Source organism: Anopheles coustani, chromosome 2 (assembly GCF_943734705.1).
Source record: "Anopheles coustani chromosome 2, idAnoCousDA_361_x.2, whole genome shotgun sequence".
In the NCBI taxonomy this organism is placed as follows: Eukaryota; Metazoa; Arthropoda; class Insecta; order Diptera; family Culicidae; genus Anopheles; species Anopheles coustani.
In genome coordinates this window covers 53866391-53928193 of record NC_071289.1, presented here as the reverse complement: position 1 = coordinate 53928193, position 61803 = coordinate 53866391, and the positions used below count along the sequence as shown (strand labels likewise).

The 61803-nt window shown below is 42.2% G+C and overlaps 1 protein-coding gene, 2 long non-coding RNA genes and 1 pseudogene across 3 annotated transcripts in view; 3 read left to right on the top strand and 1 right to left on the bottom strand.

Moving 5' to 3' along the window:
* Positions 1–2070: 2070 nt before the first annotated feature.
* LOC131264636 (uncharacterized) lies at positions 2071–4254 on the bottom strand (annotated as a pseudogene).
* An 18815-nt stretch (positions 4255–23069) lies between these two features.
* On the top strand, positions 23070–24619 carry LOC131265583 (uncharacterized). The gene is made up of 4 exons (XR_009178289.1): positions 23070–23613; positions 23685–23758; positions 23866–23978; positions 24548–24619. It is a non-coding gene; the product is annotated as an uncharacterized LOC131265583 (long non-coding RNA).
* A 1010-nt stretch (positions 24620–25629) lies between these two features.
* On the top strand, positions 25630–26120 carry LOC131265585 (uncharacterized). The gene is made up of 3 exons (XR_009178291.1): positions 25630–25739; positions 25805–25963; positions 26042–26120. It is a non-coding gene; the product is annotated as an uncharacterized LOC131265585 (long non-coding RNA).
* Positions 26121–59894: 33774 nt separating this feature from the next.
* Positions 59895–61803, top strand: part of LOC131264635 (putative nuclease HARBI1) — a 2931-nt gene continuing 1022 nt past the window's right edge. Inside the window, exons 1-3 of the mRNA XM_058266906.1 lie at positions 59895–59948; positions 60228–60509; positions 60570–60587. Of these exons, the coding sequence (XP_058122889.1) occupies positions 59895–59948; positions 60228–60509; positions 60570–60587 (354 nt within the window). The remainder of the gene's footprint in view (positions 59949–60227; positions 60510–60569; positions 60588–61803) is intronic.

Genomic DNA, 61803 nt, shown 5'->3' with positions numbered 1-61803 from the left:
AACATCATCACAAACAACTCTTTTCCATCCACTTGGTATCAATACTAGGTGCACACATTTTAGCCTACTCCTTTTTTAACTCGATGACCGAGAAACAAATTTGCGCAGATTTTGACAACTGTAGTTAGTCAGTTAGTGTCAGACTGACAATATTTTACCGTTTGCAAAGGTTGCTTTGTGGTTCATGTTCGACCCACACTTTAAAAAGTGGCATAACCACAGGACATGCGTAGGCTTGCATGTACTGCGTAGCACAGAAACTGGTACAATATGCTGTAATTCGGTTTAAGTACATGTCTTTGAAAAACCTCCTACTAACCGGGCTGTTTGATAAACACGTTTGATTTGGTATTTGGTAACATTTTTCGATATAACTGTAATTTTACATTTATATCGATGGGGGCTACAGTCAAAGGGAGACATCCTGTGCGCCAAGATCTGGCTAAGGTCGAACAGGGAGACGGTCAGCTTACTTCGTATCTTATCGATGGTCCCGCAATACGTATTTTAAACCCCCTTACCGTTCTGCAATTGCCGATACAATTGAAACCATAACGGGACGACATGGAACCATCAAAAATGCGGTAGGGGAACCAGAGACTGCCGACGGGCCAGGTACCTGGCCTAAAAAACCTAGTTTAATACTTAATGATGCAAAGTTCGGATACTTTCCTATAAACGTTCGCGCGTGTAGCTAGTGCTAACCCAACTGACGGTGACATGCAACATTGCCCCGTTTCCCCACATTCCAACCCCCTTAAGTCCAGTACTGTCAGCTTTCTCTTGCACACTTTGTCTTCCCACTCGTTCTAACGATGAACCGGTGTGCTAGGGGGGAAGTCATATCTGCCCTTTCACATCTTCCCTTTCAGTCTGGCACATTGCAATAGCGGAACCGATCGTGTAGCATTCCCATACTGCACAGTAACCCGTGTGTGTGTTGGTGCACTTCATGTCGGTCAATCATGTACAGAATAAAAAAGGGCGTTTGTATGAATGCCATCACGCACCGACTGTCAATCGCGACGCGGTGAAGTTTTCAGTCTTCAAAACAACTAGCGCCAGAACAGTCGTGTTGAAAAGTGTGAAGTGTTTTTCCAAAGTTCATGGTGCCCAATGGGAAACTTAAAGAAGAAAAAGTGCATCCATCAACAAGTCCGCGACGGCGTCAGTTCATGGACGATCTGGTCCGTAAAACGGATGAGAAGTTTGATCGTTTGGAAGGATCTTGGAATCGGTAAGTAAACAGTGTGATAGAGCAACATCATGACCGTTAAAACAGCGATTCGTTAATTCCTTTTCTTTGTTTGTTTCGTTCAACAGAAATAACACCAGAGGAAGAAGCCGCCCATAATGTTCCGGGAGAGCAGAGTGTAGGAGTAGAGTTCAAATTTAATAAAGAATAGAAATTTCCGCGTCGACGGATTGCGCAGAACACAACACTGTTTTCTCATTTGATATCCGAAACGCATTATATAAATGTGTGCATGCCAATATGGTGAAATAACACGCACACCTTCATAACCCCCTGTTTGACACTAACACTACCACAAAATAACCGATTGAATGTTGCACCCCACCCCCTTTTTTGGTGCAACACTTTGTCTTGTTATCCATCAAAAAAATTAACTAACAACATGAAAACAATATGTTAACAAGATAAAATCCGCCAGTTGGGAAGTTACACTTAGGCGGTTCATCATTAGAACGAGAAGGAACCCAACTGGTGGATTTTATCTTGTTAACATATTGTTTTCATGTTGTTAGTTAATTTTTTTGATGGATAACAAGACAAAGTGTTGCACCAAAAAAGGGGGTGGGGTGCAACATTCAATCGGTTATTTGGTGGTGGTGTTAGTGTCAAACAGGGGGTTATGAAGGTGTGCGTGTTATTTCACCATATTGGCATGCACACATTTATACAATGCGTTTCGGATATCAAATGAGAAAACAGTGTTGTGTTCTGCGCAATCCGTCGACGCGGAAATTTCTATTCTTCATTAAATTCGGACTCTACTTCTACACTCTGCTACACTCCCGGAACACTAAGGGCGGCTTCTTCCTCCGGTGTTATTTCTGTTGAACGAAACAAACAAAGGAAAGGAATTAACGAATCGCTTTTAACGGTCATGATGTTGCTCTATCACACTGTTTACTTACCGATTCCAAGATGCTTCCAAACGATCAAACTTCTCATCCGTTTTACGGACCAGATCGTTCATGAGCTGACGCCGTCGCGGACTTGTTGATGGATGCACTTTTTCTCCTTTAAGCTTCCCATTGGGCACCATGAACTTTGGAAAAACACTTTACACTTTTCAACACGACTGTTCTGGCGCTAGATGTTTTGAAGACTGAAAACTTTACCGCGTCGCTATTGGCAGTTTGTGCGTGATGGCATTCATACAAACGTACTTTTTATTCTGTACATGATTGACCGACATGAAGTGCACGAACACATTTGCGGGTCGCTGTGCAGTGTGGGAATGCTACATGATAGGTTCCGCTATTGCAATGTGTCAGACTGAAAGGGAAGATGTGAAAGGGCAGATGTGACTTCTCCCCTAGCACACCGGTTCATCATTAGAACGAGTAGGAAGACAAGGAGTGCAAGAGAAAGCTGACAGTTCTGGACTCGCGGGGGTAGGAATCTGTGGAAACGGGCCAATGTTGCATGTCGCAGTCAGTTGGGAAGACAAAGTGTGCAAGAGAAAGCTGACAGTTCTGGACTCGCGGGGGTAGGAATCTGTGGAAACGGGGCAATGTTGCATGTCGCCGTCAGTTGGGAAGCGACAAACATCATCCTACACATGTAATAAATTATGTACATTGCTAGTTAAACGATGTTCTCCGTATAGAACGCCAAACTGTTGCACAAACTTTTTCAGAATTTGGTTACCCTCCGGCCAATGGCATTTATAATAATTGGAGCTTAATAGTGTAATTGCTGTAAAATACAGCATAAAATGATTATATTCCCTATCCGTTAACACACTTTTCAGTGCTACGAAACTAGCATGGTGTAAACACATTTTATATTCACTAGCTTTCCAATCACCAAGCAAATTTACATTATGAAGTTTACGGTGAAATTCGGCAGGAATTTCCACATTCGAAAGAATATTGGTCACCCTTTGGCATGTCTCGGTGGACCAATTGCCTTGTATCCCCATTTTCCTGATTTTAAACCCTGCAGCATAGTACGGGTTACTCCAAAATCCAATAGATGCAGACGATCCGCCACAACAAAGTCCTTGATCATATCCACGTTTTTCAGATCATGTAGTGGCGTTTTTTCTCTATGATGCTCAATATACTCCTCATCTGTCCTGGGGTGGGCATCAACGCCAGGAAAATAAACTAATCTACCAACGTCGTGGTAGAGACCTTGAACGGTACATTTCTGTGATCCTTTTTTGCCGTTGAAATAGGTAACACCTAAAAAATAAATGTAAATGACATAAAATTATAAATGCAATATTCTACAAACTTTGACAATCTAACAACCAACTTTAACGTTTTATAAATGCTCGAGCTGGGGCATCAGCGATGAAACTTCGAACAAGAATTCGGATCAACTTATTCCCTATTTTAATCCCTGAGTCTATTAATTGGTTCAGTTCGTTTACAAGTGGCCGTAGATATTGTTTCATACTTTTTGGTTTAGATGTTCCACAATAATTTGCAACCATCAGGACAGGAATTTCAGGCAATTCATTTACAGTCATTAAAATAGGCCAAAACTGCTTTGGGTCACAGTCGAAGAGAGGCAAACCATCGATCGAAAAGTTTAACGAAAAGATGTTCACCGATGGCTGAACATAACTGGAAAGCAGGATAAACCACAATTTGATAAATATTTGATCATCTTATAGAATAGTGAAAATATTATTGTTTCTTCACTTATCGAAAAAAAACTTTTCGGACTCCTGCATTCCAAAGTTCACCTCCCTCGATTTTGACGATCTCTTTATCGCACTGCTTTGTTTTCAAAAATGTACGCGAATCTTTTGGCAGCTTTAAATCAGTGACGTCGCGCAGAATTTTTTATAACTTAGTTAGTGGCCAGAGCTTCTGATTAGTTTCCAAGGCCCAGTCTAATATCCTCCCTTCGCCACTTTTTGGTTCCACTGGCTCCATGAAGTCTTCTTCATCCTCGATCGTCGATGTTGATCCAATTTCTTTGGATATAATTTGTAGATTCATCTGCAACTGATTCTTCATCTGTGGTTTCCTCATTAGATGTGGATACATCTTCAAGCGTTTCAAATTCGATGCTGCTTGGGCCTGGTGAGCTCCTTGGTCCTGATGAGCTGCTTTCCCCAAATAATTCTCTTTCAAGAGCATCCGTTCTGTACTGGTACGGTAACCATGGTAACCGTTGTTTCACTGTAAACCGCTCCATTAACCGTTCCGCGACACGTACAGTCTGACAAGAAAGTATCCGTACAGTCACCAATTTCAACTTTAAGCCTAGTTATCTCATCGATTACATGACCTAGGACAACCATTTAAACGACATATCGTAGATAAACTTCTATTCTATCCAATGAGTACTTAACATTTCGGAAAAGTTACTTGTAGGTCACTTTGTTCTATAGAAACCCTAAAAAAGGCTCAAAATCGATGACAAAAAAGTATCCGTACATGATGAGTATTTATGATGTACCATCGGTACCTGATGTGCCAATATGTTACAATCAATGCCACTTGCCTCAATAATAGCCTACAAGTGCCAAGGCATCATTTCTACCAGCTTTTTTTCGAAAGATGCTGGAAATTTGATCCGATTTCTATAATGTTTCTAAAGGGGTCTACTAAGATCAAGATAATGTCCCGTTCATGGTAAATCTAGGCGTCTTTCGACAAATGTTGTATAGAGATCGATTCCGGAGACTTTGGGAGTATCGTCAACACTTGTACGGTCTCATAAAGTGGTAATTCTTGGACAATACATGGCTTATTCTTGGGATCGTTATTTTATCTCTGAGCATATTATTGAACATTTAAAATTTAACCTAGCCATGGCTTGTCCAAGTGACAAAATGGGCGAAGTAGACTATGTCCCACAGATGATTCATACTTAATTCAATATTTCCAGTTCGATTAATGGCCTTGGAACACCATAACACAAACTCTCAACTACTGTGTTTTATAGTTGGAACAACGTTGCTCGTAATGATGGTTGAGTTCGACGTCTGGTGTCTATTGTTATTCGTTTTTTGGCCAAACTTGCTTAATTTTGTCTGTATGAAGTCTGTATATAGTATATAAAACACTGTGCCTACACGCCAATGGCATCAAAATACAGCGATTTGCAAATCCCCAGTCTATCTTATTCTTTCGTAGGAAATGAAAAGTTTGCAACTTACAATAATGCAATGTAATTGTTATTTCCAAAAAACCTTCTTAAGAGTTGAAATCCAAATCATATGATTGGTGATCTAGACACTTCGTTCGTCATGTTTGAGAACTCGAAGTTTGGAGAACTTAACAGCTTTTCGAGCAATCACCCTCACATAGCGATTGAGTAACCACGAAAGATGTCTGTTTGCAGGGTTTAGTCTAGTTGCATCCTGATTAATTCGACAAATTATAAGTTCCTGAGACTTAGCATGAGACTTTTCACAGGGTTCATCAACTTGCCAAGTTAGGTTCCCTTTACTTCACATGAAAAAGATAGTTCTCTATTGGTTGCAGCTGTTTGCCTAGTTTCACCGGCCATTTCACGTTGAATGATGATATAAAGTTGTTGCCGCTATACTTTTAGACACTTGATAACTCTAAATAATGACTAGGTTAATATTTTGCCTACTAGAACCCTACCAAACCGGTGTTTTTCGTCAAGAAAGGTGGGTGTACGGATACTTTTTTGTCATCGATTTTGAGCCTTTTTTGGGGTTTCTATAGAACAAAGTGACCTACAAGTTACTTTTTCGAAATGTTAAGACCTCATTGGATAGAATAGAAGTTTATCTACGAGATGTCGTTTAAATGATTGTCCTAGGTCACGTAGTCGCTGAGATAACTAGGCTTAAAGTTAAAATTGGTGACTGTACGGATACTTTCATGTCAGACTGTATAATTTTTACCAGCTGTACATTTTTGTTGTAAATTGACAGAATTAGTGCCCCGGGGCAGTGCTTACTAATGCTTACAGGTGGACATTTTTCAAATTTGATATGAAATTTGCTGTTCCCGCGCCGGCATGCGTAACTTTTATCGAAATCAATTTACTTACTTTACGATAAATTTCGTTTACTTACCTTCAGACGGCCTACGCGGTCATATCATAAAACTAAACATATCAAAATGCACCAACACTCCACAATGTTTTACATCACACGCAATACCGTTGGAATTAAATGAAGACTTGCCCTTACCGTTGGTTAGAAAAGGACGATCATCTGCTAGGTAGCCAAAGCGAGACGGATTGCATTGTTCGCTCGGTGCGATGATGTTTCTCTCACAAAATTGAATATTTTGTTTGATTCTCTCTCGTGCATGCAAACTTTGCTCACCTCACCGCGCTTCTCCACCTTTCAGCCTGCCGCAGCAACCCACTCCTTACCTACGAAAGTACACTCTCTTTGCTTGCCGGGCACTCTCATGCCTCGAGCACACAGCGGGATTCGAACCCATCCTCTCCAACTCCGGTCTGTGTACGCTAACCACTAGACCGGCGCTCTTGATTGAGAAAGGCGCGCTAAAGGTAAGTTCACAGACTGGACAAGTTAGAAAATTAGACTGCGCTGCAAAGCCTGCTTTGGCAGTTTATTACTCGCGCCGATGGACCAAAAGTACGCTGTTCATCTGTATTTCTCCCGCACAATTCAACTCATCGTTTGATTCTCTCTCGTACAGGCAAACTTTTGCTCACCTCACCGCGCTTCCCCACCTTTCAGCCTACCGCAACATACTCCTCGCCTACGAAAGTACACTCTCTTTGCTTACCGGGTGCACTGCTGTTGTACGGTGGAGAAAGTGTAATTGTATGGACCCGGCAAGCAAAGAGAGTGTACTTTCGTAGGCGAGGTGAGGTGAGCCAAAGTTTTCCTGCACGAGAGAGAATCGTACGACGAGTTGAATTGTGCGGGAGAAGTACACATGCACAGCGTACTTTTGGCCGATCGGCGCGAGTAAAAAACTGCCAAAGCAGGCTTTGCAGCGCAGTCTAACTTGTGCAGTCTGTGAACTTACAGTTCGGTCGCGCGTTTTGAGCAGTAAAAACTTGTGATTTTGTGTTGGTGTTTTCAGAAAAAAGGACAAATGGTCATCTCCAGATTAGCTTACGAAGGCCCAGGACGTTGGATTGAAGATCCGTACTGGAATTTACTCCAGCGGAAGTAGTGGAAAAAAACTGGCAACAACACGGTTAAATGTGCATTTCCAAATATGTTTTGGCTATCCGATTGTATAAACGGATAAAAATTCAAAACAAAATGCATTCTTTTGTTTTTTTTGCCTACTGGTATACCCAAAATAACGAAAGAAACGAGCGCGTAAAGCGCGAACCGGTAGAAAGAGCGTAAGCAAGCGAGAGAGTATTTCCAGAGAGCAATCTGTAAAAGCTCACTCTAGCCCGAAAAAGTAGTACTTTCGTAAGTTGGAACAGAAAGAGCACTTTCTCTCTCGTTTTTTTGCAAGCCGGGGAGTGTATTGCGCACTCTGAGAGTTTCACACCTGCTTGTATCCACGCACCCTCGACAGAGCATCAGTCAGTCGCTGCGTCCCGCTCCGATACACGGGGGCAGGTCTAAGTTCATTCAAACTGTCTGTAGGGACTCCACAGAAAAGTAGCGATAATTTTTCATAGCGGAATGTTGGTCGGGTCGAAGCCTTAATGAATCTTCATGAATCTTTCATGGATCTGTCACGGATCTCCACGATTCTTTCATAGGCGTGGACAATGCGACAAAAAAAAAAACGGGGGTCCCTCATCCATTTTTGGCTGGTGACTTTTCATCATTTGGTGTGTCTTTAGGATTCATGAGTCTCTCGACGAAAGATTCATGAATCCCTTAAGCGACGGCTAGACACAGCGGGAATCGCACGAATATTTCCGCCAGCCAGCGGGAATCCCGCTATATGGCATATAAAAAAAACGGATTTCGTTCCAGCTATGTTTAGAAAAAGGGAAACTACGACCTGGCGCGAACAGACGCAGTTGCTTAATTGAAACGTTTCATGAAAAGTTTCATTCGCTTGCTACAACAACGTCGGTATAGGCAACGTATATAGATGCGGCCGATGTTGTTGGAGAGAAACCAAAATGCGAGTAGTCTTCTACGCAAAATTTTGGCGGAGGAACTCAACAACACCATTCATAAACTTTATATTTGATAATGATTCACAATTCCACTTTTACCTTCCGCCAATTTAAATCACGTAAACAAACTAAAACGTAAACAAAGCTTTACTTTGACAGATCGGACGAATAAGCTCGTTCCCGCTGGATATTTTGTCGAAACTGGGCTACTTTTTTCCGTTCCCGCCACCGGGAATTCCAGCCATGTTTAAACAGCGGTTTAGAAGGCAGAGATTCATTCAGATTCATGAATCTGGTTTACACAACTCTAATCACCAATGCGTTTTAAAGTTTTTGGTAATCGATTGCATATGATACTATGTAACACGTTAACACGTTAACCCCCATGTCAGTCCCTGGGGACTGACGGCGAAGTTTCCGTTTACGCCACGTCGGCCTCTAGGGACTGAGGAATTCATGAGTCGCGTCGGTCGATCAGTGTCAGTTCGCCAATGTCGGTGCCCCAGTGTCAGTCTGCCAATGTCCGTGCGCCAATGTCGGTCCGTCAGTGTCGGTCCGCCAGTGTCAGTCCGCCTGTGTCAGTCCGCCAGCGTCGGTCCGCCAGTGTGCTTCATTTTCATGCACTCTCTTCGTTTCTTTCTTTTCACTTCGTTTCACCGGTGCTTAGTGACAAACATCGAACGAAATTGCCGACCGAGTGGCGTAAACGAAAAAATTCATAAAATAGGCTGGGCGGTTAACACTTAAAGCGCTACGTCTTTCCCGTGGTGCCGACAGCGTTGTTTCCCGTATGTCGACGTCGGCCCGCTCGGCTATTTTATTCACCGATTTACAATCAATGTAATCTTCACCGGTTTGTTGACAACCGTCAGCGGTGTCAACGCTACCTTATTTCCCTTCGTGGCAGTCTATATATTCTTAAGAAATTGCTCTATTGCATATGCGAGTTTTCGAGGGCTCTTATTGTTTCATGATGATAAGCGATGGATTGTAGTTTTTCAATATACTACATATTTTAGCTTTTTTTATGTATGGGGTGTTCTGTGTACACTATAAACTTGACCAATACTGAGCCGTCGCTTCTGAAACATTTCACACATTAAGTTTAAGTACTGCAGATGTTGTTGAAGATTTGCTTGATCACTAGTTTTTGATAAAATCATCTAAATTTTACAATCCTTCAGATCTACAACCGCCTACCCAGGTAAGTTTTGCCCTTTTGTTTTGTAATTAGGGGTGGCTGGGGTAATACGCACCCCTGAGGCAATACGCACCCTTTCCCATTTCCCTTGAAAAACGAGTTTTGGACGCGTAAAAAGTAGTCTCCCTGTAAGAACAAACTAAAATATGGTCACCCTGTGAGTTTGATAGCTCTACATCAACAGAAACGAGAAATAAACGCAAAACAAAATCATTCTCAGCGCAGACAGTTTTTGTTATAATGTGACGTACCATTCCGCTAAGGAATATTAAGTGCAAAACCGATATTTATCCACGAGAAATACGAAATTTAGTGAATTAAGAATCAGTGCTTGAGACTGTTCATGGAAATTTCGGAAAGTATGCAGATTTACTCATATTTTTGTTGAAAATGTGTTCAAATATGAATGGGGGCAATATGCACCCAATATGTCGGGGTAAAATGCACCAGTTTGTAAACAAACTATCTTTAATTGACGGTGGATGTTGCCTCTTTGTTGTGGTGCGTATTGCCTCTTTGTTATGGTGCGTATTGCCCCTTTGTTGTGGTGCGTATTGCCCCTTTGTTGTGGTGCGTATTACCCCTAGCAAAGGTGCGTTTTGCCTCAACCAGATACAGATCGATTAAAAATTGAAAAAGCGAAAAAAGCTAACATTCCTGAACTGGTAACTAGTTTGAACCTTTATGAATCCTATTCAGTGATAAAATCAACAATCAAGAGCCAAGTTGATAGAACATTTTATAGTTTTCCTTAAGGGGTGCGTATTACCCCATCCACCCCTATTTCGAATTGAACAATTGTATCGACTCGAAATTTCTGGAATGCCTCAAGCAACATGTTTTCTATCGTTCTTCCTAAAACGGAATTATTATTTTTATTCGAAGTATTTTGTACAGCATTTTTAGATTTATACCCCTTAAATCTACAACCGCCTACCCGGGTAAGCCATACGTTTTGTACGGGGGTTTGCATTTGGGAATGGTTTATTTTTTTTCAGTATTGGAATGGTAACCATAAGAGCCCCGCTACACGACCCGAAAACTCAAAAACTTCTCGGCGAGAAGAGGGGAACAACCGAGAAGTTTATGTCAAAAACTTTTCAGCTCCGTGAGCTGAAAACTGCACCCGAGAAGTTTTTGGCAGCTAACCGAAAACTCAAATGCGTCAGAAGAAGAAGACGAAAAAGAAATAAATGTAAACATAACAAATCTGAAAAACAAAATAAACGAACATATGGTGATAAATTTACGTGTTTCTTTTGTAGTTACGGTTAGTTAATATTTTGTTATTTTATAGCTAGAATATCAATTATAAATTCACTATAGATCAGGGGTTCGCAAAGTCCGGCCCACCAACTGATTCCAAAATCTAAAAGTTTCAAAAAGTTTAATGATAAAGATTAAAATATTTTATTCTACCACTTTTTATGTAACTTGAGAACATCAAAATCTTCCTTCTTCATGCGAAGAAAGTTAATTATAGTTTCATTTGCTTGCTCTGCTACAGTATTGTCCAGCAAACGGTTGCCATCTTCTTGCCTCCGCACAATACGCCTGTTGCGTTGTTGCAAGTTTTGGGTACTCAACTCGATGACCCGCGATAGGGTAGATTATCAGATTATCCATCTTTTACTTTTTGTGTGAATTGAAATAAGATCTTGTTTGCTTTGAAGGAAGATTTTTGAGTTAACTGAAAAATCAAAAACAAAAACCTCGTTGCGCCGCAAAGTTTTGAGTTTGCGGCTCGTGTAGCGTGGCTCACAGAATTGGTACCACAAAAAGCGGCTACACGAACCGAGAAGATTTTGACGTAAACTTATACGGTTTTTGAGTTCTCGGTTGGAGTTTTCGGTTCGTGTAGCGGCCCGGTAAGACTTGCTTACCAAACGCGGATACATATACACGCTGAACCACTGACGAAGAAAGAACTGCTAAGTTATAGTATCAAATCGTTCAACAGAACATTGCTGCTCAAGTGATATCCCCAATCAGTTGTATTTCAGCACTAGAACTTGTTGCAAGTCTGTTTTTCACAAATTGAAATCGTTGCATACGATTGGTTGATTTTATTCCAAACCAGGTAAATGATAAAAAATGTAACGATCGGTCATAAAATGCATGTGATTAAAATACAGGGTTTGACATATCAACTACAAGAACCAGCAACATTCCTTATAAATAACACTTTCTTTCACGTCATCAGCAAAATTGAAGTTGTAACGTCAACGGCGTTATGTGTAAACATGAACCCAAAACTAGCCACGGAGAGCGTAACCGATCAGTGTCAAAAAGGAACTTGTCAATGACATGAGCGTTCACACTATAGAAGACGGACGGAACAACTCAGTGAACAGTTAGCATTAGAAGAAATTCAAAGACGATCTTCGAATGTGCAAATCATGCGACACTTTGGACCACGTAGCGGCATCGAAAGTATATTAGGTGAAATTGCGTCATTTGCTGAACAAACTAGTAATTTACCACTACAAGAAATTCGTGATGCAGCGGGTAGAATTAAACACAAAGGCAATTGTTACTTGTGTGAATTAAAACGATCGACAAGAAAAGCTAGTGAAATATGCAAAAAACCTATTTGCATTGTACATTCTGTAAATAAAATTAGTTGTAATTTATGTACATGTAGCAATGTTCGGTTTCTTTCCGACTAAGAACGCACGTGTTGCTAGTGCTAAGTTACACTTCATTCTAATAAACGGTCGAGCCTTGCTGTACTGGTATTCGAGCGACTTGGTGTTTCTCGAGGAAGTGCTCTGGGTGGTGCTTTTACACGTTTGCTCTTCGCGATCTACTTTGCTATTAATCTCCTTGCGGAGGTCAGTGCTAATCGCAGGGCTGACCCCGTGACTGCTTATAAGGTAAAGTGGGGCAGGACGCCCCCCTTAAGCGAAAAACATTATTTTCTTCTATTCCTTTCATTAAAAAGTCTCTAATTTTCATAGTTAGATAAATGAACATCTTGTTTATGTTTGAAAAATATTAAACACTCTATCAAACTAATCAATTTCGTATTAAATAAGATTTTCGAAGGGCCTTTCAGTTTTTGCTCCGTTGACTATAGTGGGGCAAGATGGCCCAACCGGTGGGGCAGGACGTACCACTACGTAAACATGGGGCAAGGCGACCCAAAACAAGCAGGAGATGGACCAAGGTTGCTTGTTGAATGGTTAGTCTATGCAGAGGCACGATTAATCAGTCCAATACTGAGCCCATGTAACCCACATTGCATTGAATTTTGTGGTGTATCATTCAAAAGACAGTTTGGGTATAAATTCGTTGCTGAATTCCGAACAATTATTGAATATTTTCACGGATCTGTTTTTGGCCTTTTAAACAAACCTCCTTAGTCCTACCTTTACAATTACATCAACCTTGCAGATAGCACTTCTGACAGAGTCAAAATTTGACGTTTTGTAATCCAGATGATCTGTGGTTTGAAAACACAGTTGAACTTCATGAAAAATTTACACAAATTTCATATGAAGAACTAAAAACTATTCGTTTCTATTAAACTCACATGACATGTTTAATATAAGACTTATTTAAATCAACAATGCGTGGATAATGGAGGCACCGTGCGACTTGCTCTTGTTTTAATGGTGCGTCCTGTCCCATTGTTTACATTTGAAATGCTAGGGCATCTTACCCCACCTCGGCCGGTGCATCTTGCCCCACTCTGATGATCGTCCGTTTTATGTATTTTATTTAAAATTTTGAGAATTTTAAAACAGTTTCTCTTCGGTATTCGTTAAATACCACTATCAGGTAGTAAACGAAGGCCTGTGTGTTGAAAAAATATAATATCAAAGCATGCCATACCTTACATAAAAATTACAAAATATTAGATCATTTAGAGTCAATTAGGTTTTTTTCTCGTTTTCTTTTTGAAATGGTTATTTCGTGTAGTGAAATTTTTATGGGCTATATTAGATACGTTGATGAACATATTCTATTATTTAAATTATTTTTAAATGGCTTAATTCAGCTTAAAACAGGCCGGGGCATCTTACCCCACCAGAGCGTCTTGCCCCATCTTCCCCTACTTTGACCTCGTTGCCGGCCCATCGTTATCATTATCTTTCCTAGTCCCTGCTTAGTTCCTTATCACGGGTTCCTAGTTCCTCGTAGCCTTGATATAAAATCGGGAGCTAGGTTGCCCTCGCTACCTAGTTTCTTCGTAATCTGTCACTTCGCATTCTGTCACTGTTGTTTGCTGGCCAGCACGTGTTTACTTACCAACATCCCGCCGCCCATGAATTCTGGTGGCTCAGAAGGATTCACTACATCAATGGAAATTTTCCTCTGGTGCAACTCAACTTAGCTCCCATCAACCTCTTCTTCGTCAAGCTCGGCGTCAGCATCCCATTCCACACCAGCGCGCCACAAATCCTGCATGAGAATGCGCCCATGGATCAACATCGGTGCGAGGAGGCTCAGAGTGACCTTCTTGGTGGGAACCTTTTTCCCGGTGACGTATGGTATCAAGCAAGATGATCTAATATCGAATAGGTGACTTTTTAGGAGGTATTTTTTTAGAAAATGGCGACCGTGGCTTTTGACAGCATGGTGATAAACAGCATAGAATGTAAACAACTATGCGAGTAACGAGAAGGTACGTGAGGTGAAATTTCGATACATTTCGTCGAAAAATCGGTGACCCGCTTCGGCCAACGGCTTCTTAAACATTTTCCATGCGAACAAAACAAAAGCAGTTGAAGAATCGGTTTGTTTGGTTCTCAAGCGTTGTTGTTTGTTTGTCTTCTAAGAGCGATTCCCGCCAAATTTGAGTATCAGCATACTGTCAAAAGCTATTTTTCGATTTTTTGCAGTGTAGACGTCAAAATGCTCTACATTACGCTACCTTATATAGTGTGTATTTATCTTGGTATCAAGTGATCCTGCCAGCTCGCGGGAAATTTCAGCGTATCCGACTTAGGGTCCCACTCTATGCCCAGCACTCGAGGGAATCGCTCATTCTGGTCGATCTCGATGGTTTTCTTCTTTGTGGTGGCGTTTTCTTGTAGCTCTTCTGCGACTTCTTGGCTGCTGCTCACCCAATTCCGCATATTGAACCCCGCCTGTGCGTGAATACACCCCGGTGTACAAAAACTTGTATGCAATCACTGAACGCCATACATTAGAATTACTGAACGCCATATGCTTGAATTACTGAACGCCAAGCAATAGGAGTCTTTTTGATATATGGCGTTCAGTAATTCGAAAAATGAGAGGAAAGAACTCACTCTCCTTCTTTTATGGGTTACCCCTCCTCGTTTCTCCCTTCCCACATTTTTCCCCATACCCTCCGGGTCACCCATTGCCCACGAGGGAAATGTCATCCGAAAATGTAAACAACAACTATTTTGGAATTTACCTTTAGGTTATGTTACCGTTTTATTAATTTAATTTCTCGTTTTACACTTCACTGGCACTACTCCTAGGTCTACTTCTGGCAAAACCTGCAAAAGAAGAAAGACTATATCACTTATTATGTACAATTATGCACAATATAAAGATGGAATACTTATCTTCTTTCCATTGCCAGCATCAAGTGGAAGAGCGTTGACAATACTGAAGCACGATCGATTTTCATCTGCTTTACATGTTAAAATGAAAGCAAACACTTTATTAACCAATCTTATCTATTAACGAGCTTGGTTAGATTGAAAACACAACTATTTTTCACACTTATATTTTTACTGCACACGACGCACTCCAAGTGCTGCTGGCAGCTATCAACACTGAACTAGAGTTGGAACGTTGGAGCTGGATCGTATGTATTCATTTGCTCCATATAAGAAATTTTTCATTCCAACCGTAAATTAAGTTTTATTGGCTCCTCATATTGCATTATGAAGATTCATTGTGCTTAAAGATTGACCCACTCGTTGGTAAGTGGCAAATGACTGGCATGCAGACAATTTGACGAAAGCTGTTCGCTCCGGAGCAATCATTTACCGGTAACAAATTGTTTGAAAGCTTGTAATTACATAAGCTGTGAAATCATATAGCCACCTGAATACCAGCTCCTTGCTCACACGGGACAGGTAGACTAGCATTAACCAATTGCCAATTTCAGGCTTTACTGCGTACTTGCCTGAGCAATCAAGTTATCTTTTCGACGCACGAGTCAACTATAAAAAGCAGTATTTGATCGAGCAGCGAATATAATTCTAATATTCGTTTTGTCCGTGACTTAATCAGTAGCATAAAATAATGAATAAATGAATAAAGATTATGGTGTTATAATACCATATTTTTTTATCTACGAAAGGACTCGCTCCTTTGCTGGATCGGATGCGAAGATGTCGTTCTTTTCTGGAGCTATCCCATCACTACACTGATTTGTCTTTAGACAGCAGGAATGCTGACGGCTACTATGGAAAAATACGATGGTCAAAAATAAATCTAATTGGTGAGCAAAAAACGTGTTTGCGAAGAAATAAACCATAAAAAAATATGTTTGATTGGATACTATTTATTTGTAAGTGCGTCCGGTTGTATATATTAATCAATCGCACTAAAAATCGGCAGTAACATTGTAGAAAAATATCCGGAATAAAACTTTGACCAGATGTGAATCAAACCTTCCTACTGTGGCAAATGTAGTTAGGTTTCGAGGAGAGTGAGAGATATTTGAACCATGGACCCTATAGGGGGTGAAGCAGGAAGGCGGTGTTTGAAGAGTAGCTAGCGGTTGTGTGCAAGCAGCAGTTTTTAGGGTAGGGTGGGTAAAACAGACAGTGAAACGGGTGGAAATTGTGTGCAAGCACTCATTTTGTACCGCGGGGCATTTGACTTGTTTAGCTCTCTCCGTGGCTTCCTCTACCAAGTCACAACTGTCAAAGTAGTCATCCACGTAGGTTTTTTTTCTTAATGGCTTCCGCGGCTAGTGGGTATTGTTCCGCGTGTGCGTCTGCATTCATTCGCATAATATATTGCGACGGGAGAACAGGGAGAACACGTGCTCCCGAATGTAGCGACGTCCTTCAGATATGTTGGACGTCTCCGACGGATCTGATCGAAATAAGAACCGCTGTGCGTGTAAGATACACACGCGAGAAAATGTTTCATCAAATTCGCATCCGCAAATTGTATACACGCTGTGAATCATCGATGCCGTCATTGCAGTGAAAGTTTCTGTTCATCGTCTTCAGCTGACACCAAGCTTGTTTTCACATATGCACCCAGCGGGATCAGTGCCTCCAACGCGTCATTCTTTTCTAACACTTCTTTTCCAGTTTCAAAGGGCATAAAAGGCCTACTCACTACTCCTCAAAGGGCAAATTAATCCTGTTTCTCCTTCGAATGGTAAGAATAAATCTTACATTTCCGTTTCTATGGACCCTCCTATGATTTGTGTATACCACAATATACAATTTCCTTAACAGATATTCAATAAAACCGTTCAATCGTTTAAAATAATTGACTCACAGCGTGGATAGAATTTGTGAACAGTAACGTCTTTTTCGAATGGTTGACTATATATGTATGTGTACATAATTTGCATCTATCCGGGCCGCTACACGAACCGCAAACTCCAACCGCGAACTCAAAAACCGTATAAGTTTACGTCAAAATCTTTGCGGTTCGTGTAGCCGCTTTTTGTGGTACCAATTCTGTGAGCCACGCTACACGAGCCGCAAACTCAAAAAGTTTGCGGCGCAAAGAGGTTTTTGTTTTTGATTTTTCAGTTAACTCAAAAATCTTCCTTCACAGCAAACAAGATCTTATTTCAATTCACACAAAAAGTAAAAGATGGATAATCTTTTGATGAGTGAAGTGTGACTAACTACCCTATCGCGGGTCATCGAGTTGAGTACCCAAAACTTGCAACAACGCAACAGGCGTACTGTGCGAAGGCAAGAAGATGGCAACCGTTTGCTGGACAATACTGTAGCAGAGCAAACAAATGAAACTATAATTAACTTTCTTCGCATGAAGAAGGAAGGTTTTGATGTTCTCAAGTTACATAAAAAGTGGTAGGATAAAATATTTTAATCTTTATCATTAAACTTTTTGAAACTTTTGGATAAAATCAGTTGGTGGGCCGGACTTTGCCGAACCCTGATCTATAGTGAATTTATAATTGATATTCTAGCTATAAAATGACAAGATATTACCGTAACTACAAAAGAAACACGTAAATTTATCACCATATGTCCGTTTATTTTGTTTTTGAGATTTGTTATGTTTATATTCTTCAATGTGTCTGTGTTGTTTTATCTATTCTAAGGATTAAGTTTTTCCATAACTCTCACTTTTACGTAGCTTTTGTTGCACATTGAATCACACACATAGTCGAATAGAAGTGGATTAATAAACGTGTTTGTGGCGCATACTTGTACTTAATATTTGATTAAGATTTTAGGATCTAAACGTAAGGCATAAATGTTTAAAATTATAGAATTCGTGTTTCCGATTGAAACAAACAATCATTCCAAAACATTTTTGGAAAAAAAATGTATGTAAATGTAAAATGTAAATTCAGTTTCAATGTTCAATGCGTTTCAAAAATATGCGTACTGAAATACAGAAAAGGTTAACTCTTATCTAAAATGTTGGACCTACACAGGTTTAGGTCATATATGTGAACTTCAAATTAACATACTTAATGAATTTTTCAAATTATAAAAGTTATACAATAATTTGGGAAACACTCTCAAGTTACTTCACCGAAAATTTCAAATCGATCCGACTTCTCATTTAAAAGATATTAAAGTACAGGAAAACAGAATCTCCCATACAGAATGTATGGACTACCCGGGTAGTCTAGTTGAACGTTTGAGGGGTATCAGGCGAAAAACGCGAATAAAAATTATTCAACTTCCTTGGAATTTGTTTTTTCATTAGCAAAACGATAGAAAATGAGTTTTTCTAGGCATTCTAAAAGTTTCATACCGATACGTCAATCCAAACGAAATTCTTTTAAGAAAACAAAATTCCAAAAACTATCCGGGTAGGAGGTTGAACGAGTAATGGTTAAATTTAAGATGTTGAATTTACTGAAGAACTTGAACATTTAATGTCAATATTGTCCAAAATGTAAAATGTTATAGAAATATATTTCGAAATGTTGGAAAATACCAAAAACTAACTTCATCGTAATTTATTAAGTATAAAAGAAGTACAATTACTTATTGAAAGTGTACGGCTTACAGAAAAATGTACTTATTGAACTTTCAAAATTATTATTTAAATGAGATGTATTAGAAAACATTCTTAAATATCATCACTGAAAATTTCAACTCATTACGGCATCTAGAACAAAAGATAGGGTAAAAGTACCCATTTTGGCCCACTTAGGGAAGGGTCACCACAAAATAAATCGTTGCATTAATTGTACCGATCATATCACGATAAACTGTGTATGATAATGTAGAGTAACTATCTAAGCATGCATTAAAATTCAAATGTTTTAGTTTATTTGATGTTTTCACTGAAAAATTATCAATTTCCGAACACACTTTTGGTCGCTATTTTTGCCCGCTTTGCTTCTATTTTGGCCCACCTGTGTACCAGTTTTGGCCTACATGAAAAATGCCTTTTTTATGTGTTTCATGGTTTTAAAAATCTTTATAATAATTTAAATCTGCTATTTACATTTATTTATTTTATTTTATTCATTTATTCGACAGACTGTGTAGCCCTCTCGAATTTTGGTACACGGTTGATTACAATTACGGTATAGTTACACGTTTCACGTCACAGATAAGGGATTATTAATGGCTGCGGGAGTTGCGGAGACGGTTGACAAACTGGGCACGTGTGATGCCCGGCTCGAAGAGATCACATATTGAGTTAAATTGGCGACACATGGTGATAAGCGGGGACAAACCTCCAAAACGTGTACGATGATCAGCTAAGGTGATCATGTCGCGTGAACGAAGTGCTCTGGTGGGGGCGTATAGGTTGATAGCAGAAAGCAGCTCAGGAGAATCGATGTTGCTGTTCAACAGGTTCGCAATGAAGACGCATTGTGCCGTGCGATGTCGCTCGTCTAGGGTATCAAGGCCAAGTAAGGCGCACCGGGTGGTATAGTCCATTGCGTTCCAGTGGCGTAATGCATAACGGGTGGCTTTACGTTGTATGGATTCGATCCGTGCTACTGGTTGGGTAGCATTTGGCCACCACACCTCAGATGCATACTCAAGCACCGGTCTGACCAAGGAACAGTAAATCATTTTCACAGTGGTTGGGTCACGAAGTTCTCGAGTAAGCTTAGCAAGCAGACCAACCAGCTGGTTTCCTCTAGAAACGACGTTGTTCAATTGTTTGTCATAATTAAGTTTTTGGTCGAGAAGAACTCCAAGATCGCACACGCAATCTTTACGGGTCAGGGTTGTACCGTTCAATGTGTAGTCGTAGAGACGAGGTTCACGAGATCGGCTGAAGGTTATGGTGACGCATTTCTCTGTGCTGAGATGGAGGCAGTTTCTGGAGCACCAGGAAGAAAAAGTATCCAAGATACTTTGGAGCCGAACTTGATCGGTTGTATCTTTTACAGGAATGAATAATTTTGCATCATCAGCGTAAAGCAGGTGACATTTAGCGGGAAGGACAAGCGACAAATCATTCATGTACAGGATGAACAGCAACGGCCCTAGGTTGCTGCCCTGTGGTACACCTGATGTAACTTTAATACGGCGAGATAGGCTATCTCCTAATTTTACCAAGTATGCGCGGTCACAAAGATAGGATCTTAACCAGTCCATCATCAGATTGGGAAGCCCGAGGGTGTCAAGCTTTCTGAGAAGGATGGAATGTGGGATGCTGTCGAATGCTGCTTTGATGTCGGTGTAGATTGCGTCCATCTGCATTCCGGCATCAATTGAGGTGTGCACGAGATTGGTGAATTCTAATAGGTTCGTTGTCGTTGATCTCTTGGGGAAAAATCCGTGTTGATTTGCAGAGATGTAATTCTTAGCGCTGGCGAGCAGTGGGTCGTATATCAGTAGTTCAAAAGCTTTGGCGCAGGCGCATAAGGACGTTATGCCACGGTAGTTTTTCGCATCAGTTTTATCCTCTTTTTTGTGTGTAGGCGTCAACCAAGACACTTTCCATGAAGCAGGGTACACCCCTATGCGGAATGAAGCGTCGAAAATTTTGCAGAGAATGGGGGCAAAAACATCACGACAGCTTTTCAATGGGACCGATGGGATTCCGTCTGGACCAGGTGTGTGCGAGGGTTTTATTTTGTCGATAGCTTTTATGACCGAGTCAGAATTGAAGATAGGGATGCCTGGATTGACTGCGGTAATTGGCGTATTTGTGAGGGCTGCTGTGATTACGGTCTGGTCTGTTATGTCAGGAAGGAAGGAGTCTTGGAACCTTGTGGCAAAAATTTCGCACATTTCGGGCATTGTGTTTCCAATCACGCCGTTGTATGAGACAGAACCAGGAAGGCTTGGCGATTTTCGCTTACAGTTGACAAAGTTCCAGAGAGCACGAGGGCAGCGACGAAACTTGAGCTCCATTCGTCGAGCGTAGTTTTGGTAGCATATCCTATTGTAGCGTCGGTATAACGAGTGGACGGCGTTGTAATAGAAGCGTGTATCCATAGTATGGTGTTGCTGGTGGCGGCGGTAAGCAGCACGTTTGTCCCTTTTCAGTAGACGGAGTGTTCTATCACCCCACACGGGCCCGCGGGAGGGCTGCACAATTGGGGTGCAAGTGCGTAAGGCGTTACGTGTAAAGCTTAGGAACGCTTCAACAGCATGATCAACCGATGGAAAGTCAGAGCAGTGAAAAGTGGCATTGAACGAAGAAAGCATCTGCCCGAGTATATTCGTATCAGTCCGTGCAAAATTTAGCCGTGGCTCCATATGTGAACTGATATACGTGTAGGGGTCTGCGGCGGCTATCAATTCCATAATAAGTGGAGGATGATGAGTGTCAACGGGTAGCAGCGGTGTATCACATGTTGTTATGACAGAAGATAGTTCCGCTATGTTGTAGTTTGCCATTACGAGATCGAGAACGCGACCAGATGAATTTGTCACGCTGTTCAACTGGAAGAGAGCATTTTGCGTCAAGCCATCAATGAGTCGATTAGAACTTGAGCATCGCGAATGAGGATTTAGATACTGAAAGGGAATGTCGGGACATTCGGGAGGTACAGACCAAGCGATCGCGGGCTGGTTGAAATCACCTAGTATGAGTATCCCGTACCCTGGGAGCATAGTTGTACAGATGCCGTTTATGCAGTCAAGAATTTCTTCAATGACTTGTTCATTTCTGCTCATATCGGGCGGGAGGTATGCGGCTATTACGTAGAGGCGTGAATTCGAGAGTTTAATGCAAACCCAACCAGCCCGGAATTGAGTTCCATTTGAAAATTGAGCAGGCCGGAGAAAACTCCATACAAAAAAAACCAGCTCTCTCGGACTTAGCCGATTTTTACGATGCCACACTCGATGATTGCCGTCCGCAGATGCCGCGATAGTGGCGGAGACCCGTCGCTCGCGGACTTAGCCAAATTTTTCGATCCCGCTCTCGAACATAGCCCGCCGCAGATGCCGCGATAGCAAAGGAGCGTCCTTTTTGTGCGATCGAACGAGCGCGACGATGTGCGTGTGGATGTTTTTTCCCGTTCGTACGGCGCATCTCACACGCAGAGTTATTTTGACACATCGAAGTAAACAAAGCAGCACGGTAAGTTCGCTAAAGTTTTTCGCTGATAATTACATTTTATTTCTACATTTCAGCTGTTATAGGTTAATATTTCGCTTCATCAATCAACATTCAACCATTTAACATACGATTCTGACCAGTTCGCGTCGTATTTTAACCACCGGAGGGCGATGGATCCTGTACAGTGAAAACGTAAACAATCAGGTAAGCAGTGAAGTGAAAGTGTTTCGGCATTAGAAATAGTTTATAATCATAATATTTCTAACATTACTATTCACCATCATCAGAGCAAACTTTTGTCGAATTGGTGGTTACATCAAGTGTTCACGGATATGCTTCAGGATTAAACTGGTTGAAAAGAGAAAGGGCTTGTATTTTTCGATTATCGAATGCATTGCTGTAGGACCGGCATTGAAAATAAGGTGAAGTAATGCCGAAGCAATCAAACCGATCATGCAAGTGTGTTGTTTTCCAGAATGTTAATTAACGTTTAATCAATGTTCTGTTTTTACAGCACCAAAAGCAGTGCCCTGTTTCTTCACAGAATATTAACGACATCAAGAGCGTAAACAATTGATTCGTCCAGATAGTTCTACACGTTTTCGAAACTATTTATGGAATCATCAGTTCATATCAGGTAAAGTATGAAGTGTTTGTCATGAAATAGTTCCCAATGTGTTTACATAACTGAATTACGTCATTTCAGCAGCACGGGTAGCGGATAGTATAGTTTCGTGCACAAATTGATACCAGCGGCTTCAACTTCACAATACCGATAAAGCGTGAATGTTTTGCTTACGCGGTAGGATTTGCTGTGCAATCAGCTGAGATTTGCAGGAAAAATGATTGTCTCGAAATAGTCAGTTGACATCGTGTGACTAATTCAATGTTTTCGGTTCTTTCAGCTACACTTGCTTCTTTCAGTGGTGCTTTCCGATCACACTTCAGTTTCAGAATGTGCTAAAAATCAGGCGTTGCGTGTTCAGAGCCCCAAAATCAAAGGCGAATGACATGGAAGACAGTCGAAATCCTTTAGAAAAGGTACAAACAAGTGTGTTTGGATAGGTTCGGTTTCAGGCTGTCCTTGCAGTAGGCGCCGACGCGTGCAATCAGGGGATCAGAGCCGAGCGACGTGTCGAATTATCTATAGGTCATAGATTCAAAAAGTTGCTGCTATGGAGCATGTGCATTTCCGCAGTATTCACCTAGGCGAAAATCAGCATGTGCCCGAACAGCAATCGGCTGTGTACCTCATCGAAACTTCGGCAATTGCAGAGAGATATCCGCGGAAGAATCCGTGGCCTGTAGATACCTGCTTTAGGTAGAAGTAAATCCGCCCGTGCCTCCAGATTCTCCGTAGCACGATTTTGAGTAATACACGCACGTCAAGCACATCACGGAAAAAACCACCAGGGTAGTATCCACGATAATTTGCATCTAGGTATCGGATATTGCGCTAATGTGAAAAGAATATGCTTCTGTGTTGATGAAGGTGAATATCGGTTGAAAATAATTGGTAATGAACATATATTTATAGATATTATATTTTTTCTTCTCTTTCAGCAGCAAATGCTTTTTTGTATTCGAGATAATTAGAAGAAATTACAAGCAACGGATTACCGTTGCAAACTATACAGGTAAGCTATCTATTTAAAGATAAATTAAACAGCAGCTACACACATGCCGTGAAGTAGTTCACAGCATTTTTTGGGTTGTAATTAATAATATTTTTGATACGTTGTAGATCATTTGCCGTATATAAGACCAGCACCCCTTAGATGCGTGTTTCGACAAGGAAGAAGAAGATCTTAGCTTCCTCAACTAAATTTCTAGTGATACGGATCATCATCATAGAAGGTACGACTAGCAATTAATTAGTAAGCTCATATTTTATTATGTTAGGACTTACAATCTTGATAACACAGAACGGAATATTTGGCGTGATATGGTATTCCATAGCATACCATTAAAAAGAACAGTCTTCTTTAGTTTCGTGGCCAAACATTTGCTATTGGTATTCATTCATTTGTTGTAATCTGCATGTTGTTTAATGCATACCTATCATATCTCAAAGATTTATTATCATTTTGTAAAAAATTGATATCATTTACAAGGTATATTGCTAAGCAATATGTAATTTAATAACCGTGTTTAGTTAATATCATAATTAATTAGAATCAATCGTCTTTAGTTGATATCGTAAACATTTAGAATCAAAAGATTTACATCATTACATTAAATTTGGGTATGAATAACAATGTATGTTGCTAAAAAAAATGTAATTTAATAACCGTGTTTAGTTAATATCCCAAACATTTAGTATCAAATCTGCTATGTTGATATCATCAACCAAAAATATTAACTCGTTAATGCTTTTCACGGGAATAGTTATTTATTTATGTTTTTTTTCTTATATTTCATTTCAGATTTATTATTTCATCCCACGTTGTAAACATTGAGAACTACCAGCGAAGAAAATGGTAAATAAAAAGAAAAATAAACTGAAATTATTTTCGTTCAACGTATTTATTCGGCGCACGGGCTGTGACGTCACAGCCAAGCGTCGGAGTGAAAGAAACAAATACACCGCGGGGAAAAGTAACTCAAGGCCCTGGGGTGCTCGCGCGCTCACCACTGAAATAGGCCGCGAAGACGCTGCTATCGCGGGGAGTTGTCGCTGTCGGCTATTATTTGCAGATAGCCGGCTATAACCCGCTCAACTCGAGTTTATCGCATTCAAATGGGTAGTTGGGAACGCACAGTATCTCAATAGATGAGTGGCACGTAAGGTGTTCATGAGACGGCAGACAATGCCCAACCAGCCTGGAATTGGGTGGCATTTGAAAATTGAGCAGGCCGGAGAAAACTCCATACAAAAAAAACCAGCTCTCGCGGACTTAGCCGATTTTTGCGATGCCACTCTTGACGATTGCCGTCCGCAGATGACGCGATAGCGGCGGAGACACGTCGCTCGCGGACTTAGCCAAATTTTTCGATCCCGCTCTCGAAAATAGCCCGCCGCAGATGCCGCGATAGCAAAGAAGCGTCCTTTTTGTGCGATAGAACGCGCGCGACGATGTGCGTTTGGATGTTTTTTCCCCTTCGCACGGCGCATCGCACACTCAGAGTGATTTTGACACATCGAAGTAAACAAAGCAGCACGGTAAGTTCGCTAAAGTTTTTTGCTGATAATTACATGTTATTTTTACATTTTAGCTGTTACAGAGTAACATTTTGCACTATCAAACAACAATCAACCGTTCGACATACGTTGCGGACCCGAAAATGGCCGAAGTTTTTACCGCCGGATGATAAGTTCCGGACAAGCTGATCGAGACGTGGATCCTTGGCAGGCAAATGTAAACAAAGAGGTAAGTTGTGCAGTGAAAGTGAAAGTGTTTAATCCAAATTAGTTTATTGTTTTAAATATTCATTTATGTTCTTGCAGCATCGTGATTTGGGTTTTCATTGTGTTGTTATTTTTCAATAGCATGACTACGGCAAACGCGGAAAAACTTCAGGGTTGCGATGAATCCAAAACCCCTTTTGTTTTATTTTGAGATCGATGAACGCATCCACCGCTTTGGTTATCAAAAGAGGAACATCGTAAACAATCAAGTAAGCTGTGAATTGTGTATCATTGGGAAAAAATCATTCGCTATTATTTTGTTGTATTCCTGCAGCTTCGTGAAAGTGAATTGCGTTTTGTGTTTTCGTTCTGATTACGCACTGGGACCACGGATCACACAGCATTCACTGCGATCATTCTGGATCATCAAACTCGAAAGACGTACCCATCTATTGTTTAGCAAGATGGACAGCAAAGAAATGCAAACAATCAGGTAAGCTGAAGCAATGGGACTGTTTCAAATTTCGACCGAAATAGTATATCATTTTAATATGATGTTCTATTCTTTCAGTACAGCGAATATAAAGTTTTCTTCATCCGACATTGATCCCTAAATTTTGCATTGCTCTGATTGTGTTCTGTGTTTACAGCTACACAGCCGGTGAAAATCTAGTGTAAGCGCTGTGGCTACGTTTCCATTTGTGATATCCAGCACTTGCACAAAAGACATCGGAAATAACCAAGAGGAAATCTTCCGGAATAGACGTATTGCATCAACTGTTACAAAGGATCATCTATCAGGTGAGGCTTGTTGTGAAAATTATTGAACCGAAATAATGCTTTTCGAAACTTTTGTTGTATTTTTGTAGATTTCTTGCTGCCTCCAGTGTCACCAAACTACGATGAGGTTATAAAAACCTTATAAGTTGTGTTAGTTAGTGGATGTGCGAATGTGTTTATTGAATACACACTTCATTATTAAAATGTGCGAAAGAAAACAGGAGATCACGCATGGAGCATTGATATCGCTAGACTAATCATCGGCAGAAGTCAGGTAATTATACTTCATTAAACTCGTAAATTCGAAAGAGTGCATTGATATCTGTTGAAATATTATTCTTTACTTTCAGTGGTACGAACATTTAAACATGATGTTTGCGAGGACAGGAAATATGCTAGTGAAGACCAACAATGATGTGAAGTAGAAAACTTAACGCTTTCTATTGAAATTAGTTTTTTTTTCCAAGCACATTTTATATATCTGTGTTTGGGTTCAGTTTCGATGGTAATCGAAGCTTGCGAGACATCCCAGAATGGAGTTACATGTTGGTAAGTTTTAATACATTTCGACAATTATATTCATTATGCTACACATGTCCAAATGTTAAATGTTTGTGATCTCTTATCTCCTTGATCTTTTATCCAGATTTAAATAATTGATTCGAGAGGATTTCATTCGCATAAATTCGAATACTGCCGTGAACCATTCAGGTAAGGTGAATGTTATAAGACAAATTAAATTGTGTAGGACTTTACTTGGTTACTAACATTTTGGAAACATTCTAGATAATTTTTTCTTCGATACGCGTTTGAAAAGTTGGGCATAACCTGACGTCTGCAACTTTCAACAGCACCAATATCGTGACCCTCAACATCATCATAGCGGATAAACAGGCAGATCAGATGGTAAGCTAATTTTTATATTTACTGTCACAGTAGTAAGGATCGTACCCGTAAGCTTGGCTTCACAAATTTAAAAACAAAAATTTGCTAACATTTGCTTTCATATAACGCCCCAACAGTATTATTCATTACAAATAATGTAGTCCGTGAAATTTTGTAGAATAATATTAAAATATTGTTATCGTATGAAAAGATTAATGAACAAATCGTGAACATCCGATAACATAGGCATCAACTGTGTTCAGTTGATATCGTAAATAATAAATAACAACTCTGCTATCGTTAACCAAGAATATCAACTCAAAGACGATTTTCACAGATAAGTAATTGTTTTCTTTTTTAAATTCTTTATTTATTACAGGATGCCGAAGATCGCGTAATTAAACTGTAAGCAACCAAAAAATCGGTAAATAAATAGAGTAAAAGGAAATTATTTTCGTTCAGCGTGTTTATTCGGCGCACGGGCTGTGACGTCACAGCCAAGCATCGGAGTGAAAGAAACAAATACACCGCGGGGAAAAGTAACTCAAGGCCCGGGGGTTCTCGCGCGCTCACCACTGAAATAGCCCGCGAAGACGCTGCTATCGCGGGGAGTTGTCGCTGCCGGCTATTATTTGCAGATAGCCGGCTATAACCCGCTCAACTCGAGTTTATAGCATTCAAATGGGTAGTTGGGCAGGCGGTGAGCACTCCTCCCCCGCGAGCGTGAGCGCTGTTGTTGCTATTCCTATCACGGCGGTAGACTCGAAATTCATCGCCAAATACCAGCGAAGATGGCAGACTTGGGTCGAGCCAGGTCTCCGACTTTTGTTAAATAAGTAAGATAAAATGTTTAAATCGATATTTTAAATTTCACTTTTGCAAGATCATCGGATTTTCGTTTAGACAATTTCTGACAACCAGCTGTCAGTGTCAAAATGCATACAAATTCAATCGAAACCAGATTTCCTTGCATCTATTTTGGCCCACTTTTGCATCGAAATTAAAATTATTTCTCGTGCTCTAAAAATTCAAGTAACGTTTTGATAATTCCTAAAAACACTCAAAGCTTTAGAAAAACATAACATTTTTTACGCAGTGGTTGCTTTTATCTCAAGGTGGGCGAACTATCTGCCTACGGTATGGTTTTTTGAAAAAGAGACAGCTTCGTAGTTTTAAGTGATTTTCTCGAAAAATATTGATGCAATCGCCTTCAAATTTGGTATTTGACAAGAATAAATTGACCTCAACATTAAAAAAAATGTTAGGGGGCATACGCTTGTAGGAATAAGTCCAGCGCTTCCGGAAGTGACGTGTCCTCTGCACAAATCTTTTACATTCCCCTCTTAAATGTGTCTACAAATCTCTCCGCTTGGCCATTAGATTGCGGATGAAATGGTGCCGTTTACATGTTGAATGCCATTTTGGGTACAAAATGTAGCAAACGCTTCACTGGTGAACTGTGTGCCGTTGTCGCTTGCGAGTGTGACTGGTGTACCGAAACGTGCAAATAATCCTCGTAGAATGGTTATAGTAGTCGTAGTTGTAGTACTTGCAGTTTTAATAATCTCTGGCCATTTAGAATAAGCATCAACGACAATCAGGAAATTGTCTCCTCCCACTAGGCAAGCATAATCAATATGCACCCGTTGCCATGGAGTTGAAGGCTTTGGCCATGTAACAGCAGCTGAATGTGGAGGTGATTTTGCTGCGGCCTGACACTTCTCGCAAGTTGATACACACTGGCTTATTTCATGATCGATGGATGGCCAGTATACGTAGCTCCAAGCTAGTGATTTCATTCTATGAATACCAGGATGTCCACGGTGAAATTGACGAAGACATCGTTGCTGAAGGCTTCTTGGAACTACAACTCTCTCTCCAAATAGTATAAAACCATCCACTACTGATAAGGTTAATAAGGCTTCCCTTCTTGCGTAAAATCGTGATCGAGATCTCCTTCACACACTTTGTCACGAGGCCAACCACATTGTATTAGACTTGGGCAATTCGATTCTTTTGCCTGAACGTGAACGATCCAGTTCTTTCATTGAGATGAATCGAATGTGAATCGCGGTTCTTTCATTCATTTAGTTGTCAAAAATAAACATAAGATTTTTCGAAACTTTAATCAACTAGTAGAATAAAAATATTGCTTTCAAAGTTCTGATAAATATAAAAGAAAAATCCTGATGTTTTTTTTTAAATTTTATTTTCGAATAATTTCATAACTCTTGTAAGTATTGAGCATAGCAGTAATGTTGTAAATTATAGAGAAAAAAACAATCTGTTTTACAGTTAATTCCACTCTATTGTTTTAACTGGAAGATAATATAAATAATTTCTTTAATAGTTTAAGCATTTTGTTGAATAAAAAGCATTTCTTTTAACTTTTTTGGTAATAACCTTGACCGCTTTTCTGAATAAATCTGCCCCGGCTTTGAAAATAGTCTTAAATTAAACAAATTAATCGTTTGAGTGTATGATTGGTTTTGAGTTTAGATGGATAAATGGACAACGCTCGTATTGGTGTCATGCACTGATACTTTTCGAATGCCCAGTGCTCCCCAACCTTTTTAAAGCCGAGGATCATTAGCTCTTTATTTGCTCATCATTTGCAATGTACAATAAATATGTATATTTTTTTTTATAACATGGTTTTTATTTACGTTAGTACAACAGTTTTTCCTTACGTACTATTTAACAATTTTACTTGTTGGACAAGCAGCATGATGAGAAACAAAAGCATGATTTTACATACAGAAAGCTTTTACAGGGAACATGTAAGGACATCTACATCAATCGCAGCATCATTGTTTCCAGTGATGTGGATGATGTAGTTTGCAAAGACAGAGAGTATTGCACTACGTGTACCCGCTCTTATTCTGTTTAGAGCGGGCCAGTGCAAATCAACCAAACGAAACTGGTACCCTGGAGCAACTTGTTCCAGTCGCGTCTGCAGGATGTCCCACGCAAAAGCAACGCGAGGGCATGCTGCAAACTTGTGCTCCAGGGTCTCAACAGCAGGACAAAACGGGCATGATGGTGTGTCGGCTCTGCCGGCACGGAATAGATGCTCCCCGTGTCGCAACTTCCCGTTTGCCAGCAGATATAGGGCGGAGCGTTGTGCTGACGTCAGCCTCCTCGAGCTTATGTTTCCCCACACTCTTCTCCACAGCGTATGTGGGGAAGCTCCAACCACCCTTGGGTCCGGAAGGGCGTTTGTTGCTGCGCGTCGCAGACCACGTGTTGTTGGCGCTCGTCGCAGAGTTTCTGGTACGTACGCCAGATGCTGGATAACCTTGCGGAGGCAAGGGTAGGACGACGGGACGGAGTTGGTGTCGGGTGGGTTCCCAGCATTGGCGATGTGCTCGGACCCGATCACCAAGCAACCCTGCTCCGCAAGGTACCGGTTTGTAAGTAGTGCTTGTGTAGTGATTGAGGGGATGTGGAGGTTTAGACCACCGCGGTCTCGTGGTAATGCCAGCTGGTGGAGAGGTACGCGGATGCCTCCAGAGCCGTTCCACAGCAGTGATCCAATCATGTGAGAGACCTTTGCCACGTCTTGCTGCCGAGCGCCACATACCGACGCGACAAACCACAGCCGGGTCTCTGACCCGCTCGATTTTGGAGGAGGAGGAAGTGATCACTGAGACATCGTCAGCATATGCATTGATCAGGTCATCCTGATCGCAGCAAATGCTTTCGAGCTCAGTGATAAGGGGATGAAGGTAGAGGACAAACAGATGCATGGAAAGAGGGTCGCCTTGTCTGACGGAACGTTGGATGGGGAAAGAAGAGGACAGCTGGCCATTTACCAGCAGACAGGAAAAAGACCGCTCTCCAATAGACCTGAGAAGTCCAACCAGCCGGGGATTGAATCCCAGGGAGGTCATGGTCGTCCACAGGAAGCCTCGGTCGACGCGATCAAACGCCTGCGAGAGGTCAAAGGAAACGAGCTTGCCACTTTTCTTCCTCCTCTTCAGGTCCATAATTCTCTCCTTAACCGAGAGAACAGCTTGAAATATGTTTTGCGGCTTGTTGCTGCATTTTTGAGCTGGGGAAATACTGACAAGTTTTTACCTGCCCCTGGTATGAGATGTGTGTCAGCTCCCCTCCGATGTGCAGATACGATGCAATCGGATGCTTACGCACCATGCGCACCACACGCACACCAGATAAAATACCGGCTAGCGGAGATTTCTCACCATGGGTAAGCCCTCTAACGGCCAATACCTGCCCATACTTTTCTAGCTCTTTTGCAAGTGTTTCGTCGGTGGCGAAGTATGGCAGGTCTAGGATTTTTATGTCCGTGGCGCCATCCGCAAGCTGAATTTCGATCGGGTAGCAGACACCATCAATGGTTTTACCATGCTTGCCACGGTGCTGCTCCACGATTTCTTCGGCCTCCTCCTTCGAGCTCATCTGTACGAACACAGTGTTCGCCGGCGAGACCAGATGAGCTCGCTTCACGACGCCCTTCTTCGAAAGTAGCATTCCGAGTAAATCATGCACCTCGGCTTCTCTCGGCCTGATCGGGAGTGCATCAAAATTTACTTTGAATGCATTCTCCCATTTGGGGGCTTGCTCCATCTTCAAAAACTGCAGTGAAAACTTGGCGCACACGTGGAGGATCGATGACTTAAGGCTGCTCCCAGGCCAACAGAAGATGCATCAGCTGACACTACTATCTCGAGTCGTGGATCGTAGTGAGTTAACAAAAGGTCTGATGCCAATATTGATTTGAATTTTTGAAAAACATTCTGGCACTCTACTGACCAATCAAATTGCTTTCCGTCCTTCAACAAGGCATCTAGTGGATATCGTAAATTTTGCAAATTTGGGATGAAACGGCCATAATAATTGATTGCTCCAAGGAATGACCTTACTTCGCTTATATCGGATGGTGCTGGCAGATTAATGATTGCTTTTATCTTTGCTGGATCAGGTCAGATACCGTTACTGTCTATTACATATCCCGGATAACGGATTTGTTTTTTATTGAAAGAACACTTCTCTACACGGATTGTGAAACCGGAGTCCTGAATCCGTTGAAGAGTCTGGTGCAAAATTCATCATGTTCTTCCTGATTCCGACCTCCGATAATGATATCGTCCATATAGCTGGAAACACCAGGCATAGCTGCTAACATCTTGTCCTTCAGTTCTTGAAATGCCGCGGGAGCTACCTTGATTCCGGGTGGTAGTCTGTTGTAGGAGAATAGCCCGCGGTGCGTATTTATTGTGAGGAGGTTTTGACTTTCCTCAGCTATTCCCACTTGGAGGAACGCATCTGATAAATCGATTTGCGTAACATGAGTACAATTTCCCAGCTATGCGAATACAGTATATTCAGTCATACAATTGCTAGTTCCAACCGGTTAATTGAGCCATCCAAACGCTTCGGTGATTCATACACCTGCTCAATTGCGGCTTGCAAGCATACAGTGGCGAGATCCAATCGCTGAGGGGAATCATCGAAGCGAATTGTGGCGGCTGCCAACCGGTTGCAAACTTGCGGTTGTTTGGCAACCTTGCAAGGGCGGCGCTGCCAAATGTCAAATTGCATTGTTTACCAAATATTCCGAAGTGTAAATATTGTGTTTAGTAAAGATAATATGTAAGTTCGGCGATTTTGGCGGGTTTCAACCTCTAGATTCACTAGATATCAGATGTATTCGGCTAATGCGTATGTTGGTGGTTCAGCTTATTTGCGTCTTTCCGACCTAAAAATTCAGTAGAAGAGCATGGGTAACATTACAATTCCTAAGGTCGTGGTAACTCGAACTCCCTTGGACAGCACATCGTCACGTATTTTAGTCTCGATTTGACGATCGTATTCAATTTTCATTGATCAGATCGAGATCAACACGATCGAGACCAACAGGCAATTAACCGAACACATCTGATATCTAAAGTCTATCTGGAGGTTGAATCCCGCCAAAATCTTGAAACTAATTACAAAATTGTGTACTAATAGTTGGTTCACGTTGATTGAAATGCTGTTCCTTCAAGTTCAGAAAAAGAAGAAATATTTTGTAAAATAACTGTTTTACCCATTTTGTAGGTACATTCAAGCTTTCCTCTTGCTGACAACACACAATAGAACAAAAATAAATATTTTATTTAATTTAAACATGTTTCTTAGCTTTATTTCACATACTTCAAACGGATTGATAACAATAAATTAGGTGAAATGGATAACAATATAAAATAGATAATGAGTTCATGAATTTCCCTGCCTACGTCCACGTAGGTTGAGCGCTTTGCTTTTTTTTGTAATTGGCTTAATAAAACAAAATTCATTTATTAATCTATAGGAACTATGCAAATAATACATAATATCATTATAGATATGTATATATCATACATAACAAAGGAACATCCTATCTAACTAAATGAAATGAAAAGTGGAAAATGATTTTATATAGAGATTGAGAGATAAGTACGATTGCTTTTAGTTCAGTAATTTAGGCTTATTTAAACAAAATGAAATAGCCTATCTAAGCGTACAAAATATTATCCTTCAATATTCCTATAAATCTAACTAACAATACATACTATTCTTAAGGGTACCTTACTCTAATCCTAATCGACTATCTCCTCCGCATTTATACACTTTCTGATATACTTCCACATGTTCCTATAATAACCATCGGCGGGTTATTAAATCTGCGCCATTTTTTATATACTCCATTAATTCTGTCTCATTTTGCGGCCGAGAACATGTTCTCAATTGGATTTAAGATCGGGGAATATGGAGGGAGATACTCTAATCTTACATTATTATCCCGAGCAGCCAGCATTAACAGCAGCCGTCTTATGGAAGGCTACGTTGTCCATAATTATAATCGGTGCCGTAATGCTGTTTAGTGCAAAGCCGGACCTAAGCCTATCCAGGAACTCCAAAAATATGGCTTCATTAAAAGCGCCATCAGTCGCCTCATATGCTATTATGCCGTTTCGGGTCATTGCGCAGCAAACCGATACGTTACGGCTTCTAATTGAAGCCACTACCTGGGTAGCCGGTTTTGCCAGCTACGACACGCCCTCGTTTGCTTCTTATTGAAATGTTAAATCCTACTTCATCTAAGTACACAAAGTTTGATTTGTTTAACTCCTCCTGCCAGTCACAAAACCGATCGGCGTATTGCTTAAGTTCCTCGATATTTGTTTGGTTATTCCGGCGCTGCGGAATCAATTTCACTCTCTTCACAGTGTAATTAAAATCCGACAAATAATTATTTATAGTTGAAGTACACAGCTTAATTCCGATTTCACGCTCGCATCTCTCACTAATTTTTTTCAAACTTATTGAGCAGTCCTCATCCACCCATTCCTTTATCTTTCCTAGCTGGTCCTCGTTTAGTTTTTTCTTATGGTCCCCTCCTCTTTTCTTGGTATTATCTATCACTTCTCCTTCTTTTAAATATTGTTGAACTATTCTAGATACGGTTTGTGTAGCAAGCGACGTAGTTTTAGCTATTTCGTAACCCTGTACTGGTCATTGTACAATTTAACAATATTTCTTTTCTCTTCCAACGAAATACATTTTCGACCCGGCATTTTGTCTGCAAAAGAAAAATTAAAATTAGTTTCACTATTTACTAAAACAGGTACCTACCCATGAAGAGGATATCATAGCCAAATAGCATCTTTCGGTCAAATGTACCTTTGTTCCCTGTGTAATTTCCTATTGGTCCCTGTGTGTAAGATTGTGCTGCAATTACTGGAAAAAGTTACTAAAGTTAAAGTTGTAAGTAAAGCAATGTATCCACCAATCTAGTAGCAAAGCCAAACTCTCGGCCTTGTGAGCACAGGATATACATAAAATGAAACCAAAGTAAAAATGTGTTTTGATTTTATGTATTTTGCTGAATTAGACGAATTATTTGCTAAACACGTAACTGAAACAAAAGACTACCACTTCGGACATAGTTTCAATTTGACATTTGGTAAACAATGCAATTATTGGGGGTACCCATGGCGCAGCGGTAGCGCGAGGAAACACCACGCCACAGGTGTGGGATCGTATCTCGAGTCTGGCCCCCCCCGGTATTACGAACGACTGACCACCGATCTATAGTATACCGTCTTTCGGTCACACAAACTCTCTTCGGAGAGAGGCCTTGTCCGACTAGGGGATGTCGTGCCACATAAAAAAAAAAAAAAAAAAAAATGCAATTTGACATTTGGCAGCGCTGCCCTTGCAAGGTTGCCAAACAACCGCAAGTTTGCAACCGGTTGGCAGCCGCCACAATTCGCTTCGATGATTCCCCTCAGCGATTGGATCTCGCCACTGTATGCTTGCAAGCCGCAATTGAGCAGGTGTATGAATCACCGCAGCGTTTGGATGGTTCAATTAACCGGTTGGAACTAGCAATTGTATGACTGAAAATACTGTAGATCTGCTGGTAATGGTAGCAGGTACACTTGAGACTATAAGGCTGAGTTGAGGCCGGTGGAGTAATCTCCACATATTCTTATGAGACCATTTGCCTTACGCACAATCACGATCGGTGCAGTCCAACCAGAAAAATGAACTGGGGTGATGACTCCCAGTTTCTGTAACTTGTCCAGTTCCGTTTCGACTGCCTCACGCATTGCGTACGCAACTGGACGCTTTGAACAGAAAATCGGATGACATTTCTCCTTCAGCTGCAGAGTAACGCTTCCCATCGTTGGGAGAATAGACCCATTTCTCCTCTAAAAAGTCTAGGGAAACGTTGTTTTAGGTTCTTATTGGTCTTCGCTGAATAAATAGCATTGCAAATTTGGTCTATAGGGACTGACCACAGAGCAAATGCTTCGACTAGATTTGTGCCCAAAAGTTTCAAATCTGCCTGGGAAACGTAAATAGTTTCTTGTTGCTGCTTCTCACCGATTGTGATGTTGGCATTGAACTGCCCAATCAATGCTAATGCGTCTCCTGATGCTGTCTTTGCTTCTACCGATGATGGTGAAAGCGGTGGTGCTCCGATGTGCTTCCAAACTTTCTTGCCGATGGCTGATGTGTCGGAAGCTGTGTCGAGATGGAGACGAACACAAACGCCATTTATACCGATTGGCACATATTTTCACCTCTCCTGTACGCTGTTCACATCCACTGTGACGGTCTTTGTGTTCATACGGGTACCTTTGAATTGTTTTCTGGGTTTTTTTATGAAATGGATCACGTTTCTTTTTGTAATATCCTTCTTTGTGTCCAATCTTACCGCATTGTGTGCATTTATGTGAGCGATAGGTACAATCGGGGGTCCGCAACAGCCGAGCGGTAGCGCCGGTTAGAAAATCGGCTCATGAGCGCCGGGGCTCACCACCTCGACGGCGTGGGTTCGAATCCCAACCGAGACCGGACCCTCCCCTGTACGAGAGGACTGACTATCCACGTACAACAGGGAAACAAGTCTCGTAAGCCCTTAACGGGCAGGCATGACCAAGAGGTCGTTACGCCAAGAAGAAGAAGAAGGTACAATCGCGAGACCAATGTAAAGATCCACAAAGCCAAAATGGGGTGCTAGGATTCTTCGGAATTGAAAATCCTTTTGAGGAACCATGATTATGATGATGATGATGCTGGATGGCACCATATTGACCTCTCGAGATGGCTCTTGTTGGATCATCGCGCTGTCGTGCCTGAGACTTATGATGCGCTGACATTCCGCTACTAACTGTTCCAAGGTACTGTCTGGACGTTCATTTACCTGGGTTAGTAAGCGCTACCTAATATCTACGTCCCGTCCCTTCTTAAGACCGCAAACGAATATTAGACATTTAAATTGTATTGAGGCATTTATACCGTCTGTGCAGCTGTGAATCTTTGGTGCCGAAAAGTTGGGTTAATTTCTGGGTTAACTGTTTCTGCAAATGGAAAATCCCGTGAGTGTTTAGGTAAAATGAAGTTGACCGGTCGTGCTCCATTGTTCCCAATTGCCTCATTAGTAGGCGCACTTTCGCCTCGTCGCTCAGTCGGGATGCATCCTTCTCGAACAAGTTCTCGTATCGGCAATACCACGCTGCAAAGGTTGATCCTGCTTCCGCGTCATAAGAAAATTCCTTCAGATGGCTGCATAAAGAGTCGAGTATTATCTCTGGAGCTTCTGAATTCAATCCTGTCCCTTGCTGCTTCATCAGCGCGGCCAGAATGCTCTGCTGCTGCGCCATCTGTTGCTGCATCAGTTGTAGAATTTGGGTCGCTGTCGTGTTTTCCGACCGGAACAATGGCGGACCTTGCGATGGCGGTTCTCCGGAACCATTTTGTAGATGCTGCCGTTCGCTCGCTTCTCCAGGGCGTCTTTCTTCTTGTCCGCTCGTGTTCATGTTATTTTACTGCACACACTTCTTGTCCAACCCAATGATGGGGATAATCAATCACACACTTTTTCTTGATCGACAATGATGGGGAATAATTGTCTTTACGCTTTTTTTTTCGACCCGATGATGGGGAAAGTGGAATCCACGCACGCACTTTTTGTTCGACCCAATAATGGGGAAAATGATTATACGCACTTTTTCAACCCAATGAGGGGATAATTGAGATCGTATATGCACTTTTTGTTTTTTTCAACGCAATGATGGGGAAAAATTTAATTCGCACACGTTTGTCCTGTTCTACCCAATGATGGGGAACCTCGTCGCCACTTTTGTGTTCTTTATTTCGTGTGATATATTGTTTTCCTTGCACGTCGCTTAGTGAAACACAACTGGTCTACACTTTAAAACTTTGAAACATTTATTTCAACACATTAAAATAATAAATAAGACCTTTAACACACGACACTAGGGAAGAATACTCGTAGCGTGATTTTTGGTGCGTGCTCTTTGGTAGTCAGCGATGATCTGCTCGCCGCTCCGTGTCATCGCTCTCCCGAGACACGATCGCAATGGCTGCGCCCGAACGATATCGCGATGGCTGCGCCCATGCGCCCGAAGCACAGCACGTGGTCCTCCTTGACATCTCGATCCTGTCGCCTAATTCGAGCAGTTGAGAGACTTAAGTGATCTGTCCACAACAATTTCTTTAACGTCTTTATCGATTCTTGGCTATGTTTTTTGTTTGATTGTAGTGACAGTACGATGAAAGCCTGCGTGTCCCGCCGTCGGTAAGGTGTGATAGTCGTTCATTATGATTAGTTTCTTTGCTACTTCAGAGTCGCCTATCACTTTTACATGCTCATCGAGAACAATTATCTCTGGCATTCCCTTCTCATTTTGTTTCATAAATGTTCTGGTTGCTTCATCTTCTTCTTCTTCTTCTTGGCGTAACGACCTCTTGGTCATGCCTGCCCGTTAAGGGCTTACGAGACTTGTTTCTCTGTTGTACGTGGATAGTCAGTCCTCTCGTACAGGGGAGAGTCCGGTCTCGGATGGGATTGGTGCACTGACTGTAGGTGCAAAAGTTAAATTTATAGTTAAGAGTAGCTTTGAAAACTATACAGGGCAGCGTAAGCGTACATGCAAGGCAAATCATAACCGTAGAGTTAAGAAGCAATAGATAATTTTAATTATTTATAAAACGACTACCCAAGTGCAATGATATAATAAATATTCCTATTTTCCGTGATAAATGCTATTATTGACGTTACATATTGTGAAAGTTACATGCATGTCTATTGTTATTATTCGTTAGTTAGTATTTTAAACGACTGAACGGTTCTATTGAATATCTGTAATTGATAAATAAAATAATTGATTCACAGCGTGGATACAATTTGTGAACGTCTTTTTCGAATGGTTTACTATATATGTATGTGTACACTATTTGCATCTATGATACCCGAAACAAACCGGCCTCCAAACTGACAGTGCGATGATGAAGTTTAAGGATGGCATATTCGAGTGTACAGAATCAATAACGAAGCTCACAGACGCGATAAAGGATTGCAAGATGTCATATTCCGGTTCCTAGATGCGATAACGGAGTTCACAAAGGCGATCGACGCGCTTATGCTTAATCTATCATTCATAAAAGGGTATTTCTGCACCAAAAGATACTTTTGAAGGCCATCCTTCTCGAACGTAGGATTACACTTGCTGTAGTATTGGATCTCTTATGGTGCTTCACTCAACATCACTGAAAGTAAGTGGAAATGAGCTGACGGCATTTACGGCTACGGACTTTAAATCGTTTTCTAAGTCGATGCTTGCTATAATGTATTCTACTTTTGGCTTCGCGTGATTCTTTACCAAGCGGGATAGTACGTCCGCATTTCCGAATGAACCCGACGGTACATACTCGATTTCAAAATCGTATAATTGCAAAGTTAACGCGAATCGTTGCAATCTGTTGGCTGTGTACCCCGGGATGCTTTTCTTTGACCCAAATATACGGAGCAGGGGTTTATGATCGGTTTGCAGCAAAAACCGCCTGCCGTAAAGCATGTTGTGAAACTTTGTAATGGCGTAAAAGGTTGCTTCTCGATCAATCTGACTGTAGTTTATCTCGGCTTTTGTCAGTGCTCTAGACGCGTGTTGGACCACTTTTATCGAACCGGCTGGAACTTGTTGACTTACTGTTCATCTCCACATAGCGAACTCTCCTCCGTCGAGTTGTCGAACTCAGTTCCCGCAACAGCTGGGAAACTCGTAGGAAACTGGTAGGAAACTCTTGACAGCACTAGCAAAGCCCCTCGTTCTGACGTTTAATACTGACGGATTAAGAAGAAGCGAAGAAGACCGAAACAAATGCGTGTTCACGAACTCGGGAAACTCGAAACTCCATACAAGTTTGATAGGAGTTTCACTAGAGTTTCCTATGAGTTTGCTATGTGGAGATGAACAGTTATGGTCGCGCCGAGACCGATCGATGAAGCGTCTGCGGATACAATAATTTTGGCTCTAGGACGTAGTGCGTAAGAAGCAGATCAGACGGTAGTATATCCTTAAAGCGGTTGAAAGCCTCCTCGCACTCTTGCGTCCAAACGAACTTATCTTCTGCTTTCAACAGATTATCTAGCAGATATCTAAGGCCTCGCATGTTTGGGACAAATTTACCATAGAAATGTATGGCTCCTAAGAAGGATCGTACGCCGCTGATGTCTTTAGGTACTGGCAGGTTACGAATTACTTCTATTTTCTCTGGATTTGGCCTCAGTCCGCGGTGATTCACAATGTGATCCAGGTACCGGATTTCACGGACCTTGAAAGAGCATTTTTACGGGCGTATCGTGAAACCGTATTATACCGATAACCGTACCGCCGCTATTCGTTGGAACAGATTGGAAAGGTTTGTATCATGGTCGTGTTCTGTCTCGCCGCCGACAATCACGTCATCCTTGTATCCGCACATTCCTTTAAATCCGGCGAACATCGTGTCGACAGTTTGTTGGAATTCTGCCGGTGCCGTCTTTATTCCCGGTGGCAATCGGTTATAGGCTATCATCTATCAAATCGGCTCTGAACAGTTCAGGTTCTGAAACGCGAATTGTATCCTTTTTGTTATTTTCGCCGATCCTAACAGCTGCTTCAAATTCGCCTGATAGTTTTAGGTTTGACCCGGATGCTGTTTTTGCCTTTACGCTGGCGTTTGTTAACCACTGTTTAAACATGGCTGGAATTTCCCGTGACGGGAACGGGAAAAAATAGCCCAGTTTCGACAGAATATCCAGAGAACGAGCTTATTCGTCCGATCTGTCAAGGTGAGCTATGCAAATGAATGGAACTTGCTTCAAATGAGCAACTGCGTCCGTTCGCGTTTTTCCGTTTTTTTTCATATGGAGTTTCGAAATCCGTTTTTTTTATGTGGAGTTTCGCGTCGTCGAACGCGATCCCCGCTGCTAGTCTAGCCGTCGCTTTAGAGGCGGGCTGCCGATGCGTTCTCACTCGGGGTTCACACTACAGCGCGACGTCCCGTTTCAAAAGTAGCCCAGTTTCGGCAGAACAATCGCGCAAGCCAAGCGCGACAGAGGTAGGAGAGTATGTGGAAATATGTATCACATTGGGGCGCAATCTCGGCTAAAATTTTTTATTGAATTTCGAGGTAGTAATGCATGATATTTGTTTAGCTACGTATTTTATGCACCCTGAGTGAGTTTGGTGCTTCCACATTTGAAATTCACTGAGAAAACAAACTTAAACAAACAACGACGATAGTTTGGCCCGCCTGGTTGTCAAATTGTTCGCGCGAACAAGTTCGCAACGTTTACGGCCTGCTTAAGAACACTCCTTAACTCTTTACCTTGGTTGGGCGAAATTTCGCCCGATCAAGATGCCCGAATGATGGCACGATGGGCATTTTGAAAATGAACCGGCCATCGCGATACGGAAAAGTATAAATATAAGCCTACGAAGGGAAGCGGCCTCTTTTATTCGACTGCGAAGATAGCCGAATAAATACCGCGTTTTTTAAAACGCTTGTAACACCAAAAAAGGAGCGATTCGGTAGGGCGTATTTTTCACAATTAGTCTACGTATCGTATGTGAACTTACTTACTTTATGCATTTTATATCATCGCTGAATAATAAATCCCGCTTAATTACGCATTGAATTCACCCTCATATTTATTTACACAAATAAAAATCAGATACGCAATTGTGTTGGTGTACTCGTTAAATACATCTCAAACTCCTTGCGCCAACGGGTCGACCCGAACCAACGGATCGAACTCGCATCGTTCGAACTCAGGCCGTAAACGTTGCGAACTTGTTCGCGCGAACAAGTTGTCGCGCGAACAAGTTCGCAACGTTTACGGCCAGCTTTAGTTTAGCCCTTACTCTCTAAACCATGCCTGTCACTCATTGTTATTGTCCTATATAATAATTTTCCTTCCGAGGGTCGACCATGGCCCAACAAACACGCGCGCGAAAAGTAACCCTTATTCGATCGAAGTCTGATTCGATGTCGCTACTAATTCAAAATCAGAAAACTGGGCTTGCTTAACAAAACCGACCCTTCTGTGCGTAATTGTTGGAATTTTGTGTTGTTAGTGTGTGTAAAAGTGAGAGAAAGAAATGGGGAAAGGTAGAACGAGAAAGTGAGAGAGAAAGAGAGAGACATACAGTAAAGATAGAGGCAGTCATAGTGGGAAAAAGAGAGACAAAAATGGAAAGTATGACAAGGTAAGGCATAGGGATAGGGAAAGATATAGCCAGAGAGCGAGAGAGAAAGAGAGAGAAAGAGAGAGAAAGAGAGAGAACAATGGAGAGAAAGAGAGAGAGAGATAATGAGAGAGAGAGAGACAGTGTGAATGCGATGAGAGAAGTTGGCAAAGTGAGAAAGAGTAGATGGGAGATGGGAGATGGGAGATGGGAGATGGGCGGTTCGTGGTGGTTGGTGGGCTGTTCGTGGTGGTTGGTGGGCGGTTGGTGGTGGTTGGTGGGCGGTTGGAGGTGGGTGGATGGTCATCAGTGGTGGTAGATGGGTGGTGGGAGGAAGTAATGGACATAGAGAGGTGAACAAAGAAAGAGAGGGATTGGGTGAGAATGAGAGGGATGGGGAGAAAACGAGAAAGAAAGAAAGAGAGAGTGAGAGGAGAGAGGAAGAAAGAGCGAGAATGCGAGCGGCATAGGACGGTATGTCCGAGCTATGCGAGCAGGTAGCTTTACCTTCCGCGAAACGAACTACGCAAGAGATGGGGGATAGTTGCTTCCGCGATACACAGAAGGTGAGGGATAGCAAGTGGAAGAGTGTGCTGGCCGTCGAGCCGATACTGCGCTTTTCGCGAATCATCACACACATGGAAGGGTTCTACAGTACGAACGAATGAAAGAAGAAACCGGAAACGAGGGGAATAGCTCCAGCACGTATGGTCTGGAGAGAGAAGGATGTGCACCGGCAACATTGACTGTTCGGTAAGCTCAGGCTGCGAGTAAGTGCTTTTGACTTCTTTGAATTGTTTTGTTCCTGTTTGAGTTGATTTGTGCTATTGGCCGAAACAATGCCCAATTTAAATCTCAATAATGTGGATTATCATGCGTAGCAGGAGTTTCATGCTTAATTTACACGAGACGTAACAGATTTAAAATACACGCACGAATGTCAGTTTTGCTGTCACTTTTTTTTTCGTTTCGTATCGATGCTACTATTCGTGAGCCGATCCAAATGAAAGCGCATTCAGTGTTGATTTGAATGTTCAACTGTAAAAAATTACAGAGAGGAGGAATATGTTCACCGAAATCTTTTGAACAAACATTAAACATCATCACAAACAACTATTTTCCATCGGCTTGGAATCAATACCAGTTGCGCAAATTTTTGCAAACCTATTTGTCACTCGACGACCGAAAACACATTTGCGCAGATTTTGCATGTGCTGTGTGGCACAGAAACTGGTACAATATGCTGTAATTCGGTTCAAGCCCCTGTCTTCGAAAAACCTCCTACTAACCGAGCTGTTCGATAGACGCGTTTGGTTTTTTGGTTACATTTTGCGATATAACAGTGCTTTCGCATACATATCGATGGGGGCTTCAATTAAAGGGAGACATCTTGCGCGTGAAGATCAGGCACTGGTCGAACAGAGAGAGGGTCAGATTATTTCGTAATTTTTTATCCCGCAATTCGTATTTGTATTTGAACCCACTTACCGCTCGGTAATTGTCAACACAATATACCTTCTGCGGAAAGACCTAGAAACTGTAACAGGGACGGCATGGAAGCTACAATGCCAGGGACTGCTGACGGGCCAGGTACCTGGCCTAAAAATCCTAGTTTACTTTGTAATACACTGCCGCGTGGATACCTATCTAGTGTAAGTTAAGTTGTCGGCCAGTGTTACTTTGTAACATTCTCCCTACCGGTACGTCAATCTTGTTTTTGGCAGCCAACCCTTGTTTTTGGCCGACATCTAGCACGGTGTAACCAGCTACCAGTTCACTTAAAGTAACCCTTTGCCCTACACATATGCCCTGATACTACCTGCGCGAGTTCTTCGACTAGCTTTTTTGCGTTTTTGTCTAAAAATGCGTGATCGTTAACGCCTAATCCTTTCGCGATCGATTTTACAAACCGGGACTGTTTCCTTCCTTGACGATACACGTTCTTGTCCTTGGGACGATGGTGGCGGATCGTTGAACGGTATTCAATACAATTCCTAAAACGAAACAAGTGTTTATATTTATGTTTATGTTTATTGGTAAAGAGTCTGGCCATCCTGTGGCTAAGACATATCTTACAAGTAATTTTATACAAAGGTTTTCCGCTTACATTACTAAAATATTGAAAAGCGACGTTAACGGAACGGAGTATCACAAAACGGAATATCACAAAAGGGCACTAACTGAGTCTAAGTCGCTCACGAAATGACGCAGGGGACAAATTGAAGTCGAACAGTTCACTCACTTCATTAAACGCCACGCACATGGCATTCATAGGTTCCGTTTGTCCAAGCTGGGTACGGAAGTGTCTGGTCGCTAAGAGAGCCCGAGGCCGTAGAGAGCGTGAGGGCGCGTGAAAGTTAACCGACTCGAGCAGTGCGGGGGCATCAATCGATCCACTGAGCAATTTACACATGAACATCCGCTGCGCATTGGCTCTCCTGTCCGCGAGTGGCTCCAACCCCAACAGTAGGCAACGTGCAGCGTACGGAGGCATCGAATTCCGATCTCTCCAAGGCAGCATAGCGATTGCGACGCGCGTCAATTTTCGGTGGATGGATTCTAGGCGATCGATCCGCACCTGCGCGGTCGGATTCCATACAACTGATCCATATTCCAGAATGGAGGGAACTAGTGCACAGTATAGGGTCTTAGTGCAGACCGGATCCCGAAGATCCTTCGACATTCTTAGAACAAGGTTAAGCATCTGGTTGCCCCTCTCGATGATGCTGTTGTACTGTGCGACGAAATCAAGCCTACAGTCCAATAGGACACCTAGATCACGAATAATCTGGACACGTTCTAGCGGAATGTTGTCGATGGAGTATGGGAAGCATGTCGGGTTGTGGGCTCTGGTGAACGTTATTGCCTGGCATTTCCCAATACTCAACGATAGCCCATTATTGATACACCAACAATTGAAGCTATCCATTCGATGCTGGAGTTGGTCACAGTCGCTACGGGATTGGATGGCAGCGAACAATTTAATATCGTCAGCAAACATCAAGTGCCGGCACTCCGGGATCGCTGCGGTCACATCATTCATGAACAGGAGGAAGAGTAGAGGGCCAAGATTGCTACCCTGTGGTAGGACGGATGAGCTGATCACAGTGCGAGAGGTTTGCGTTCCTACCTTTACATTGTATTTCCGTCCGGAAATATGTGATTGCAGTCATGCTAATGCTGGTGGTGACATTCCTAATGCGGTGAGTTTGGCGAGGAGCAAGTTATGCTGCACGCTATCGAAGGCCGCCTTTAGGTCGGTGTAAATCGCATCAACCTGGTTGCCCTTATCCAGTTGTGTTTTCACATAGCTGACAAACTCAACCAAGTTGGTAGAGGTGGAGCGGCTCGGCACAAATCCATGTTGGATTTAATAATCCGCTCGAAGACCTTAGAGCATGCGCAAAGCGAGGTTATTCCGCGGTAGTTCTCTGCCTGTGAACTACGAAGCGATGCATTGAAAATCTCCACAAGAATTGGGGCCAGCTCAACGCGGCAACGATGAAGGATGAACGCAGGGATACCGTCGGGGCCAGGACTGGTTGAGGGTTTGATGCTCGCAAGACACGAAAGCACCATAGCCTCAGTTATATCTGGCAGTCGAAATTCGATAGCATTACGTGGTACATCACTCATTAGTGGCGGGTTAGCATTTAGTACGAAGCTGTCCTCGAAGCGTGTTGCAAAAATTTCCGCGACATCCGCTGGAGTAGAAGCCGAAAGTGTTTTATAAGTTCTTGAGCGCGGCAGTGCCTAGTTTTTCCGTTTGCTATTAACATATCCCCAAAAGGATTTAGGGTGCGATGTGAGCTTCTTTCGTATTCCAACCAAATAGCCCTGGTGGCGGATGTGATTGTAAGAGCGAAAAATACCCGTATCTGGGGAGGGGTGTCTTCTAGTTGCAGGGTTATTATGGCGTCGATGGGTTCTGGCCGCAGAGATTTTTTTCCTTTTCAAATACACCAGTGTAGAGTCGGCCCAAGGTGGGCTAAGTTTACGTTGCAAGGCGGGTACACATAGTTCCAATGTTCCCTTCATAAATCCGGTGAATAAGCCAACTGCCTGGTCGAGTGTTTCGCACGTTGAGCAACTAAAGTGCTCGCCAAATGCTCGTATCCGCGACTGGAGGGCTGAGACGTTCGTTCTAGCGAAATTCAGATGATGCGGGTTGGTGTTGGTCGATCGATAGTTGGGCGCGCGGACCACGATTTGCCATTCCAACGGTTGGTGATACGGATCGGATCTCAAAATCGGGTTGTCAGCGGGCTTTAAGCTTGAGCAAGCGTGAGCGGCCGTTGCATTAGCGAATACCAAATCCAGCTGCCGATTGCAGTAGTTTTTCACGCCACTTATTTGAAATAATCCGTTGCTGGCAACGGCGTCCAAAAAGATGAACCCATTAGCGGCGTTGGAATATGGCTCATAATGTTCAAAAGCGGTAAACAAGGCATAATCATAATCGCTGGCAGCACGTGGCTGTGCCCAAGTTACCGTGGATTGATTAAAATCACCCAATACAAGAAGAAGGTCGTTTACATCAAGGCAATTCGTGACTTCTGCAATGCTAAGTTGAACCTCTGAAATGACATTAGCATTATGCGATAGGACAGGTGGTAGGTATATTGCACCGATGGTAATAGCAGGCTTGGTCGTGCTTAGTTTGACCCAAACTTGCTCCATAGTAGTGGTGCTGGTCAGGACTTCGACGGGGCCTAGTGAAGCCCGGCAGGCGATAAGAACACCACCACCACGAGTATAAATGCTGTTTGCTGAATCTCTATCCCCCCGGCATATCACATATCTATCATCGATGAAGAGACTCGAGGGAATGCTACTATCAAGCCAAGTCTCGGTGAACACAATAATATCATACTCATCCTCCGAAAGGGATAATGACAACTCGGTTATTTTTGTGCGTAGACCCCGAACGTTCCGGTAGTAAACATTAAGTGGAGTCCGTGCGACGGGACTACAGGTGAGGCGGTGCGACGGGACTACAGGTGAGGCGTGCGGTACACTTACAGACGCAGGACAATGTGTGTGAATGGTAGTGCGCTATTCGGGGACGGAGTTGATTGCGGATGAATCTTTGCCAGTCTCAATCCTCGCATGGTCCGCTCGGGTTCTCTTCTTCGGGCCTGCCAAACTTTCCGGTGAGGACTTTGAATGAACAGAAGCGCAGCTTACTCGAGTCGACGTCCTGCTTGACGAGCTTTCGCACCGATATTTCCTCCCTTTTCAAGGACAGCCGTGTCGAAACCATAGTGGTATCGTGGTCCTCGGTAACGGTAGGGGCAAAGCGGGATAGGAACAGCCAAATGCGAGGTGTGCTAACAGGAATCATCGATGGATCATCATTAGAAGTGCGCGTATCAAAACCGTTTTGCAGAAGTGGTTGTGACTCAGCCGGAGTGCGTGATATGTTGAGTGAAGTGCCCACGTGAGAAGCCATGGATGCTGAGCAGAGCGTGCAGCCGAGTGAGTGGTGAGGAGAGGCCGTGTTTGTTTACTCGTGAGTTGAGAGAGGATATCCACTCTCAAAGAAAAGATGCCGGCCAACAGGGTGGTCTCGACGCCATTCACCACTTTTCGAAGCAGCAGATTTTGCACATCAAAAGGAGGCCGCAACTCGCATCCAACTCATTCAGGCCACCACAGGACACACCGGTGCATTCTCTGTGGAACGACAATCCACAGTTTCCACGGCAAACCAATGGGGACTCCTCGATGCGCTCTCTGAAGCCATACCACGACGACATGGTCAAACAGTATCGGGTAACGGGCCGAAACAGGAACGGAAAAGAAATAACGAAGCTTTCTTTTCTTTCAAGAAAACGGAACTCGGAAGTCGCGATAACCGACATGACTGGAACACATAGGAAGTGTTGACTTGGGAGCAGGAAAGAACGCGACCGTTGTAGATGACTGACAACTGACAACGCATGTTAGTGAATAAAGGTCGGCTGCACCGTCAGCCTTTACATCCGTCAACTATATCAACTTAGGGCAGACTTCGTAGGATTCAGGATGAGCTTGGTGAGGTTCTTTTGACTGTAGGTTGCTCTTAACATTCTCGATCTTACAGAGCTTAGCAGACCGAGCTGTGTGCACCTTATTACCCTTTGAGACGTTCGCGTTGCCTTACATGGAAACGCCGTGTACGTATCTCCCTTGGGGTCGAAAACCATATTCGCTAGGCGCGCTCCCCACCGTATCGTGGACCATTTAAAGATGTGCACTGCGCAAACTAGTGAACTCTTGCAATCCCAAACTTCCCCGCTGACGCTATTTCATACGTTACGTAGGGCACTCGATGCCCAGGATTGCCGGCAATAGGATGTACCATACTATTTTGTTGTTCATTTATTTTTAGGATGGTGAAACTCGGTGCTGCAACCTTTATGATCGTTGGCATCTCGTTGCACACCAGTTTCTCCAAATAATCGTTTGCCGGATGGACGCTGCTGTTGCTTTCCTATTACGATGTTCTGGATGACGGTGGAACTAAACTCCATGCTGGCGTCTCTACCTTTGATGTGAATCTCTCGTGGACTCAGGCTCGTGCATGTCACATACCACCAGTTTTGATTTCCGCCATCTACCGAAGACATCGTTGCGCTCAGATAATCGATTGCTTAAAGGAAATTGGCCATTTCTAGGCAGTTGATATGAATCGTAAGAGGCTTTTTGTTGGATCGTTCGTTAACTTCAAGTTTATCCAATTTCCTCTCGTTCTAGGTGAGTCGATGATTCCTTTTGGCGTTTCCAGTTCCTTTCTCGTCGTTCGAGTAGATGATGCCATTATTCCAGTGGCTCTATGCACACCGAACGCCTTCTTCGGTCCTTCATCGAGATTAAGGGACTCATTTTTCCCACTCACTTGTTGGCTTAAATCAATCGCTGCCGTTTCAGTTGTTGATGCTGCTCGTACGTTTGCTCCAGCAACTGTAGTTCCTCGGGCAGTCGTCGCTCGTACCGCCCATCGATGCATCGTAGTTCCTCCTCGATGGCGGCTTCCTTGGCATAAACTTCAGGAGCCACTAGACTAAATTGTAGGGCTCGTCTTCGTTGCCCTGCAGAGTATGGGTCTGCAACAGGATAACACGGCACCGGCATCACTATTGGTTTATAACCCATTGGAACGTCCGGTCCCGGTTCATCGCCCTGTTCGGTTGCTGCTCGCCATTTGTAAATGTCGTTTGCGATGGTGGACGACGAAATTTTAACGATTTGGTCGTCCATTTCATACTGGATCGTTTCCAGCTCGTACCTGGTTTCATGACTTTTCCGTGATAAGTCATGTACGGCACTTGATGGTGATGTTCTTGATAATGATGTTCTTGATGATGCATCGGCACTGCAAGTTTCCCACCTGCTTCTTAACTTCTCGACACACGGGGGAAGCTACTCCTGCCCATTATGACGAGGCTGTACAAGAATCGGGTTTGCAGTTCGGAACATCACATCACCTTTAATTTTCCCGTTTAATGGTTAAACATATATACGCACTCCATGCGTAACCTCTGTTGTGGTAGAACGGGTGCCCTCAAGGCATTCAATCTCGAGAAAGGCGAATATTGTCCGATCGCACTTCCTCGAGATCACCAAATTGCCGACGACGCTTTCGATGCGCTCAACGCAATTCTGAATAAGATTGTTGATTTTTTGAACATTTTCGTCCGTTTTTGAAGTTGGGGGGCGCCCAGAACGAGGTTGGCCTCAGTTCCACTTGGCCATCTCACAAAATCGCCGAAAACACTAAAACCGTTACACTGAAAAAAATCTCAAAGACTAGCGGATGCACTCACAGAAACTATACTTTGCATACTGATCAAGAACATGTCAAGATTTAAAAAACAAATATTGAACCCGATCCTCTTTCCCCCCTCTTCTCCCTACAACCCGATTCCCGTTACTTTTGGGTCCCCCCACGTATTTATACTATTCCGTATCGCGATGGCCGGTTCATTTTCAAAATGCCCATCGGGGCCATCATTCGGGCATTTTGATCGGGCGAAATTTCGCCCAACCAAGGTGAACAGTTAAGGAGTGTTCTTAATTTGGCCTCCCTTACTCTCTAAACCATGCCTGTCACTAATTGTTATTGTTTACTTTGTAATACCACTACCGCGTGGATACCTATCTAGCTTAAGTTAAGTTGTCGGGCAGTGTTACTTTGTAAAACTAATCATATAATTCATATCTATCATATAATTATAAATTATTATTTATAAATAGCATGTCGTTTAATTTTGGCAGTAATCTATTCCTTTTTTATACAATACCACCTGCCTTTGAAAAAAGTTTTTCGCAAGGCACTGATGTGGCTGGAATGCAAAAAATTGTTTGAACTATATTGTAAAGTTGAGGGTATAGAAAATGTTTGGAATTCCTCCAATCCAACGGGTCATTCATGTTCTCCATGCCTTCTTCTTGTAGGTATCTTTCTTATTCTAAGGTAGCTGATCTTTGGTTGCTTAGTGCTGTTCCAGTGCTATTTTCTAATGTGCGCAATTTTCGCCATAGTAATCCTTTAAATTTTTCTCCATTATTTACTCTCGTTTCATTGCTTGAGTTATGATTATTCATTGCGATTAATTTATCTTTCAGGGATGGTAAAGTGCTTTTATATTTGTTTCCAAGAAATGCTGGATCTTTAAATCTGGGATCTAGTAAAATTGCTCGAGCAAGAGTGCACTCGTTCCTGGGAGTAGCAATTGAACACAAACTCAAATTCAACCGCATATTCAACCGCGATTCAACCGGTTCGAACATTCGAGAGATACCGGAGAATATTAACCGCATGGTGGGGTAGCTGGTGTCGGCGTCAATCCGCGACTCGAAGTATAAAACGTTAGCTTCGGGCTCCCAAGTGATACCGAGTGCCTTTATCGTCTCGTCCGGTATAAATTGAAGAATCGACTGCGTTCCAATCTGATTCTCCGTCTAACCTGAAAGCACCGCCAACTGACTAGCAGTTCATTTTCGCAGAGAGAATCCACCCTTTTTTAGCATTTCATTGAGCTCCTCTCGTAGCTGCTGTGCTTGCGCCACTGAATCAGCACCAGCGATGACGTCGTCCACGAAGAAATTTCGAAGTAAGGCTTGTGCAGCATGCGGAAAGTTCGTGCCTTCAAAGCCCGTAGGTCACCGTATTCAGCTCGTAGGGCTCAACTGAAGCATCCGGTGAGAATCGAAAAAGCACGCGTTGAAGCCGAAGGATCAGGATGAACTTCTACCTGCCTGTACATTTTCGCGATGTCACCTACGAGTGCTTCTTTATAGGTACAAAAACGTAGAATAATATCCAGCAACTAGTCATGCACTACTGGACCGACACGCAATGCTTAGTTTAGTGAATATCCAGTAGATGTCTTCGCTGATCCGTCGAAAACGACCCGGAGCTTTGTCGTCGTACTAGACTCTTTCAAAACGTGATGATGCGGTAAGTAATACCCGTGGTCATTGTCTGCTGGAGACGTTGGACTCATGTGCCCCAGTTCCAAGTACTCTTTCATGAACTCATTAGGTCTGGATCACGTTGGAGTCTTCTTTCGAGAGGTGTGAAGCGGTTCAAAGCAATGTCCCTTGACAGTCCAGGTTTGTCGAAGAAATCCCTCAGTGCGCTTGTTGGCAACTTGGTGCACAACAAGTGTTCGAGCAAAATACCTCAAAAGGGTTCTCTTGTGCCGTTCAAACTCGTTCACTAAGAGGTGCAGTGCCGTCGTTTCCCTTTTCGCGGGCGTCATAGTGAATAGTGCTTGTAAATTACGGTTTTTGAGTAAATATTCGTTTCAGTAGCGCGCCGTTAATGCCTGCCATGCTAACTCATAATTTTCCGCGCTAATAGTGATCGCTTCTATTAGTTGTGGCACTTCACCCTTAATCGCGGCGCGCAAGTAATGGAACTTTTGGATTGTTTGACTTCCTCCTCGATTGTAGCTCCGTCCTCAAGCTCTTGCTGCAGCTTCTCCAGATCTTCACTCACTCTTTCGAACTTCGCTATGCGTTCTTCTACTTCAACAAGATCACGGTTTCGTTGAAAATCGCGAACGAAGTTTTCGTACCGGCTAAGCGAAACGAGAAGGATCGCTCTTCTCGGCGAAAGAATAATGGGTTACGCGGGCATTTTGAATTACAACGGCGTACGTAAAGTGTATCGCGTAATGAAACGGAATCACTGAAATGAAATTCACCAAAGTTTGTTTTAAAGTGATCCTGGTCACGGTACCAATGTTCTTGCGCGATTTTCTTTCACAATAATTCGGGATGGTTCGATGTTGCGATATTTACCCGGGTGTTTTTCGGTAGAAGAAAGTGATTTTTATTTCTAACTAATTTTTATAACATTTTTACCTAACTCTTTTAGTTCCCTTTTTTGATTATGCCGGGTTCGGGCCCATACATGGCTAATGCAGTGTTTTTGTTTACGTTAGGGTAGTGTCAATTCCTGCCTGATCAAGAGTACTTAACAAACACTTTTAGTAACGTTTCTTTAAGATCCACGGCATTTGTATACTCTCTATTGTATCTGCCGCCTTCCCTATTGTATGGGACCATTCGGGTGTTGGCCTTCTTACGTGTCCGCAATCAACAACCTCTCTCCACCCTGAGTCACTCCAACCGCTGAACCAAAACTGCCGCTCCAGACCCGTTACAAATCCTCCTGCCTGGATGCGTCCAACCTTTTACCTAGCTTTACAATTCTGTTAATGTCATTTTCCAAAACCTCGGCCATTTAATACAGCTTTCCAGCTATGGCCGCTACCGATGTGCGCAATATGGGCTGCACTACTTCGTATTCTTTCTGCTTTTCATCAAAACCGCAAAATTTCGCCTGCCGCTCCAATCTCAACACCCTAAACCATTCCTCACTACGCATGCTCATCTCCCTCAACTTAATTCTTTCTCTCATTGTATCACACATTCCATCAAAATAGGCATCCACTGCTTGAACTGTCCCTCTATATTCGTCTCCTGCCAAAACGCATTCCTGCCCCTCTATAATTTTCAGGAGATAGTCTCCCGCGAACACCTTTAACGCATTCATTTTTATTTTCGGTGACGCTCCACCCTTACATTCCACGATCCTTTCAAATTGTTCTTTGTACCGTATCCACTCCATCTTTTTTTTCAGCCACCGGCAACCCTTCCTTAAATTGTTGGATGGGCCAGGCGCCATCCAGCAAATTCTTATCCACCGTCTCATCCCGGCACGACTTATCTTCCCCACTCTCCATTACAATCCAATCTCCACTCATGTTTTTAACTACACCCAACTACACCAATCAAATTGACGACTTATCACCATATGACCACGATCTAACCAGTTCAAAAGCTTCCACCAGACGGACCTTAAACCGTTAGCCGGTAGCACTGCTTTTAGTTCTGCCGGCGATTCTAGCAACGTTCAATCACGTCTCAACGATACCGAATAAGGCAAAACAGAGACACTAAAAATAACGTCAGCATGTGTGGTATACGTTTTCTTTAGAATTAGAACAATGCTGTCTACCACACGATGCTTGCCTATCCAGACGCACCTGCCTACCAGTGGTAATCGTTTGTATGATGTACCTTACCTGCTATCCACCACCACTAGCCATACCTTCCCCACTATCTTTACCCTCGTCCGCTCCATTCCATGAACGATTAGCCGCATACACTAATTATCCACACTCTTACCTCTTTCTTTATCCTTGCAACTCACTGCCCAGTTGCTTTCCTTAACACGGCATTTGTAAACCGGTTAAATCGATTGGTTCTTCCTCCCCTTTCATGAATTGTGTGCTGCAAAGAACAGTTCTCCTGCGATTTTGTGATTACTTTTTGAAGTTTTAACTTTTTAATAATGAAAAAATTTTTTTAATAAATTATAAAACGCTATGAAAACTGTGCAGTGGGCTTCTTCTACTTCCCTTCTTCCCTTTTGTCATCCAGGCCTTATGCTTCGGATCATTGTCCTGGTAGAATGCAAAGTCATTCGCTATGCCCAATTGTTCAACGCTAGGCTGAACATTTGCCTTCAGGATATCAATATAAAACGCAGCATCCATGATTCCACGTATAACATGAATTTTGCCGACACCTTTTGCAGTCATACAACCCCATAACATGATGGATCCTCCACCGTGTTTTACGGTTTTAATGGTAAATTTTGCATTATATTCTTCCCCTTATTTTCTCCACACTTAGCGGCGGCCATCAGATCCGTAAAGATTAATTGTTGTCTCGTCCGTGAACAGAACCTGCCAGAAACAATAATAACAAACTCAATAGCATAAAACATCTAATTGCAACAGGTCACCGTGAAACCTTCGACCAAAATTCTATATCTTAATTGATATACTTTTTGGCGAACTGGAGCCGCAGCACTCTATTCTTTTCCGATATAACCGGTTTTTCTATAGCCACTCTACCAAATAAATTATGTTTTCTTAGATAACGTCTTACTGTTGAAGAATCAACATCAATGCCCCGAGTATCTCTAATGTTCTGTTTTTAGTCGGAAGAGGCCAGGAAGGGATTGGATCGAACTAGTCGCATAATGTGTCGTCCATCTCTATCATCAATTTTGCGTTTTGATTCGTTGGTGAGCTTTTTATAAGCTATTTTACCGTCATTTTTGTATCTTTAATTATGTCGTAAATTGTAGATTTGCTTATATTGGTGATTTCACTGATTACTCTAACACTTTTACCCTTCTCCATGTTAGAAATTACAATTTTTCTAACTCCAACAGTTGTTTGCTTCGGCATCGTTAAAACGTACTTGTTCTACAAATTGGTAATCCACTACTGAAAGCAGTGATACGTTCTAGCTTATACCTCGCAAAAAATTGTTCGTATCTTACGAAAATTCTTAGAAAATCGAATTGTCCAACTTTGAATGCCCAGCGTGATATGAAGACTTTTTTCATTTGCTCCCCGTTTTTTTTCGTAGAAAAGAGTATTTTCGATTCTCTTTCGACAATAGGGCCTATTACGAGACTCGAACGTTCGAGAATTTCCAACTCGAACGTCACATTTGTTCACAAACGTCACATTATGGCTCATCTTCGAGTTTCCGTTCGGCTCCCGTTCGAGAACTTTTTTGTCGATCTAAGTAATCTGTCGAACCATTTGGGAAAAATTGCATTACGGTTCTCGTACGGGATCTCGAATTCGACAAATTTTTATCCGTAAGTCTAGTGCTACGGAAAGTGCCAAAAAGTTCAATCGAAGAGACCTCACGGGAGTTCCAATAGTAAATTCCGAACAGTAAATGTCCGATTCGATTCACACCACTTTGACAGTTGCGCTTGGAAAAAAATCGATGAAACTTTCATCGACTCGAACAAGTGACCATAATGCAATTTTCTCTAACGTTCGAGGCGGCGGTTTCCGTGTGATGAGAGAGTTGTTCGAGTCTCGTAATAGGCCCTAATATCGTGTAGAAGGGAAGTAGAAGAAGCCCATTGCACAGTTTTCATGGCGTTTTATAATTCTAGGAAACTGATAAATGCGTCACAAAGTAGGAAGAGTGTCCGAATTCGAAGTGTCTGATTTTCAATACCCAGTACTGTAGCTAACAAAAATACGATGAAATCTAACTGTCCGACTTTGCGTTTGGTCGTCAAATTGCCCCCCTTGGGGACGATTTTTTTACCGTTCTTTTTGCACGCACGTAGGAAGGTGCACCAAGAAGCAATGAAAAATCATTGTTATCAATTCTAAGTACTCTAAAATTGACCACAAAGTCGGACGCATGCTCATTTTTTGAGCGTTCGGATTAACTTCTGCCCAGTGTATCTCCCCCCTTCTCCCAAGAAAACAAAAAACAAATTATAATTAAACACGCTGTGTCCTTCTAGACCAGCGGTCTTCAAACTGGTTTTTAACGCGGGCCGCATTGGGTGGAATAACCGTAGCGGGTAAAAGAGTAAATGAGGCCCCGGCCGCCATGTTTTCGATCGTGGCTACACCTCTTGTGGACGTTTAAACTGAATGTATGCAATTGGTGATACATTAATTCGTTAAATTCAACCTACGAGTATTTGAATCGTAGTGTGTACCGTTATTTTCGGCTACGCAATCAACCTAGGGGTGCGGTATGAGGGGGGCCCACGGGCCCCCCTTATTTCTCAAAACTATAACAAACTCTCTTTTTCAGTAGACCTAGCGCAGTCCGCTCGCTGCGCTCGCTGCGGGCGCGCCGCCGTTTCCAAATCATTCCTTCGGCTAAACTCATTGTTTCATGCTGTCCATCATGTGTGGTATAGTTTAGTTACTAGTAAGTTACAGTAACTTAACATGTAAAAGTATATTAACCCGCATTCAACCTTCACTGCGTGATTAGTTTAAACCGTTATGTTCTTTTAAGCGAACCGTTAGCGATCAAATATTTGAAAAGTATGCATGCGTCGCGCTTTGCATAGCTTCAGGCGCTTAATGTGAACCAGTAGGAAGAGGAGAATCTAGCCCGGGGCCTCATTTACTCTTTTACCCCGTAGCGTTAGGCCACCAAGGAGGAGAGGGTCTCCGCATGCGCCCGCGGCACTATGGAGCGAAAAGAGCAAATTTCCGGGATAAAATTCGGAATCAAATGTTTTGCATTTTTTTCATTGTAATATCGTGTAATACTATTATATTACACTAAATTATGATGTTTCTGGACAATCCCGCCAGGTGGCGCTGCAAAAACCTCATATTTTTTGACTTTTCTATGGGAGCATTATTTTTTCAATCTTTTTTTTTTTTACATTAACTTAAAGATTTTTTTTAGTTTGATTAAAAAAAACTAAATTTACTACAAACTTTCATTCAAAATATTGTTATCTGGAAAATAATTCATATTTAAAGCATCTAACGCGAACATAACGTCTCCTAACTAAGACATACTACTCTGAACTGGTACCATCATCTTCTTGGTTTTTAATTGGCAAGGGTCTGTTACTTATTGAGGAACTGTAATCTACGAAGAATGTTTTTACTGCGTCTGGGTTTGAGATTTTTTTTTTATTTTTCAACGATTTAGCCAGAGATATTGTTGAAATGTATGGATCGGATGGTTGTAATGCTCTCATAAAAATGTCTTTAATATTGAATTCTCGTTACATTTTACTGGCGTGTTTTCTTCGATCCCTTCTGTATATTTTATTTCTACTTTCTGCTGCTTCCTCTCCTAAGGTTCCCAATGGTGCTCTGGTCATTTACAATGATTCCACCTACATGCGTAAGAACTTTATGGACAGTAGAAAGCATTTTGTACTAACTAGGTAAAACGGCCCTGTTACACGGCCCAGTTACAGGACCCGTTTTACAGGACCCGGTAAGTGGGCCAGTTTACAGCCTAGTAACACGGCCCGTTTACAGAGCCCGGTTACAGTGCCCGTTGACATGGCCCGTTTATAGTGCCCGTTCAAAGGGCCCGTTTACAGGACCCGGTAATACGGCCAATTTACAGTGCCCGGTTAATGAACCCGTTTACAGGACCCTGTAACACGGCCCGTTTATAGGGCCCGGTTACAGTGTCCGTTTATAGGACCCAGTTTAAAGGGCCCGTTAACAGATCCCGGTTACAGGGTCCGGTAACACGGCCCGCTTGCAGGGTCTAACCATGTAGATGAAGTTTTACTGTTAATTTTATTCTGTGTTGGTTATGTTCATCACGTTGTAACACCATCTTTTTTCCAAGAGTAAATGCAACGTTTGATTGCAACGTTTCGAAAAACGTTTCATTTCCCTCCTATTACAAACTTTGAATGAAACTGTGTCTGCAGATTTCCGCTTTGCTTTGTTTTATTTTCCGCCAAAGCAACCATCGATAAACAAAGTAATCATTGACTACCAAAAACTCGCTCATCAAATCGTTCATCCGATCAGAGCGCAACAAAAATTTCCCCTCCATCCTTAGTATCCTTAGCAAAAGCAGAACGCGTGGGAAAACCGGTATTTTTCAGTGCATCTCGTTTTCGCGCACGATTCGCTCGTGCGTTGCTATATTGCTATCTAAGCGTAAGAAAAGCGTGAGATCAGTGCATCTCGTTTACGTGCTTGCTTCGCTCAATCGTACTGTCTAATGGAACCACTCAGTTACTGGAGTTTGTATACCGGATTGTAATGATGTATGTTAAACATGTATGTGTCTTTGCAATATAGACTAATAGTTTTTGGATTTAAAGGCTGTGAACAGTTAATGGCTATTAAAATATTTCGAAACCTTTCTATAAGTTCGAAACCTTTCTAAATTTCCACCCATTTGCCTTGGTTCATCTACTTTAACACCAAATTTTTGTACATCTTTTCCAATACAATGTTTTTCGATCCTTGTGCATGTTTCTTATAATTTTTAGTAACCTTCCATTTTTTAACTTCAATTCTGTACGAAATGTGAAGCAAGCGTTCGAAAAACCTCATCCAACAGTGCAGTAGAGATATTCCATTAGATAAATTCTCAGGATTTGGAATAAATCCATTTTCTAAGTGCTCTACACTGTTTATTTCTGTTGGTTTTGCACCATGTTTGCATAGACAGAAAAAATTGGCATATTCAACCGACACTCTATCAATTAAACTCATATAAAATGAATAGTTTACCACCACATAACTTGTTTCATTTAGCTGGATTGTATAAGGAACTAACCTGGTAATTTGGCTTTTGATTTCGTCTACTGTTTGTATAACTTATTCTTTTGACTCTCTCGCTCGATCGCAATTGGCCTGCAAAACCTAACACTTTGGGGCATCAAGTTTATCCAGATGATATCTGAATCGTCACTAATGAACGAAAGATGGATAGGCGTTAATGCCGATACTAGTAATTCACTGTCTGATGCAGCATTGCGGAACCATGAAACGGTTGATTGTAAATGCTGTGTCCACTAGATCCGTCAATGCCTCACGAGCACAATAATACGATGCTTAGTGAATCACACAAAGAAGATGAAAGGTGTCGCAAGATTTCTGCTTTTTGCATTTCAATTATTCTACACCCAGTGTGATTCACCAACTCTTGAAGACTAACTTCAACTTTTACAGGTAAGGGTACAAACAGGACAAAATGTTAGTGTAGGGTACATTATTAATAAGAATTTTGGGTATAAAAAGATGGGTTTGTGAGCTGTAGAACAAGAAAAAGCGTCCTAATGCATTCAAACCAAACCAAACTAAATTTCATTCTTTGTCATTGACTTGGCTTGTCTTTCCCTTTTTACGTTTAAGAAACCATAGGTGGAATCGCATACGAATTTGTTTAATTTTGAACCATGGCTTAAATTAAGCAATGGTCTATTTTAACCGCTCGAATTTGGTATCGCGTACTGTTTCAATTGACCATGGTTAAATGTTAAACCATCGTTTAGCCGAGCACCTTATGAACTGTCAAATGACAAGGAAAGTATACCCAAGAGGTATATGTTGGGGTGCACTTTTGACACGAAGCCCATTTTGACACTTTGATTGCAATCAATTAAAAATGATAATTTGACCGTTTTCTAAACAATTTATAATAAAAAAAGATCTTTTTTAGTTTCTTTTTGGTGCTTTAAAATTGTTACTAGTCATTTTCTTGGTATTGGTACATTTTTCTTTACATTTAGTGAATAAATAACTAAATGATTGGGAAAACATCAAACTGTAAAATAATTAACCTTCTTTAGTATGTATAACCTTTAGTCATTCTGTCATTCGCTTTGATTTGTGTGCACGTTATTACAAATTATTACGTTAAAAGATAAATTTACTCAATATGAATATTCTGCCACTAATTCTCGCCACGGAAAACAATCCAGTGGATTTGGTGGTATATCGTAGAAAACTACGAGCAGAACTAGATCCAATGACTCTTTCGGACAGAGCGTAAGTGAAAACAAACAAGAGATGTTTTCTCATGATAGACAAGTTTCTAATGAGTTTCTTGTTCAATTTTAGATTCATTCGTAATTTCAGAGTTACGAAAAATACATTTAAGAAAATCCTTGGTTTGATTGCTGTGCAGATCACCCCACATCACAACAGAGGTTTGACTGCGAAGCAAAAACTAGCGGCCACGCTAAAGCTTTTGGCCCAATGATCGTACCAGCAAGGTGTTGGCACTGATTTTACCATACCAATGGGGCAGTCTACTTTCTCGGAAATGTTCGACGAGACATTGAAAGTTATGGAGAAGGAATTATCTCGGTTCATTACGTTAGAAATGACCGAAGAAGAAAAAACTAGTGCGAGAACATTCTTTTATGAAAGATCCGAAATCCCGGGTGTAGTGATGAGCGTCGACGGCTCGCATATACGTATTCTAGCCCCAACAGAGGATCGAGTCTCGTACTTCAACCGGAAAGGCTTTTATAGCTTAAATGTGTTGATGGTAACTTAGAACCATTCCACATTTTTTTGAATACGTAATGATAAATAACTGATTTTCCAGATATGCGACCATCGAAAACTAATCGCCGCTGCCACACAGACCGCGTTCCGCAGCGCGTTGTTAAATTTGACAACGCAGAAACTACTCGATTTGCTTGATCCTAGCGCGTTTTGCATACCCGCGAAGCCCCTCACTCTATCTCAAAGATGTCCCGTTCTTCCGAAAGCTCTGATTTGTCTTTTCAAAACAATTCAAATATTCAACGTTAACTATAACGGACAACTAAGCGAGTGTTCTAATATTCTCGTTTCAATGATAGGGAAACTGTATTAGGTCGTTATAAATTTACACTTATATATGCGACGTTATATTTCCATTCTATGAAGACATTCTACAACGTTTACTGATAATGGTTTTATTATATTGGTAAGACGTGAACGAAAGGAAGGGATGAAGACGTTGTAGTCAAACAGGTAGCTAGAGCTATGGAAGGAAGACATGGCGCAGACAAATTGGATCATTCTGGGAGGAATGTGTACGGCGGGTGCGAATAAGGAGAGGAGACCTTTGCAGAAGGATATAGGAAGGGACATACAGAGGAATATGGGACAGGAGTTTTGGAGCGTCAGTGGAGTGCAGGAGAAGTTGGGTGATGAAAATAGCTTGAGTGTTCCGGTGGCGAGTCCGAATCGAGGATAGCCCCAATATTTGACACCACGACTTGTAAGCCGGACGTGTGAAGCATCTCTGCACCCTCTTCAACCATCCCAAGGCTTGTTGGGTCCATACCACGGAGGATAGGTCTGACCCAGCAACAGTAAAGCGCCAGCAAGCAGCGCGGGTCCCGCACCTCCGACGCTAGGCGAGAAACAAGCCACAGCATACGGTTGGCCTTGAATATCTTCAATCTGCACGCAGAAGGGCAAGGTGACGTCCAGCCATACCCCAAGACCCTTGATAGCCGACACCCGCGACAAAGCTACGCTACCAATACAGTAGTCGTGGTGGGTCACCCCAGCGGATCGACTGAAGGATATGACACAACACTTCGATGTGCAGAGAGTCAATCCATTCGCGGAGCACCAGTCGGAGAAGCGGTGGAGGGATTCTTGAAGGAGTAAGAAGTCGGAAGGAGAGGATATGGGAAGGAATAACCTTACATCGTCAGCATAGAGCAAGTGTCCGTAATTATGCACCACACCAAACATCCTCGCTGATCTCCAGCAGGTTGCAAGTGAGGATGTCACGGGGGGTATGAGCAAGGCCCGTAGGGCCAGGGGCCGCCGACTGAGCC